This window comes from Ipomoea nil, unplaced genomic scaffold (assembly GCF_001879475.1).
Source record: "Ipomoea nil cultivar Tokyo-kokei standard unplaced genomic scaffold, Asagao_1.1 scaffold3231, whole genome shotgun sequence".
Taxonomy (NCBI): domain Eukaryota; kingdom Viridiplantae; phylum Streptophyta; class Magnoliopsida; order Solanales; family Convolvulaceae; genus Ipomoea; species Ipomoea nil.
Window position 1 is genome coordinate 824,005 of NW_017619659.1, and position 72,089 is coordinate 896,093.

Consider the following 72,089-nt stretch of genomic DNA (forward strand, 5'->3'; position numbering starts at 1 on the left):
TTCTTGGCATGGAAATTCACAGGGATAAAGGTGCAAGAAAGTTGTGGCTAACTCAACAGAGTTATATAGAGAAAATTCTTGACAGGTTTGTGATGAGTAAGTCTAAATCGGTTAGTACCCCTTTGGCTAATCATTTTAAACTCTCATCCAGTCAGTGTCTTCAAACAATTAGTGAGATTAAAAATATGGCAAAGGTTCCTTATGCTAGTGCAGTTGGCTGTTTAATGTATGCAATGGTTTGTACTCGACCTGATTTGGCTCATGCTGTTAGCCAAGTTAGTAAGTACATGTCTAAACCTAGGAAACAGCATTGGGAAGCAGTTAAATGGATTCTCCGGTACTTAAGGGGCACTATGGGGCATGGTATTGTATTTGGGAGTCAACAGAATGAGCATGTACTCATGGGATATGTGGATTCTGATTATGCTGGTGACATGGACAATAGATGTTCTACAACAGGGTATGTTTTTACTCTTGGGGGTGGTCCTGTTTGCTGGAGATCATCAGTTCAGTCTATTGTAGCTTTGTCTACAACTGAAGCAGAATACATGGCTGTGACTGAGGCAGCTAAAGAGGCTTTGTGGCTTTCAGGTTTGATTAAGGAGTTGGGTATTGAGCAAGATGGAGTTCAATTACACTGTGACAATCAAAGTGCCATCTTCTTAGCTAAAAATCAAGTGTACCATGCCAGAACCAAACATATTGATGTAAGGTTTCATAAGGTTAGAGAGTTGGTTGTTTCTGGTGAGATTTTGTTGCAGAAAATTCATACAAGTGAGAATGCATCAGACATGTTGACAAAGGCAGTTATTAGTGACAAGTTCAAATATTGTTTGGACTTGTTGGGTGTTTCCAGATGTTAAATAACATGGTGGTCCTAATCCAGGGAGACTATGGAATGAGTTTTTTTTTCTCCTAAAGGGCCTATTTGCGAAGGTGGAGATGTTAGATAAGTTTTTTCTCCTAAAGGGCATATTCGCCGAGGTGGAGATTTGTTGAGTTATCTTTTCTCCTAGAGAGCATATTCGCCAAGGTGGAGATTTGTTGTGTTTGTCTCATATAAGGATTAGGAATATGAGTTTATCTCATATGAGAAATAGGAGTGAAAGAGAGATTATATGCCTATAAATATATTGAATGTATCTCATCACCTAGATCACTATCACAAATAATAATAGAATACTCACTCCCGTGAATGTAGGCACATTGCCGAACCATGTAAATCTTGTCTTCTTTATCTTTTTCTGCCATTATTATTTTTCTTGTTCTTGTTAATCTCAACAGTTGTTATTGAATCTCACATTGATGTCTAATCCTAGACATCATAAGTCCATGATTCAACAAATACCAATAATATCGATACAATTATATATACAATATATAATTACATTTACTATTATCTTCCCCCAAACCATTCCATACTATTATCGATATATACATGTGCTGATGGGTAAACAAAATATATAGACGTTGGGATTGACTAAACGCATAATAGGGAAAGCAAAACAAACAAAGATGCCATCTTTAATGTTTAGTGTGGTTTATACTAAGAGTAAACATGGAGGTTATTAGAGAGGTGTAATGTTGGAGGAAAAGCAAAAGTTGATAGTGCAACTTATCGTTTTCTCCTGCTTTTTTTGGGGTTTGGTTAACTTTTTCCCAGATTGATCCACCGACGACATCTTCACGATGTAGTTTATTGTTTTTATTGGACATGTACACATCCTCCCACAATATGCTTTTTCATTCTTTTTTCCTTTTTAATTTTCATCATTTTTTTAATAATTAAAATATTGATTGATCTCCTAACGTTAGATTTTGTAGTGGAACCCCAATAGTATCGCTATGATGATGAGCCACTAACGACAGTGTTTTCCTTTTCATCCACCAATAATATATAATTAATTACTGCGACATGTTAATTTTTTGAAAATTTATTTATTAGTGTATTGTTAGTTAATTTTAAGAAAATTATAAAAATAAATATTTCTGAAGGTGTAGTTTGATGGCTTGTAGTTAGTTTAATTTTTCTATGGATATGCCTCTTGCTTGGTTCGTTATCAAACTTGATGTCATGACTGAATGCGGAAATGTGAAGTTTCGAATAATCCCACTAGAAATACAAATGAGAAAAAATTTCAAGATCATGGAAAGTGTGGATTGGGTCTCTTGTGCGCGTATGAAGACTAAGGTATGACAGGTGGACTAATTACACGACTCGCGATTTACCTATGCGATGACTTTAAAAGCAGGATTCCGTGAATTTAGGATTAGTTTAATGAGATTCGATCACCTATATGAAACCTATTTTTTTTTTTGAATGTATATGAAACCTATTTGATTCCATTCATTTCAAATAAAAATTATATTATTGCAAAATATCGTAAAAACATATAAACGAGACCTAATAAAGTACATGCGCAAATTATAAAAAAAAAAAAAAAAAAAAAAAAACACGCCATGCATACATGTATGCCCAAATAGCTTCAAAGATTGGTTGGGAAGTAGATAAGACGCAACAAATCCGGGCTGTAATAATTGTGTAAAATTTATTTTATTTTTACTTTTTTGAGTAACGCAAGAAACAATAATATATTATGTAAATCTCACTTGTATGTAATTATCAGTAAATTATATATAAGAGGTAATCTATAAATCTATAAATTTTATTAAAAAAAATTTATACAATAAACTTGACCAAAAAATATTAACAATAATTAAACTTGTAATTTTTAAAAACAAGAATCATATATACTTCACACTCAATCATTTTTTTAATACTCCGTACAACTTTATAAAATTTTATTACTTTCAATATCATCATTATAACTTTCACAGAAATTTTGGCCATCGTTATAGCTACGCCAAATTATTATAGTTAATTACTAGTATTTGCGCCCATGCGATGCACGGAATGGATTTGTTATAATATATTAAGAATATTTGGATCGATATATAATTATTTAAATTAAAACATCAAATATTATATAGTGCAATTGAAGGTATGATTTGGATCATTTATGTGTTTTTATGTTATTAATTGCTCAAATTAATAGCTAATATGTAGATGTACGCATGCGGTGCTGTAACTTTGGAGATTTTATTTATCATTGTTCAGTACTTTTATAAATTAGTCAAATGTGCTCGTTCTCTAGCAACTCAGTTATAAAAATGAATTGATATCCTAATTTATTTGTATGGAAAATCTATTTTTTGTCTAGATATATAGCAATTTTTCCATTAAAAAAAAACATAATATCACAAATTGTATTTACATACTATTGAAACCTCTTTGTAGACAACATTGGTAGTAACAACACAATCTTGTCTATCTTCGTCTAGAGCTAACACCTTTAGTCCAAAAGGATGGGTGACTCGGGTGAAAATATATAATGGTAGAATTTCAGTCAATTAGTGATCCTTTTATATTTTCAGTCAATTAGTAATATCAAATTCATTTTCAGCCAATTATTCTTTTTTATTTTTACTTTTTTTTAGTCAATTAGAATATTAGATGCATTGATATTTTTACCTAATTTCTGTTCCAGTTATAATTAATAATGTAGAATATTTTTATTGAAATATTTTCTTTATATTTTTAATTTAATTTTACTATTGTTTAAAATATGCATTTACTATTGATGATGTAGAATATTATTATTGAAATATTTTCGTCCAATTTTTAATTTCTGTTCCATTTTTTAATTAAAATGCAATGATCTGTCAATTTATTTTTTCATTTCAATTATGGATCATTTTTTTTATTTGTAGTCAATTATTAATATTCATTTCCTTTTATAATTTCAGTCAATTACTAATATCAGATTCATTTTCAGACAATTATTCTTTTTTATTTTCAGTCAATTAGATAATTAGAATATCAGATGCAGTGATATTTTTACCTATCTGAACCATTTTTAATTAATGATGTAGAATATTTTTATTGAAATATTTCCGTTCCATTTTTAGTTTACCTTTACTATTGTTTAAAATATGTCTTTACTATTGATGGTGTAGAATATTATTATTGAAATCTTTCCTTTTCATTTTTTTTTATTTACTTTTACTTTATGATGTAGGATATTATTATTGAAATATTTCCGTTCCATTTTTTATTTATGTTTCATTGCTTGAAATTGTGAAATATTTATGATATAATTGTGATTTAATTTATTCTACTCTGTAATATTATTGTGAAAAATTAAAATGCAATAATCAGACAATTTTCTTGTCCATTTTAGTCAATTATGGATCATTTTTTATTTTTAATCAATTATTAATATTCATTTCCTTTTACAATTAACCTAATTTATGTTTCTTTTTTCATTTTTAATTTTCAGTCAATTATTAATATTCATTTATTTTCTAATTTAACTAATTTTTGTTCCATTTTTAATTGATGATGATGTAGAGAATTATTGTGAATTATTGTGAAATATTTATATTATTAGTATATATAGATTAAATTAAATATTAATTGTATATAATGTCTATATATATATCACACAGAATATTTACTATATTTAATTATTTAATTATTCTTTTACTACCTAATTTATATATTATTACTATCAATATATACATCTAATCTAATATATATATATATATATATATATATATATATATATAATATCACACGTATATATATAAATGACTATATATATAAATTTTTATATCTATAATTATTATTTCAATATATATGAATTTACAAAAATGGCCCTAAGTTTTGGGGGGAAAATTGGTTTGGAGGATTTTACTTTTATATATATATAGATTAGTGTATTTGATCATACAGGAAATCGTGCAATACCTATATTTGGGAAGAATAATGATATATCGATTTGCCTTCACACGTACAATTGCCCATTTGCACTCTCCAATCTCCACGAGACAGAAAGAATGCATTTATGTTATACTGTATATATGAATCACATTTTGGTGACAAGAGAAATTTACAATTATTATTTGATAATGTGTATTTGATAAATTATGTTTTATGATTCTAATCGATAAAGAATTATAATGAGGTAAACCAGTTTAGGTTATGTGCAATTGACCAATTCAAATCAATAGGGTCAATAGACAAATATGAATGACATTTTTCATCCTTAAATTGTTAATTATGTATATTCTTTTGGTGTCATTAATCGGTAAAAAAGAATTTAAGTTGATTTTTAAAGGTCAAAATACCTACGAGGTTCCTATACTATAATGTTTTGTTCAATTTAGTTATTATATCTTTATTTTAATTTGTTCAATTTAGTCCTTGTACTTTACAAAATGATACAATTAAAGATAATAGTTAAATGTGTTAATATTATCGTTAACTTAATTTATGTGGCGCTGACACCATTATTGTCACATCACGATATTTATATTTCAACTATTTTTTTTATAATCAAAGTTAATTATATTTAATTGGTGAAAAGGAAGGGACTTCGTCGGTGATACACTTTATTATGGTTCAAATTATTGTGAATTAAAATGCGGACCCTCTCCCTGCATAGAAGGTATCTAGGACAAAATCCTTATTGGTCTTTATTGAAGAAAATGATAATTGTGATTAGATACTAGGATTTGAAATCTGAATAGTGGCCGGCATGAAAAGAATATTTCCGTCATAGTTGTTGTATACATGCATAAATAATAATGCATGCTATTTCTAGAATTTCTTTTTTTTTTTTAAATATTTATTCTTAGAAATTTTTTATAATACTAAATAATAAAATTATAATTATTATAACCCAACCACCTAGTATGCGCAAATTATGCCCGGGAAACGTGTTCACTGTGAATGATAAACACAAGTCCAAACGACGTCGTTTTTACGCAAAAAAAAAAAAAAAAAAAAAAAATTGCGGATGTGGAGTTAACCTGAATTTTCTGTTATGAGATTATGAATTTTCTGTTATGAGATTATGAATGTAATGTAGATTCATAATCTCATAACAGAAAATTCATAATTTCATAACAGAAAATTCATAATCTCATAACAGAAAATTCATAATCTCATAACTGAAAATTCATAATCTTATAACAGAAAATTCATAATCTCATGTTTCTAAAGTGAATGTGTAGGCATGGCTCCAAAGTGAATGTGCAGGCATGGATTCATTATTTATGAATGTCCGTGATTTCGGACGGGAATGTGTAGGCATGGTTCCAAAGTAAATGTGCATGCATGAATTCATAATTTATGAATGTCCGAAATCATTGTTCACCTCAAATTAAAGTGAAACCGCAAAATTTGAAAATAAAGAAGAAAAGTCACGCAATTAATTAAGAAAAAGAAAAAAAAAAATAACAATGTATTAACACCGTTGGAGCCGTGTTCACCGTTGGAACCGTGTTCACCATGAATGGTGAACCGGTTCCACGGCATAACGATTGCCTAGTATGCAAACCACTAATGCAATTATGCAAGTATGCAACTGCAAAGTCTGGAATTCAAATTAGTTTGACCGTTGAAATGATATACTAGATGATGTATGCAAAAATATGGACTATTATAATTTAAAAAGCAATGAAATTTTTAAATAATTATACTTTATCCGTATTTAAAATATTACATACCTTGACTGGAATTCTGGAAATCTAATATAGACAAGTGTTTTTGTAAAAACAAAGGGGAAAATGCATTCTACGAGAACTGCATCATGTAAAACTACAAAATACACGCAATGATATCTAAATGTTCACTAAAAATATGGACCTGCACCCTATTGTATATAAAAGTGTAAATTAATAATGGGTGCACTTTGCAATTTTGAGTAATGCACTTTTAGAATTTATACGTTTTTGAGTTACATTTTTACATATCATATAAGGTTGCAATACGTTTTTGCTTGATGTGACCTATAGAGGGAGTATATATAAATAAGGTTGCAACACGTTTTTGCTTGATGTGACCTATAGAGGGAGTATATATAAGATGTTAAGTAATAATTGATCGAGTGCCAAGCATACATAATATTTACAATCAACATGAAAACAATAAGATTAAAAAAAAAAAAAAAAAAAAAAAACAAAACAAAACAAACAAAAGATAAAACAAAATGCAGATGTCAAATGATGAAGCGCATGAATTATTTGTTAATTAGTTTGTCTTTAAGTTTAGATTAGAAAGGTTTTGAGGTAGTTGAGTTGATTAAGAATGGTATATTAACAGGAAAAGCATTAGGAATTTCTAAAATTTTCATCCTGCAAGTCAAGCATCTAAGCCTTTGCTTTGATGCTCAAACAAATGCCATTACCAAACACGACACATCCAACACAAAGGTTGCTTACCTTAGCTTTTGTCGCATGATTATCCTGTTTACAAATTTCACTTTCTTTAATTTTCTTTAAAAAAAATAAAAATTTAATTGCATGTTATACATAAAATAAATAACCTTTAAAAATTCACACTTTAATTCTAGAACTGAAAAATGTTTTAAATAGACATTTGAAATTAACTCCAAAAAAAGAATCACAAGTATATTGTATAATGATTAATTAAATGATGTGTTTTGTTTTAATTAAAAGTCATGTGTGAAGCGTTGACTACACGTCTTTTACGTGAGTCTGGTTCTATACCAAATGAAATAGTATGTTCCATCTCACAAGTCAAAATCATTATACTGTGGACCATGATACACATTGCAAGATTGATCACTAATGTACATGTTCATCTTTAATTCATCTAAAAACATTAATTTGTAATACACTATTATACCAAAAATAAACATTTATCAGTTATCATCACTGAAATATGGAATTTTATTCACGGTATAATTTTACCTTTTGTTTCACATATCTACATCAATTGTGTTGAATATATAAATACACAATCTAATTATTAATTTAGATTGTACATAGTCAGGCACACTAAATTTGACTAAAGGGTTAATTGGCTTGAAATTCGGAAGTAAGTCACGGTGGTTGGCACCTAGATTGGGCTTCGTGTTTCATGCAACCATTCAGTTCAACTTCCACACTACTTCTTGGTAATTTATTGGCTACGTAGTACGTACTACCTTTCAAATAATAGCAGCCAGACTTCAATTGTTATGTCATGGACCCGTACTTGCAAGGTGAACCCGGATCCAAAACGATATTGTTTTGCTTCAAAACGTCGTTGTCTGATTTTTTATTTTAAAAAAATTGATTCCTTCCTTGCCATTTGCCTTCAGAATTCGTTTCTCTATGTTCATAATTTTTGAACTATATATATATATATATATATATATATATATATATATATATATATATCATTGACTCCAGACGCGCGTTTTGGACCTGGGTCCACCTTACAAGGTGGCCCGGGTCCATAGCATAATTTGCCGCCAGACTTTTGTCTCGGGCATAGTTCACACGTTTAGTGGTGATGGATACCCCCCATAGGGTACCTAGTCAGGTATGCACCTAAACGATCCAGTAGCCTGGCCTCCAATCCACTCACATGGCTTGTTGGTCAGCCCGATTGGGTGACCGGTGTAGGCAGTTAGAGGGTCTTCGACCAGGTGCTATGCTTAGAGGCTGTGAAAGAAGATTTGGTGGAGATTCTTTCCAGTTTTTGTTCGAAATTTCCTTTTACCATATTAAGAAGTAAATAAGCTTTCCTAAGTTCAGTTTTGTTAATTTCTTTCTTCTTTCCTTTTTTCAAGGTCCATGAATCTTGTATAAATCCACTGGGGTCACATTGTACAATCGTTATGCTGTGCATCCGTATGCACCATGCATGGTGCATACGGATGCCAAAACGACGCCGTTTTATTAAAAAACGCGCGTCTCCCTTTTAAAAAAAAATCAGGTTTGATTCCCAGCAACAACATTATATTGTTCATTCATTCTGGAATTTTAGTTCATAGATTATGGAATTATAGTTCATTGATTATGGAATTATAGTTCATCGATTATGAAATTGTAGTTCATCGATTCTGAAATTTTAGTTTATAGATTATGGAATTTTAGTTCATTCATTCTGGAATTTTTAGTTCATAGATTAGATTATGGAATTATAGTTCATCGATTATGGAATTATAGTTCATCGATTATGGAATTTTAGTTCATATGTTGTTGCTGGGAATCGAACCTGATTTTTTTTTTTTAAAGGGGAGACGCGCATTTTATTAAAACGACGTCGTTTTTGCATCCGTATGCACCATGGTGCATGGTGCATACGGATGCACAGCATAATTTGCCCACATTGTAGAGGTTCTAAATTCAATTCAAGTGCAACTACTATGTCCACCAATCGTTATACCGTGCACCAAGGCGCACATAGCAATGTGTGTCTCGCGCCTCCCAAAACGACGTTGTTTTGTATTCTGTTATAAAATTCTATGTTTTCAGGTATAAAATTATGTACATTCGAAATGAGATTTTTATCATTTTAAAAAAGATTATGTGTTTTCAGGTATAAAATTCTGTGTTTTCAGGTATAAAATTCTGTATTTTCTATTATATAATTATGTACATTCGAAACATGGAGATTTTCAGTTATAAAATTCTGTGTTTTCAGGTATAAAATTCTGTGTTTTCTATTATATAATTTTGTACATTCAAAACATGGAGATTTTCAGTTATAAAAATTATGTGTTTTTAGGTATAAAATTCTATGTTTTCTATTATACAATTCTGTACATTCGAAACATAGATTTTTAAGGGATTAACAGCAAACACGCGAAAAAATGTCAAAACGACGTCGTTTTGGGTCAGGGCGCACAATGTATTGTGCACCCTGGTACACGGAATAATTTGCCCTATGTCCACAATCTCTCTCAAATTTTACTTAATATTTTTATGGTTGTGTTGGCCCGCCTTCCGAGTATCCCGTAGCCGTAAAACAAACAAGTGGTGTAAAAGATAAAGTGAGAACAGAAATTAATCTGAGTATGGTACGAACTTAAAGGTGCCTCCTACAATTAGAGTATGCTCATGACACCTCGTTGTCTGACAAAAAAAATAATGCAATTTTAATTCGTAGCACAGTTTAGAATTAGCGACTATTAATCTGCTTTAAAGCAGTTGCACTTCTGGTCTTAAATGTTCAACTACCCGTAGATATTAAATTATCAAGGATAGATCCTAGGGGACCTCCAACCAACATTATTAGGTGATGGTATATATACGTAGATGAAGCAATTATGTTGCAGTGTGGATGATTGGCAAGACAACGAATTGTGAAAAGGAAGTTGAGTCCGAGGCCGGAGGATCTCACGAAACCTTTCTTTAATGCCAAGGCAGGCATGAAACATTGAAACATACCTTTTGTTATTCCCCCTTTCGATCTGCATAATAATTTAAAGCTTCAAGAAGTAAGCCATCTCAACCACTCTCCCTCCCTCCTCAACGTTTGGGAACCCTCTTTTTGTATGCGTTGATAAATACTGACACAACGCTTTACGTTTACTATAAGTCGCGAATAAAATAATCGTGTGATGTTTGTAATGCTTAAAGAACCTCACTAAGAAGGTTGCTCAGGTGATGTAGAGAACTTGAAGCTACAATGTAGAGTGTGTTTGAAAACTTAGGAAATGATTTTTTGGATTTTCAGTGTTTGGAAGAAGGTGAAAAATTGAAGTCAATGAAAAATGATTTCTGGTCAAAAGAAAAAACAAATAGCTTGGTTTTTTTGAAAAATAATTTCCCTTTTTTGAGAAGTCATTTTCGGATCCAAGTGCTTCTTCTTCCTGGTTTCTTTCGCGACTTCTTCCTCAGCTTTCTTCTGAGAATGCTTCTCGACTTTTTTCCGCCATCCTCCCGCTTTCTACCTTGACTGGTTTCTGACAAAATCATATTGGTTTTGGCCAAAATCAGTACAAACTATATTGATTTTCACCAAAAAACAGTATGGTTTCCAACATAAACCAGTTTAGTTTCTATTGGTTTTCGACGGAATCGCAAACTGGAGATGGAAACCAATACTCTTTAAAAAAATTATATTTTATTTGTTATTTGGAAAAAAATAACACATAAATGTTGTCAAATAGCTATTGTCAAATCTTTTTTAGGTAACAATAATTAAAATTCTAATTATACAATTCTGCTAAAAAAATACAATTTATTTATTTTTCAAAAAATGAACCAGACACACAAAGACAGTTTTTTAAAATGCAACCAAACACAAAAAATGAGAATATTTTTCTGAAAAATAAGTTATTTTTAAAAACATTTCCATAAATCTTTTTTTTTTTAATGTTTTCTAAATACACCATTAGAGGAAAAAAAAAAAAAAAAAAAAAAAAAAACATTGTGGATGCCCTTAGAATTTTCCATTGTTGCTGGGCTCAAAAGAATTGTTGTGTTGACACTTGAAAGGCCCCAAAGAGAAAAGTGGTCCATAAGCTCAAAAGCAGCCAAGAATCCTTGGTGGGCCCACTGCCTGATGCTGAGTAAGCTTTTGGTGGGCCCAAGTCAGCATAAATATACACCTGCTTTTTTGCATGGGACAACAACGCAAAGCAGGCCCCTGTACTGTACATACATAGTACTCTGGGCTCCATATGCTGTTTGTTTTGCGCGAGGTACGACGCCGTTTTACCATACTTCTTGACCACTGTACAGCTGGTTTTAACGAAAGGGAAAAACAAAATTAAATATTATATGTGCTATCGGTCTTTAAAAAAAAACATAAATTTTATAACTTACACGCTAAACATTTCGGCCTTATTTGATAAATGACGGATAGCTAATAACGGTTAGTTAATCAGATTAATTAGAGAGTATAATTAGTTGATAACATTAACTGATTGTAAAAAAATATTTGGTAAATTAACGGTTAATTGATAATTGTTTGGTATATTTTTTTTTCTTAAAAAATTAATTGAAAAAGTTGTTTTTAACAACTTTTTCAATTTTAACATTTTGGAGTTTCAAAAAATTAATTAATCAAACAGTTAAATTGATTTTTTTTTTAACCAAGTCAAATAGCTAATAGCGATCAAATAAGTTAAAATTGACATACAAGGTAACTATTTTACCAAACAGGGCCTTCAACTCCAAATAGGGTTTAAACTCCCATTCTATCACTTTCATCTATACCTTAAAGTTATGTGATCAATCACTATGCTAGCTCCGAGGGATATTGGTCTTTAATCTCTACGTATTTGTGTTTTGATTCATTCAAATGAAAAGTAAGTCGTCATTTTATTCCTTTTTTTGTATTATATTAATAAAATTATGACATATATGATACACGCTTTATTTTGTGAGTGTTTTTTTAAGAAAATCAATAACAGGACATTTGATTGGGTTGCTCCATTTCCACTATTGACTTTTGGTTAGAATGAATGAATTATTTTCACTCAATCACACCCTCCAAATTATCAAACATTATAATTTCTATTGCCAAAAAATAACATTGTAATTGAATTGCAATTACATTCTACTAACCACCCATAAACAATTTGACAAACTTAATTAAAACTCGATATGAGCCTATGACAACTCCATGTTGTGAGTTGTGAGTGTTTTGCTGTACAACTTTTTTTTGGGCCTTGGGCTTGACATGGTGCATTTTCGAGACCCTATGCATTGTTTTAGGTCCTTTTACTTTTACTTGTCACTGCACATCACACAAAATTTTACAAGTTAGTCCTTGAGGTAATTTAAGTTGGTAATTCTGTCCCCGTACAGTGTTGTATTTCCTTGGTTTGCACTCCAGTCTCCAGAGCCTTTAAAGCTTTACTGACACAACTTGAGGTACATAATGAGAGTGCAGAATGGCAAAGAAATTTCAGCTTTCAGCTTCATCTCCACATTGTGCTCTCCCTTCCCATTTCCCCCAAAAAATGTTCAATCTTTCTTGCTTCTTCCTCCTCTTCCTTCTCCATTTTGCTGCTGTCAATGGTAATAAACAAATTAAATTAATAGCATGGCTTCTGACATTTCATTTCATTTCCTGCTTTAATTTCTTGGTTTTTGCAGGTGATGAAGCAGTGGGTCTGCAGGCTTTTTCTGGGGTTCCAGTTTTTTTGTGTGGGGAAGAGAGGGTGGGGTTGGTGTTGCCATCCATGAAGAACATTCACTATTCTCTTACTAGGTGGGGTTTGGGAGGGGAAATCAAAGTCTCAACTTCTTTCTCCCCAAGCTGTTTGCAGTACCAGAGCTATGCAGAGACATATGTTAAGCCTGTTGTTGAGTTTTTCAGGGAGATAGATGCGCCTTATTTGGTCACCCCTTCTTCTGATTTGTCCATTTCAGAGTTTATCAAGAATCTTGGAGGTTTTAGCCTGAAGAAGATCCATTTAATGGCAGAGAATGAGAGGCAGGAAAGAGCAAAACCCAGAAGCAGAAGCAGAAGGCTTTCCTTGTTTGATTCTTTATTTGCAGATTCAGTTCCGGCTAGGCCATGGCTAATAGCTCCGGCTCAACCCCCCACCGGTTCATCTTCGCCGGCGTTTGCTGCAAAAAGCCCTCTCCCTCCACTTATAGGGAGTTTTCCGCCGCCCCCATTGTCTCTTCCAGCTCCCATGTTCAACCCTGCAACTCCGCCGTACGGGCCGCACTTGCCGCCGTGTAAGCCGTCCGGGGGCGAAGTCTCTGTGCCGCCGGCGCCTGCGCACGGTGGGCTGTGGTGCGTGGCGAAGCCCAACGTGCCGCCGGAGACTCTGAAGGAGGCTCTGGACTACGCCTGTGGAGAAGGCGGCGCGGACTGCCAAGCCATTAGTCCTCACGGCAGCTGCTATTTCCCCGACACCATTGTCGCCCATGCTTCCTACGCTTTCAACAGCTACTGGCAGAGATCCAAGAAAATTGGCGGCACCTGTGGCTTTGAAGGCACTGCTATGCTCATCAACTCTGACCCAAGTAAGCTTATCGTTCAAAGTTTGAATCTTTTTAAGTTTCTCTGCTGTTAGAACGCTCTAATGTAAAGTGGGCTGGTAATAATTGCAGGTTATCGCCATTGTCGATTCATTCTTGCATAGTGAAGGGAATCTGACATTTTGGTGTGGAACTGAGGATTTGATAATTGAGATCGTCCGGCGGGGAAAAGGTGTATGATTGCCCCACTGTGTGGCATCCTAGTATCGTAGTTGTTAATAAGTAGGACACCTGGGAATTCTATCATATGTATGAATGATGATTCAATTATAATCCTATGATTTTGGTAATGCTATCATTTTGCGACCCTTGACTCATGAGAGTTAAACTAATGACTCTAATTCACAAAAGATTACACTGATCCACTCAAAATTTCAAATCAAGAAAGACTAATAAATCACCCACACAAATGTGAAACTTGTAGTTACCAATCTCCAACCAACTTCTCTTTCCCATGTTTTAAAGTTAAGTTCTTATTGCCAAAATACAACTTAAAACTTGTAGTTACCAATCCCTAATCGATTTGGCTTTTCCATGTTTTTAAGTTATGTTCTTATGGTAAAAAATACAACTTAATTTGTAGTTACCAATCCCCAATCAACTCGAGTTTTCCATGCTGTGTTGAGGTCTGTTCGTATGGGCTTTAAAAATTCTAGGGTGTGTTTGGAGGCAAATTATGCCCTGGACCCGTGTCCGCATTGAATTGTGGACACGGGCCCAAAACGACGTCATTTTTTTAAAAAAACGCGTCATTTAGTTAAAAAAAAAAAAAAATTCGCGCGCGTTTTGCCGTTAACGGCGTTAACGGCGTTATTTGTTTTTTGGATTATGAATGTACAGTTATGCCGTTATGAATGTACAGTTATGCCGTTATGAATATACAGTTATGCAATTATGAAATTATGAACACAGAGCTCTAACATTATGAACTTACAATTATGAACATATATAGTGATAAAATTATGACCATGGAGCTTTAAAATTGTGAATATAGAGCTTCGAAGATTATGAATGTACAGTTATGGAGTTATGAATGTACAGTTATAGAGTTATGAATCTACAGTTATGGAGTTATGAATCTACAGTTATGAGATTATGAATCTACAGTATGGAATTATGAATGTACAGTTATTGATCAAATTATGAACAAAGAGCTCTAACATTATGAATTTACAATTATGAACATATAGTGATAAAATTATGAACATAGAGCTCTAAAATTGTGAACATAGAGCTTCGAAAATTATGAATGTACAGTTATGGAGTTATGAATGTACAGTTATGGAGTTATGAATGTACAATTATAGAGTTATGAACGTACAGTTATGGAGTTATGAATGTATAGTTATTAACATATAGTGATAAAATTATGAACATATACTCTTACAATGAAGCGGTCTGAAATTTAAAAAACTTATGAACATATACAAAAAAAAAAAGGAGATAACAGTGCCGTGCCTAACGGTATTGTTACCCGTGTCCAGCAAGCATGCTAGACACAGGTCCAACGCATAACGATTGGTGTTTGGAAGCCACTCTTATCAGAGCCAGGTTTCGATCCTCGGACCTATGGGTTATGGGCCCACCACTCTGATTTATCATTTCATGTCCTGTTTAGCCACAATAAATATTCAGAGACGAATTCATGAATTCTATATTTATACAAATATACAATTATACCCTGTAGGCGGCAATGGAAGTTCAAAATGGGCTGCTTTATTCAACATGGGCCTCCTCTACTTTTACAATCCAAACCCAATCAAATATTTTTGATTGGACCAATTTCAGCAATCGTTGCACCACTCACCTAAAGATTTATTTTTATTATACTGATAGTTTTTTTTTTTTTTAATTAGTGTATTACAAATTTATTTTTAGTATGTTTATTTAATGTATGATTTAAAAATGAATTTATAGTACATTAAAAATAAAATTTTAAAATATTAAAAATAAACATGTATTTATGGTCCATATTGCAATGTTGATCATGGTATAATTAGCCCACCTCTAAAGTCCCGTTCATTCCATGTAATAATAACCATAGTATTTTTTTTTATAGTGTTGATCGACATCAATATTGGTAGTATTGAATATAATTACATATAATATATTAACTTATTTCAGTTCAATTGATACCGATGATGACAATATATCTTCTTCTTCTTATTATTATTATTATTATTATTATTATTATTATTATTATTATTATGAGACGTATTTTACAATTGCTTAATTATGAATAATTTTGGATATAAAGGGCATGAAAACTCATAAATGTTTTTGTGGCTACGTTGTCTACCTATATAAAATGTGACCAATTGTTTTCATATTGATGGTATAGATAGCCCAGTGACAACAATAGTTCATAAGACAAATTAGAAGTCTAGCCCAAAGATTTAATCTGATCAAATTAACTATTGGTCTATTGGAAGAATAAATTATTACTAGTTGTTGCAAACTAAATAATGGCATAGTCAAGCTCATTGTGCTTAGATGACACCTTTGTCTATTTACTTGAGGGAAGATTATAAGGTTAAACTTCGACAGTAAGGTATTGAGTATTAACTCTTTAGACTGTAACAGATAAAAAAAAATATAGAACAAATACTATCTTATAATAGAATCAAGAACTCAAAAAAATAAAAATAAAAAAAATAAGGACATAAATCTCCATTATTTACGATAATGGTCATACCCTGTATTTAAGGGGCATGAAGGCTAGTTACTCCACCAGGACAGGATTATGAAATAAGATATTATTTCACTATGAATATAATGCACCACTTATTATCTTCTACGGAGTATTATACAAATGGTCTATGATCAGCGAAAAGGATGGACCATGACAATACTTGCATTCTAGCCTTCTAGGCTCAATCACTATTTGAAGGAGTGCACTATATGTAAATCCCGCTCATGTGTAATAGTTTGTAAATCAAACAAGAGAAGTAAATTGTATTAAAAAGATCTTGTGCAATTAATTTGACTAAGATGTTGCTATTAAGACTTATGTATTTGAGTTAGATTATGACTCCCTATTCTAGTCTCCGATTCCCCCACAATATATATTCCTGTATCTTTGTAATTAAGTTTATTCAATACAATTCATTCAGTTCTCGTTTTCATCGATGTAAAAAAAAAAAAAAAAATTGAACTCGTGATCTTTAAATATGACTTATCAATTGAGTGAGGATGACAAACCTTTGAAATATATTAGTGAAGTAGATTCATTCAATTGGACCCCTTTTTGATCTTGAAATAATGCAATGGGAGAGGTTGGCAACATCCTTAAATCAGGTAAGTGTCATACTAAAGTAAATAGCATAAGCCTAATGTTTAGGTTCAATCATTTCTAATTATTTGTAGACTTTGGACCACTTTGACTAAAAAAAAAAAGATATGATATTGAGCCTTTCAATTATAAGTGTAGTCCAAAACCTTTGGTCATGCCCTCTTTGTACACTCTTTTTATCGTTGAACTTTCGTTTTCCCCCTTTGTTAGTGCTGAACTACCAAACTTTACATCATGGCCGGGTGAATTATCACAACATTTTAACATGTTTATTTATCAAAGAAATAATTTATTTAATTGATACAATTTTTCAATTACTGAGACATCCATTTAACATCTACATTTGGTTCTCCAATTATCATATTGGTGGTCAAGTAACAAAGTCTATTAAATATCTTGGTCGTAAATATATATAGCCCACCAATTGTTATCGAGGAATCAAGAGATTATATTCTGAGATAATAATTGAGAGACTAAATGTGGAGGTTTCAATAATTAAGGATGAAATAAATTATATTTCCATAATTGAAGATTAAATAGGTCATTTTCCTTTAAACTAAAAAATTAAAATAGAAAAATATGTGTGTGTGTGTATATATATATATTCAAGTGCGGCAACGCCTTCTCGTGCAATCAGTGCGACTGGTTAGGAAATGCACAACAAAAAACACACAAATTAGGTACGCATGGCAAAAAACGCATCATTAGGTATGAATAAAAGCACTACATAGTGTTCAAAAATGCATCATTAGAGGTGGGGAGTTATATGGTGCATTTTATTGGGTGTGTTGCGCATTTATTTTTTTGTGTATTTTGCATTTCATTGTTGTGCATTTTCCTAACACTATTAGTTCCTTTTTTGTTAACACTATTGGTACATTTTTCAAGCGGCCTTGAACAAACACACACACACACACACACACACACACACACACACACACACACACATATATATATATATATATATATATATATATATATATATATATATATATGGAAGGGTTCAGGTGCGAGAGGGGCTTCCCGTGTGGTTAGACGCACATTAAACATTAACTGACGCACTTTAAGTACACAACACACGCACATTAAGCACACAAACAAAATACGTTCAGAACACAAACTCACGCACGTTAAGCACAAAACTCACGCATATTAAGCACAAGCTACACGCACCTTAAGCTCAGAACTCAGACACCTTTTAAGTTTCACGCACGTTAAGCACAAAACACACGCATGTTAATCACAAAATTCATGCACCGTAAGCACAAAACTCACGCACTTAAGCACAAAACTCACTCACTTAAGTTTTCAACAACAACTCACATTAAGCACAAACCTCACGCACATTAAGCACAAGACTCACGCACTTAAAGTATAAAACTAACGCACGGGAAACACTTAAATGCACTAGAACTTTTATATATATATATATATATATATATATATATATATATATATATATATATATATATATATATATATATATATATATAAAGGTCATTTTTAAGTTGCACTTTTCGTTCCATGGTTACCTGTAGAGTGAATTTTTCATCACTAAGGGTCTGTTTGGAAACCCGGAAAATGACTTCTGGAAATCATTTTTCAAGTTTTTGGTGTTTGGGAAGGCTAAAAATGAAATAGTCAAAGGAAAATACTAGCTAGTCAATGGAAAATGAGGGCTAAAATCCGGAAAATGACTTCCCCTTTTTTTTGACGGAAGTCATTTTCCATCTTTCAATCAACATCGGTAGACACGCTCAAGCCTTCTTCTCCCTTCACTGCTTCTTCTCTCACTTCACCTCCTCCTTCAACATTCAACAGAGAACTACCAACACATCTCCTCCAACAATCCACAAAAGCTTCACCAACACTAGAAAAGCTACAAGATATATTACTTTTCTTTTTTAATTTTTTTTCCAAATATTATGGCTGGGGAAACCGGTGAGTCTGGTTTTTCGCATCGGTGCGGAAAACCAGTCATTGGTTTCCAATTGGAAACCAGTGCGTCACTGTTAACACATACTGAACACAAGGCTGTTAAAGAAGCAGTTGAAGAAGCCGTTAACACTGTTGCTACTAGCAGTTAGTATAGTTATTATAGTTAGTCTGTTAAGTCTTCCTGCTGCAAGATGTATATAAGCTTTAGGCTTTGTAAACAGATTAAGTGTGAGATCATATTGAATATACTCATTCTTTTATCCTTTCACCCTACGCATAACTTGACATGGTATCAGAGCCCTTGAGGGCATGGCTTGGCACGCACCTACTGTAAACATGGCGACCAGCTCGATCAACACAAATCCCGCACCAGTTCCTCCCCCCATTCCCACCAGTTACGATCCCAAAGACAGAGTCGATCCTCTTCATCTTCACCCAAACGAAAGTCCCTCTTTGCAGCTTGTGTCTGCCCAGTTGGAGGGAAGGTCTAATTACCATCCATGGGCTAGGGCCATGGAGATGGCCTTGAGATCGAAGAACAAGATGGTGTTTGTGGATGGAACCATGACAATTCCGAGCAGAGCCGATCCTCGATACTTTTATTGGGATCAATGCAACACCATGGTTCTCTCCTGGATCCTTAGAGTCGTCTCACCTACAATTGGAAGAAGCGTGCTCTGGATTAACACGGCAGAAGGGATCTGGAAGGATTTGAAAAAGCGGTTCAGCCAACAGGACGTCTTCCGCATTGCTGAGATACAATCTGAAATATATCAGGTCATGCAAGGTAATTCATCCATCAATGATTACTTTACTCAATTAAAGCTGCTTTGGGACGAATTGTCCGTTTTGAGACCTACACCATCCTGTGAATGTTCACCAAGTTGTGAGTGTGGAAAAGCCCTATCTGAAAAGATTAGGGAACATCTGGAGAGTGACATGCTATCGTCCTTCCTAATTGGGTTGAGTGGGAAGTTCTCCAATACCAAACGCCAGATAATGTTGATGAAACCCTTACCTGACATTGGTGAAGCATTTGCCATGGTTTTGCAACAAGAAAGACAGATAGCTGATGAGTCTAGCAGTATGGGAGAAAACTTGGCCGGGGCAAGTGCCTTTCTGGTGGACAATTCCAGTAAGAGGTCTTTCCCTGGCCAAAGATAAAAACCAGTATGCAGTTATTGTGGTTATACTGGACACACTGTTGATAAGTGTTACAAGAAGCATGGGTACCCACCCGGTTGGAAACCAAGGAACAAGAACTCAGCAGCTGCTAATCAAGTTCAGACAGTTGTGCAAGAGGAAGGCAATTCTCAGAACATTCCTCACACACATCAAGATGACTTTAGAAGGTTCTTGGAGTTTGTGCAGTATGAGAGAGCCAACACCTCACCCCTCAGCTTCACTCCTCAGGCTAATGCCATAGCTGCAAATTTCATCCCAGATAGCAGACTGGAAGGTAAGATTGCTAGTCCTAGCTGCAATCTCACAGAATCCAATCCTTTATGGATAATTGACAGTGGGGCCACACACCATATTGTGTGCAATGTGAATCTATTACAAAATCCTAAGGAGGTTAAGGGTATTCTTGTTGATTTGACCAATGGAAGTCAGGCACCAGTTTCCCACATTGGGACTGCTCAACTATCTGCAGACATAGTCTTGATGAATGTGTTGTGTGTGCCTATCTTTAATTACAATCTAATATCATTGGGAGAGCTAACAGCTAAATCAGGTTACCACATATTATTCCACTCTAATCAGTGTGTTATACAGGATCAACACCATGGGAAGATGATTGGTCTGGCTGAGTTGAAGAGAGGGCTTTATCAGCATACTTTTCCTGTTATAAATCCTTGTATACCTACTGTCAATGTCTGTGGCTTCTGGCATGCTAGATTAGGGCATCCTTCTGATTGCAAAGTTAGATTGTTACATACTCTAGATAATAACATTTGTAATGACAAGCCTAGTGCCTGTGAATATTGTCATTTTGCAAAGCAAAGAAGGCTCCCCTTTCAGTCCAGTTCTTCTGTTTCAGAAAGTTGTTTTGATCTTGTGCATGTGGATATATGGGACCATATCACACCCCCACTGTTTATGGTCATCAATACTTCTTAACCCTGGTAGATGATCATAGTAGGGCAACCTGGATATACCTAATAAGAAGGAAAACTGAAGTTAGACAGATTCTACAGACATTCTATGAGCTAATCAAAACTCAGTTTGGGAAAAATATCAAGTGCATTAGATCTGATAATGGCAAAGAATTTGCTATGGATGATTTCTTTAAGAGTAAGGGCATTATTCATCAAATGTCTTGTGTATACACTCCCCAACAAAACAGTACAGTTGAGAGGAAGCATGGGCACATTCTAGCTGTGGCAAGGTCCCTAAAGTTCCAAGCAAACCTACCTGAGAATCTTTGGGGAGACTGCATCCTTCATGCTGTCTATCTAATTAACAGGCTTCCATCATCAGCTATAGGGAATAAAATACCCTATCAGGTCTTGTTCAATAAAGCACCCCGGTATCACCACCTTAAAGTGATGGGGTGTTTAGCCTTTGCTGCCATTCCCAGTTGCAAAAGAGACAAAATATCCCCAAGAGCTAAGAAGTGCATGTTTTTGGGGTTTGCCAATGGTGTAAAGGGGAATAAACTCCTTGATTTGCAGACAAGAGAGATATTCCTATCTAGGGATGTTCACTTCTATGAAGATATATTCCCATTTAAAGGGCCACATAAGCCAGTTTCTAATGATTTTGTATTGCCTTCTGAGCAGATAGCTACTCTAGAAACTGATGACCATTCTGACAGTCACATTGGTTCCTTGGATGAACACCCCTCTCAGCCTTCAGCTGTTGATCAATTTGGTCCTAATGAGGAACCCCAACCTCAGCCCTCTCCAACAGATCAGGACTTGGGAACAAATACAGAAGCTACACAAACATCTCAGCCTAGAAGATCAAGCAGAACAAGAGTCCTCCCTACATACTTAAAGGACTATACTTGCCAGAATGTAGCTGTTAACAAGACATCTCCACATCTTGTCTCTAAAGTTCTCTCCTATGATAACCTTTCACAAGGGTTCAAGGCATTCACTGTAAATGCCTCACAAGCAAAAGAACCAAGGAACTATAATGAAGCAATAAAAGAAGAATGTTGGAAAAAGGCCATGGAAGCTGAAATCCAAGCTCTACAAGCAAACAACACTTGGATCATCACAGACTTGCCTCCCAACAAAGAGCCTATAGGCTGCAAGTGGGTGTATAAAACCAAACTCAAGGCTGATGGGACCATAGACAGGTACAAGGCTAGGTTGGTTGCAAAAGGGTACACTCAAACACCTGGCTTGGATTACTTAGACACATTCAGTCTAGTGGCCAAAATCACAACAATCAGGATGCTTCTGGCAGTTGCAGCAGTTAAAGGATGGAATCTCCATCAGTTAGATGTCAATAATGCCTTCTTGCATGGGGATCTCAATGAGGATGTCTACATGAAGCTTCCTCCTGGCTTTACTCCTTTGAAACCTGGACAGGTATGCAAATTGGTAAAATCCCTCTATGGCCTAAAACAGGCAAGCAGGCAGTGGAACATTAAGCTCACTCAGGAACTTTTACACATGGGATTTAAGCAGGCCACTTCTTGATAGGAATATTTTTGTAAGTTTTGATGAGCCAAATGTACTTTAGATCCCCTTAGTTTTTAGGTCTATTAGTACAAGCATCATAAATCAGAATATCGAGTCAAAAGGAATCTACCATAGGAAGAACAAAATTAATTTGAGAAATTAATTTTGGTCTTACAAGTATTCATCCGAGAAAGAAGCATAAAGGAATGGCGTTGCAAAGAATGACTGGATGAGCCTAACGGCGAAATGGTAGAAGTCCTTACTCAAAACAATCATACCTGAGATTGATTCCCCCCTAAGGACTTATTTTTATAAGTCAAGTTTTCGGACAAGCACAATGCCCAAAAGAGCACAATGTTCTTAAAAAGAGCACAATGTGCCAAGGAGCACAATGCTACCAAAAAGAGCACAATGCGGACAAGCACAATGCTGCTAAGGAGCACAATGTGACAAGCACAATGTGTGCTAAGGAGCACAATGTTTAAAAGGAGCTCAATGTTCAAGTCAAGGAGCACGATGTTCAAGTCAAAGGAGCACAATGTGGCAAAGAAGCAAGATGATCAGAAATTGGATAAATTCGAAGGAATTTATTCTAAGTCTACCCACATGCCACAAGAATCCAAAATTGCCTGAAAGACATTTGATCAGAACGGAAAAATACTTATGAAGAAATGAATATAAAAACTTATCCTAGAAATAAATTCTATCAGATGAATTTATTTCAAAGATACGTTGGATATTCAATATGACAACAAAATAATATCTTAAACAACTAGAAAATCAATTGGAGATAAGATATTATTTTGTCAGGCAAGTTGACAATCAAATCAAAATTGAAGACCTACTATTGTCAACAATATCAGGCTATGAAGATTCAAATTTCAAATATCAAATTATCCCACTCCAACAGATATATTTGATTGTCTATAAAAAGCCATGAAGACTTGAAGACAAAAAAGAGCGCAGAACAAGATAGACGTGAACAAAAGAGAAGTGCAAAATTCGAAAAGTGCAAGTGCTCAAATATTCTTAGAGACTTAGTCTGAATAGTCTCAAATCTAGTTGGAGAGAGATACAATTACCTTTGTATTTGTAATTGTAAAAAGAGTATAGCTGTGTGCAAAATACTCTAGTGAGTGTAGCTGTGTGCAAAACACTCGTAGTTAGTGAGTGTAGCTGTGTGCAAAACACTCGTAGTTGCTAAGTGTAGCTGTGTGCAAGACACTTAGTTGGCGTTGAGTATAGCTGTGTGCGAAATACTCGGAGTTGAGTGTAGCTGTGTGCGAGACACTCGGAGTTGGATGTAGCTGTGTGCAAAACATCCGGAAGAAGTGCTTGTGTAGCGCTTATTCACTATTGTAACTGTGTGTGGAAAATAGTGAATTTCTCCTAGACGCGAAAGGAGAAAAGTGGACTAGGAAGATTACGCCACTTCCGAACCACTATAAATTGCCTCTCTCATTTACATACTGCACTTACATAATTTGCTCTATCTATCTATCTTATCCGACTAACCCGTTTACTATTCACAGTTAATCTTAATCTTTCGGGTTTAGTGTGTTTTCACGTATGCATGAGACTCAAACTTCTCGATCTTAAATATTGAATTATTCTAAGCAAGTTTGACGTGTTGCATGTAACATTCGTTACACAGTCGACGTGATACGATATTTACTTACAATCTTGAATATTGTTATTATATATTGAGTGGACCATCTCCTTTATATATTCAAGATATCTCTGTCACTTTACATATCATCTGTACTCATCTTACATGCGCATTTAAATTATTGGTTGGGCATAACTCTTTACATTTTATTCCGCTGTGCAGATCTAACTTACTCTATTTACTTGTTACTTAGAGTTGAAGTTACAAAAGAGTTATTTAGTTTGAAAAAGCTTGAAAGTCTATTCACCCCTCCCCCCCCCCTCTAGACTTTCACCACCTTATCGGGACCAACACTTCTGATTCATCCTTATTCATCAGAGGTGGTAAGGCTGACTTTGTAGCTCTTCTCATTTATGTTGATGATGTTGTGATAGCAAGTCCAGATACCAAGCAAGTCCAGCAGATTAAGACACACTTGGACACTGTCTTTCACATCAAAGACTTGGGGCCACTGAGGTTCTTTCTAGGACTGGAAATTACAAGGAATGGTAAGGGAATTTCCATGACACAGAGGAAGTATGCCTTAGAACTCCTTGAAGAAACAGACTTCCTATTTTGTAAGCCAGCAAAGACTCCCATGGTTACATCTATTAAGCTAAGCAAGAATACTGGGGAGAGACTAGAGGACACCACTCAGTATAGAAGGTTGATAGGCAAATTGCTCTATCTCACAATAACAAGGCCTGACATCTGTTATGGTACTCAACAGTTATCTCAGTTCTTGGACTGCCCAACCAATGAACACATGCAGGCAGCTCACAGGGTCCTTAGGTACATCAAGGCTTCTCCAGGACAAGGCCTCTTCTTTTCAGCAAATACCTCCTTGCAACTAAAGGGATTTACAGATTCAGACTGGGCATCTTGTCCAGATACCAGAAGGTCAATTACAGGTTTCTACACCTTCTTAGGCAGCTCCCTAATCTCTTGGAAGTCCAAGAAACAAGTCACTATCTCCAGAAGCTCATCAGAGGCTGAATACAGGGCTCTAGCCACAACAGCTTGTGAAATGCAGTGGTTGTTATATCTCCTGCAAGATCTAGGGATATTTGATACATCTCCAGCCACATTGTATTGTGATAACAAGTCAGCCATTACTATAGCTGAGAATCCGGTGTTCCATGAGAGGACTAAGCATATAGAAATTGATTGCCACTTGGTAAGAGAGAAGTTATTAAAAGGGACTCTAAAGCTTCTACATGTCTCCACAACCAATCAGTTAGCTGATGTCTTTACAAAGCCTCAACCTCAGACTAACTTCAACTTTTTGATTTCCAAGCTGAACCTACATAACATGTATGCTCCAGCTCGCGGGGGAGGGGGGGGGTGTTAACACATACTGAACACAAGGCTGTTAAAGAAGCAGTTGAAGAAGCCGTTAACACTGTTGCTACTAGCAGTTAGTATAGTTATTATAGTTAGTCTGTTAAGTCTTCCTGGTGCAAGATGTATATAAGCTTTAGGCTTTGTAAACAGATTAAGTGTGAGATCAAATTGAATATACTCCTTTTCTCCTTTCACCCTACGCATAACTTGACAGTCACTGGTTTCCGATCGGAAACCAAGTTGCAATTTTTTTTTTTAATTTTTTTTTATGCAAAATCAGTAAAGCTGCCCTTCCAATCACAGCAGTGCTTGCTGCCTCATAAGAAGACTGCCACCGTTCAAGTTCAGAAGCACTCAGTTCTCGCATTCCCACCACAAGAGTTCTCAAACCCGTCGAGGAATAGGAATGGAGATGCGATTCAGTTTCATGAACTATGTCCGAATTCAACGATGTATCGATTACACTAAACATGGTTGTATCAGCACCTTTTACAAAAAGCTTTATTGCGTTATCGGGGCAACCTAATATTACTGACATCCTCTTCCGATCACTGTCAAACTCATGCAAACCCAAAACATCGAACCTGCATTAACATGAACGATAATCAGATAGATTTTAAAATTTCAAATAATGGTAGGAGCATCAAGTAGGGTGACTCAAGTTCTTGCTTATTAAACACAGAGAGAACGGGTTCAACATGCCTTTACTTTTCTCCTTGAATATCAATAACAATATGTCCAGATGTTCGTTCAATAAAAATAAAAATATATTATTCGGTATATAATAATTAAAATGTTTAAGTATGTGTTCATTTTCTGGAAAATGAACCAAACACCAAAAGACAGTTTTCCATCATTTTCTGGAAAATGAACCAAACACCAAAAGACAGTTTTCCATTATGCAGCCAAACACAGGAAAGGAAAATGACTTCTGGAAAATGACTCATTTTCCAGAAGTCATTTTTCAGAAATCATTTTCCAGGTTTCCAAACAGACCCTAAGTTTTATTATGCTTGAGTAAAAAAGTTTATCCACGATTGATCGTTGTTGGTGAATTCGCAGAAGAACAACAACGTCGTGCAGGATGTAGTCTGTTTGGCTATGTGTTTTAACGGTAGAAGGTTTCTGTGTCGTGTCTAAACACTACCTTAAAAACATTTAACGAACAGGGTTTTCGTAAGCTTTCGACAAGTTAGCATAGAAAAGACAACGCTGGCAACCTCTATTCACCGTGATTTCTCAGTGTTTTTTGCAGGGTTGGGAACGAGCGATTTATATACTGAAAGTTAAAACCACTTGTCCCATCTCAGCCATGGAGAACCAGCGAGAAAGGCAGGGAGTGGGAAAGACCAACGCCAAGTGCACGCACGTTCCTTTGTTCATAATGAAGTGCGGACAAGGTGATCTAAAACCCACAAAAATAGGGGTAGAAATGTGTAGTGGAGCGCAAAACGTTGACCACACAGCGACGCGCGTGCGAACCGAGCCGAGCGGGCGGGCGGCGGCGGCGACGCGCGTGGTTTCTCCCCTATTTCCCTCCATAACACTTCAAACCTTCTCAAATGGGTTGGTGAATAAAACGGGGTAAAAAGTCGGTTAGCTTGCCAATGTGGGACACATGAATAAGGACAAAAGTCACCCAAAATCCTTTGCCTTGTAAATGTTTCCCAACAATCCCCCACACATTTAAAGGGATAAAGGCTATACCCAAGTTTACCTGAGCCAGTACAAGAGCTAACTTCCATGTCAGTGTATGGAACTTGAACTGTCATGAAGGCATCAAGTAACTTGTTCCCCGAGAGTGAATTGAATCTTGAACTCTTTGGTTTATTGAGTTTTGAACTTGAATGCCTTTTATTAACTCTTTAACAATCCCTGTATAGTCTAGCTCAATCTAGACATCAACTCTGTCAAGTCTATCTCAATGTAGACCACCCATGACGGGTCATAGAGAAAACACTGTTATTACAGTTTTCTTTGGTGTAAGTCTTTCCGTGATTTCATTTGACCCCGAAGTGGTATCCATCACAAATTTCTTACCTCATTGGGTTTTAGACCCATTTCCCTTGATGTATCAAGAACGACCTTTCGGTTTAGGCCTTTTGTGAAAGGATCTGTAATATTCCTTTCAGACCTCACAAACTCCATTGTTATCACCCCATTTAATATTAGCTGCCTTACAGACTCATGTCTGACTCTTATGTGTCTTCTTTTCCCATTATAGACACTATTTTGTGCTACACAGATGGCAATTTGTGAATCACAATTCATAGGAACAGCCGGGGCTGGACACCCTCACAATGGCACGTCTGCTAGTAGGTTTCTCAGCCACTCGGCTTCCTGACTTGCCAGATCAAGCGCTATGAACTCGACTTCCATAGTTGATCTAGCAATACATGATTGTTTTTTTGATTTCCATGAGATAGTGGCTTCGCATATAGTGAACACGTATCCACTAGTCGAGCTTACATCTTGACTGTCATTTACCCAGTTCGCATCACAAAACCCTTCTGGCACTGCTGGGTGTCCTTTGTAATTAAGACCCCAGTCCATGGTGCCTCTAAGGTATCGCAATACTCTTCTTAACGCATCCCAATGCAGGGAGCTAGGGTTGTGAGTATAGCGACTGAGCTTATTTACTGCAAATGCGATATCAGGTCTAGTGTAATTCATCAAAAACATTAGACTTCCAATTATCTTTGCATATTCTTCTTGAGACACACTAGCTTCTACGTTTTTTGACAATTTGATACTTGGATCAAAGGGTGTTTTAGCCGGAGTCACCTCATAACTGTCAAACTTCTTTAGAAGTTTCTCTGTATAGTGGCTTTGTGACAACAGATAGCCACAATCAGTCTTTGTGACTTTTATTCCCAGTATTAAACCGGCTTCCCCTAGGTCTTTCATTTCAAATTTGTCACATAGAGTCTTTTTAGTTTTATTTATAGCCTCAAGGTTTGAGCTAAAAATCAACATGTCATCTACATAGAGACATATGATCACAATGCTAGACTCTATCTCTTTTGTGTACAAGCATGCATCTGATCGGTTAGTAGAATAACCTAGATCTAACAAAGTCTTATGAAATTTTTCATACCATTGTTTAGGGGCTTATTTCAAGCCATATAGAGACCTCTTGAGTCTACATACTTTTCCTTCCTGCCCTGGATCAACGCATCCGGGAGGTTGCTCCATGTAGATTTCTTCTTCTAGTTCACCATTTTAAAATGCTGTCTTTACATCCATTTGGTGAACTATCAACCTGTGTGAAGAAGCCAGTGCAAACAAAACACGAATGGTTGCAATTTTGGTTACCGGTGAATAGGTATAGAAATAGTCCTCACCGAATTTTTGTGTGTAGCCCTTGGTTACTAGTCTGACTTTGAATCTTTCAATTGATCCATCTGGCCTCAATTTCCTTTTGAAGATCCATTTACAGCCGATTGGTTTGCAACCCTTTGGTCTGTTGACCAATTCCCAAGTGTGATTTGACTATATTGAGTCTAACTCACTTTTGACTGCTTCTTTCCACAAAATGGAATCTACTGAGCGCATGGCTTATTCGAAGCTTTTTGGTTCCTCTTCTAGGACTAATTGACATATGAGCTGATCACAAAGTTCGTTCAAATCTTTCAACTCAGTTACATATGTTAAAATATCAGAACCAAAGTTCTTTTCAACTCTAGGCCTTTTACTTCTTCGGGGCTCTTCAGAGTTGATTGGAAAACTGGGAAAAACATCATGCGAATTTTGTTGAAGTCTATCAACAGGTGTATCACAAGCATTATTTAATGGAAAAATGTGTTCAAAGAATATAGCATCTCTAGATTCACACATTGGACGGTTTTCCAAACACATAAATCTGTATGCTGGGCTGTTTTCTGCATACCCAACAAATACAGCATCTACTGTTTTCGGTTCCAAATTGGGCCTTTTGAAAGATGGTAGCCCCACCTTAGCCAGGCAGCCCCATACCTTTAGGTACTTGATATTTGGGGCATGCCATTTCCATAGCTCATAGGGGGTTTTTTCAAACCCTTTGTGCGGGACTCCATTTAAGATGTGGTTTGCTGACAAAACAGCTTCCCCCCACAAGGAGTCCGGAGCACCTGAACTGATTAACATAACGTTGATCATTTCCTTGAGCGTTCTATTTTTCCTCTCGGCAATGTCGTTTCTGTTGAGGAGTATAAGGGGCAGTTAATTCATGAATAATGCTTGAAGATTCACACAGAGCTTTCAGTGTATTTGATTCATATTCTCCCCCTCTATCGAAGCGAAGACGTTTAATCTTTTTGTCTAACTGATTTTCTACCTCAGTTTTACACGCTACAAATTTTTGTTCGGCTTCATCTTTTGTTCTTAGTAAGTATACTTTAGAAAACCGGGAGAAATCGTCAATGAATGTAATATAGTAGCGTTTTCCACCTCTACTTTCAGTAGTTTTAAAATCAGCTAAATCAGTGTGAATCAGTTCTAATACAGATGAAGTACGCAAATGCACAGTTGAAAACGATTTTCTAGCAAATTTTGCTTCAGCGCAGATTTTACATTGTGTGCATGCATCATTAGACAGATTTGGCAACAAATTCATGCTTTTCATTCTATTTAAACATTTTGTGCCAATATGTCCTAATCTACCATGCCAGATATCTAAAGAAACAGTAATGTAAGCAGAAGAAGAAGCATTGTTATTATTGGTTTGAACATGCCAAGCTGGGGTGTGGTTTTCAGTACCAACTACATCAGAATGCTTTCTAACTACTGTGACATCTAACACAAAAAACCCTCCACGCAGGTATCCCTTTCCCAAAAACAGCCCACGTCGAGTCATGAACATTCGGTCTGACTCAAGAACCATTTTAATTCCGGCCTTATTAAGTAGGCCTGCAGAAATCAATTTTCTACGGAGGGAGGGAACAAAGAGCACATTTTGTAAAATTATCTGTTTCCCAGACCCCAAGCATAATTTGTACTTTTCCCCTACCAATTACCTGGGATACGCTGGAGTTCCCCATGAACACTTGTTCTTCTCCAGTGATAGGCTCAAATTCTTTGAACAGATACTTGTTGTTGCAGAAATGACGGGAGGCACCAGTGTCTACAACCCACTCGTCTGGATCTCCAACTGTATTTGCCTCGGTTATCACCGCTGCCACAATGTCAGAGTTCTCCGTGTCTTCCACTATGTGTGCTTGACCTTTTGGACCTTCAGAATCTGTCTTTTGACCATTCTGGTTTGTGTTTCCTTTGCGGTGGTAGCATTGGGCAGCACGGTGGCCACGTTTGCCACAAACATAACACTCACCAGAATTCTTTCCCTTTTTTTGAATTTGCCCACTTTTGACATGGTTGTTGTTGTTGTGTTTATAATTCTTGCCTTGGTTTTTATTATTTTTACCTGGCTTTGGCTTATTAAAGCCTGCATTAGCCTCAACAACATTTGCTTTAATAGAACTAGTAGGAACAACAGACATGTGAACCAGACGGTTTTCTTCCTTGATGTTAAGGCTGTTGATCAACTGTTGAAAGGTGTAGGTGCGCCGATCGTGCTTCATCTTGTTCTTGAATTCCACCCATGAATCGGGCAGTTTATCAACCCGTGAATCACAGAGTACAACCTCGTTAGCCTCATCACCTTCTTCCTTCAGGTCTGCAACAAGGTTTTCAAACTCGTGTACCTGTTCTACAATTGGTTTGGTGTCATTCATCATGAAGTGAAACCACCTCCCAACTGCATATTTCCTTCTTCCAGCATCGTCAGCACCATACTTTTCCTTGAGTAAGTCCCAAATTACCTTTGCTGACTTATATGAGGAGAACATGTCAAACAAAGGATCTGAAACACGTTGGAGAATGACAGTGCGAGCAGTCTTGTTATCCTTTTCATACTTCGCACGAGCTGCCTGGGATACTGAGGAAGGTTGTGTTGATGTCGACTTGGGATCCTCGGAAGCTGGTGTTTCCTTTGGATCCGTAGAGTCTACCGAAGGCGTGGCTGGAGTGTCCTTCTGAGCAGACGAAGCAGGTGACTGCGAATCTGCCACAGTATATTTCGCAGTGTCCTCGACTATAACATAATCGACATCTTTCGACTCCAGTAACATGACCACCTTCTGTAATTGAGTCCACCTATCAGTGGTTTAATAGGAGCGACATCTGACCCCGTAGCTGGTCCCTGAGACATTGCTGAATGCGAATTTAAATGCTTTTAATTGTTGGTGAATTCGCAGAAGAACAACAACGTCGTGCAGGATGTAGTCTGTTTTGCTGTGTGTTTTAAGGGTAGAAGGTTTCTGTGTCTTGTCTAAACACTACCTTAAAAGCATTTAACGAACAGGGTTTTCATAAGCTTTCGACAGGTTAGCACAGAAAAAACAACGCTGGCAACCTCTATACAACGTGATTTCTCAGTGTTTTTTGCAGGGTTGGGGACGAGCGATTTATATACTGAAAGTTAAAACCGCTCGTCCCATCTCAGCCATGGAGAACCAGCGAGAAAGGCGGGGAGTGGGAAAGACCAACGCCAAGTGCGAGCACGTTCCTTTGTTCATAATGAAGTGCAGACAAGGTGATCTAAAACCCACAAAAATAGGGGTAGAAATGTGTAGTGGAGCGCAAAACATTGACCCCACCGCGACGCGCGTGCGAACAGAGCCGAGCGGGCGGGCGGCAGCGGTGCGTGTGTGGTTTCCCCCTATTTCCCTCCATAACACTTCAAACCTTCTCAAAGGGGTTGGTGAATAAAAGGGGGTAAAAAGTGAGTTAGCTTTCCAATGTGGGACACATGAATAAGGACAAAAGTCACCCAAAAGCCTTTGCCTTGTAAATGTTTCCCAACACGTATGTTGTGGACTGATCTCCCACCTTATTTCATCTTAAACCCTCTGTACCTTGAAGTTCATTAATGAAAGTTTTCTTATCCAAAAAAAATAAAAAATGAGCACAAGCGGTGACTATATAACTGAGTGATAAGAAAAATTTGGAAAAAATGTACTTTTCGCCCTTAAGTTATATGATAATTGTAAAATTCGTTCATAATTGTTGGTCATGCTCTTTTTTTGTCCATTTACTAAAAAAAAACATTAAGGACGAAATTTGCAACTTTAGAATAGTTTATGGACGAAAAGTGAGCACAAAAAGTTAATAAAAGGACAAAAAGTGTAATGCCAATGATAGCTTACGGGTGAAAAGTGAGCACTACTGTTGGTCCCAAAAGAGGTAAGGTGAAAATCTAGAGAGGGGGGGGGGGGGGAATAGACTTTCAAACTTTTTAGCACAGTACCACAATTGCTAAGCAGAGATAAACCAAAACTCTTAACTAGATAGTTAAGAGTTTTGGTTTATCTCTGGCTTAGCAATTGTGGTACTGTGCTAAAAAGTTTGAAAGTCTATTCCCCCCAGATTGTTAGAGTCCGGTGCACAGCGGAAATAAATAAACGATACAGTGTGTGCGTAGATTGTGTCAAGATTATTCTCGTGAGAAGCAAGCAAGAGCAGTAAGTAAAGAAAGCAGTAAAGAACACAAGGCAATTTATAGTGGTTCGCGAGGTGGTGTAATCCTCCTACTCCACTTGCTCTTATCTCCAAGAGCAATTCACTATATCCACCACTTCTTGGTTCCAAGATACAATGAATTCCGTGATCTAGTGCTTTGATCACCAAGCCCACACTAATCACGCCCAGTGCCACCAACATTGCTGCTTCGGGTTTCACGTCACCGCGTTACTTTCCCAGGATTTCACGACTCCGCGTTACTTTCCCCCCGTCTTCTACGATCCGGTAGAAACGTATCCCGTGATCTAGTGCTTTGATCACAAAGCCTGCACTAATCACGCCCAATGTCTTCCGACACTGCTGCTTCAGATCTCACAACTCCGTGTGACAATCCAGGATTTCACAACTCCGTGTTATTTTCCTCCTTTCCCTTGTTTTGCTCCAAAACAAGTTTTGCCTTGCTTCCAACTTTGAGACTCTGTAGATGATCTTCGATGATGCTCTTAGTCTCTTGTAGTTGATGAAGATTCTAACACTCTTGGATATTTCTTTTGTAAGCTCTGTATCACTCTGAGTGTTTATCTCACAAAGAATATATCAATTTAAGCTTTTGAGATGGAAACCTTTCTTTGAATTTTGTATGCTCTGTTTAGCTCTGTTCTTTTCGCTTCTTGTTATTTGCTTCTTTGCTTCTACTTTCCACAGCTTCAATCTTCATCCTTTTATAGCTGGTAATGAGAATCCGTCCGTTGGAAAGAAACGTTCTCATTTTTGAATTTCATCTAGCTGTATAGCCTTTTAAGAGGATAAGATAACGTTGCAGATATGTCAGAGATTCTCTGCAAGTTGAGGTAGAAGTTCTCGCAAAAATGGCGTCCCAAAAATCTTCATCTGGTGTAGATCACGCCTCTTGGGATTTCTATCTTCAAAAATATAATAATAATAATAATAAAAAAATTAAATGCCGGTTCGGCGCCGGTTCAGCAGGCTAGGCGGCCGCCTAGCCAGCCGGCAGCGGAGGAGGCCGATTCCGGCCTTCTTCACGGCGGCGGCCGGGCGCCTAGGCGCGATTTTTGCAACCATGAAGAGATCTCTATTTGCTTTGAAGAAGCTAGTACTGTATGACTTGCAGGTTGTTGATCTTTGAAGAAGTTGCTTTGATTAATGACTTGGTACTGTATTTGACACTATACTATTGCAAGTTGTCTAAACTTTGAAGAAGTTAACAAGTCTTATTCATTTCCTAGTGCTTTTTTTTTACTCCATATTTTATTTTTAATTTTATCCATTTCCAAGTGCTTATTTTATTTTATTTTACATAACTAAGGGGATGTGGTTATAAAAGTTCTGTCTAGATCTTGCAGGATACTCCATCTTTTCAACTTTTTTATGCTATAGTGAGCCATTGTGTTCATGTTATTATAAGTGACAAAGTCAAACTACCATATGAGGAAGAAGTTGATTACAGTCAATAATCGATAACTATTTTTAAATCTTCATAATTAATCAAAATTTGAAGTTTGGTTTTCGATCGGTTATGTCAATTGTCGAAAAATCGAATATCATAACCCATTTAAAATCGATTCATTGAATAATCAAAATTTTGAATGTCCATATTTATCAAATAACGAAAAAATTTTGACCGCAAATTTTCCAAGTGAACCGGGAGTCATAGTACTCCGTATTTAGCTTACGGGTGAGCACCGGTCAATTACAATCAATAACCGATAACTATTTTTAAATCTTCATAATTAATCAAAATTCGAAGTTTGGTTTTCGGTCGGTTATGTCGATTACCGAAAATTCGAATGTCATAACCCATTTAAAATCGATTCATTGAATAATCGAACTTTTGAATGTCCATATTTATCAAATAATGAAAAAATTTTGACCGCAAATTTTCCAAGTGAACCGAGAGTCATATTTATGAAGTACTCCGTATTTAGCTTAAGCATTGGTCAGTTACGATCAATAACCCCGATAACTATTTTAAATCTTCATAATTAATCAAAATTCGAAGTTTTGTTTTCGGTCGTTTATGTCGATTACCGAAATCGAATGGCATAACCCATTTAAAATCGATTTATCGAATAATTGAAATTTTGAATGTACATAACTAATTTATCAAATAACGAAAAAATTTTGAAAAATTTTTATCGATTCGATATCGGTTATTCATTTCGTCTTCGGTAAGTATGCTTAACACTAATTTAGCTCATCAAAATGAAAAAGTAAAATTTAAAAATAAAATTATCTTGGTTGTTTAAATAAACTGTAGAAAGGTGGTAAAATGAATAAAAATAGTCTTATCATTTTGACTACAATAAGTACTACATAGTACAAAGTACAATAAATTAACTCAAAAGTATGAAATGCACATAAGGGCAAAATTGGAAAAATAGAATGATAGTGGTGTTTAATTTAGGAAAGTGGACAACATTTTGGGACAAACTAAAAAGGAAAGTAAGACAGGTAAAATGGGACGGAGGGAGTATATAGAAATATGCAAACACGTAAAACATATAAACACGTAGGACACATAATTTGAGCATACGTAAAACATATAAAAGCATATAAACACGTAAAACACATAATTTTGAGCATATGTATCATATTAAATCAAGAGATTAAATTTAGTGATACTTAGCTCATTTCCAGCATTCCCAATTCATGCCTTAAAGTAAAAAATCTCGTTTCGCATAAAGGCTTCGTGAGAATGTCTGCAACTTGGTTCTCTGTAGGGATATACTCGATTTTTAGATCTTTCTTTTCAACATGATCCTTTATGAAATGATGTTGTATGTCGATATGTTTGGTTCTTGAGTGAAGCACCGGATTGTGAGTGATAGCGATTGCACTTGTATTGTCACAAAATATGCTAACATCGTCGCAATTCATTCCATAATCCTTCAATTGTTGCTTCATCTACAAAATTTGAGCACAACAACTTCCTGCAGCAATATATTCGGCCTCGGCGGTACTAGTTGCAATGGAATTTTGCTTTTTGCTAAACCAAGAAACAAGCATTCCTCCCAAGAATTGATACGTTCCGGATGTGTTTTTTCTGTCTATTTTGCAACCTACAAAATTCGCATCTGAAAAAACAGTTAGAGTAAAATCTGTACCTTTAGGATACCACAATCCAACATTGATTGTGCCCTTCAAGTATCTTATGATTTTCTTTGTTGCGGTGAGGTGACGTTCTTTTGGATTTGCTTGGAATCTTGCACACACTCCCACAGCATAAGAAATGTCCGGCCTGCTTGCAGTGAGGTATAGTAGTGAACCAATCATTCCTCTATACTTCGTTTGTTCGACATCTTTTCCATCTTCGTCTTTGTCTAGCCTTATTGATGTACTCATAGGAATTTTGATCGATGATTTTCCATCAAGGCCAAACTTCTTTATCAAGTCGCGGGTGTACTTTGCTTGATTGATCAATATTCCTTCCTTCAATTGTTTGACTTGTAAGCCCAAGAAATAATTCAATTCACCCATCATGCTCATTTCGAATTCATTCTGCATAAGCTTCGAAAATTTCTCACACAAAGAATTGTTAGTGCTTCCAAAGATAATATCATCAACATATATTTGCACTAATAAAATATGATCACCATCTTGAATTCTAAAGAGAGTTTTGTCAACAAGGCCTTTGGTGAATCCACAGCTTATCAAGAACATTGACAAGGTATCATACCAAGCTATAGGTGCTTGTTTCAACCCATACAATGCCTTTTTAAGTTTGTAGACTTTGTCACCTTCGCCTTTTACCTCAAAACCTGAGGGTTGTTCGACATAAACTTCTTTTTCGAGTAGTCCAATATTGTGTGTAACAAGCAGTGTTGATAATATTTGGTTTTCTCCCTTTATAAAGCTCATAAGGCGTCTTCTTGTACTGCTTATGGATCATGCTTCAATTTTGTGTGTAACAAACAGTGTTGATAACTTCCGCCCAATATCGTTTCGGGAGACCGGCTGCACTTATCATCACTCGTGCGGCTTCTTTAAGCGTCCGGTTTCTTCTTTCGGCAACACCGTTTTGTTGTGGTGTTCTAGCGGCAGATAATTGATGAGAAATTCCATGTGAATTGCAAAAAGCTTGTATAACGCTGTTCACGAACTCGGTTCCACGATCAGTTCGGATTTTTGATATTTGCAATTCTTTCTCATTTTGTAGTTGCTTCAACAGCTTCGGCAACACTTGTTCAACTTCATTTTTCTTCTTGAGAAACACGGTCCAAGTGTACCTGGAAAAATCATCAACAACAACAAGAGTATATTTCTTACCACTTACACTTATTGGATCAACTGGTCCGAATAAGTCCATGTGTAACAAGCTTAGCGGTCTTGATGTTGATTCGTGCGTCTTAGACTTGAATGATGATTTGACTTGCTTTCCGCGTTGGCATACATCACACACTTGGTCCTTCTTGAAGATAATACTTGGTAATCCTTCAACTAGATTTTTCTTTGCAAGCTGATTGATAGTCTTGAAGTTTAAATGGTTGAGCTTTCTGTGCCATTCCCAATTTGCTTCATTCGAATTTCTGGCCATTAAGCATACTGAATCCTTGCTTGTGCTCCAATCAACAACATACATATTCTTTCGCCTTATTCCAGTGAGCACAACTTCATTTGAGAGCTTATTTTTTATTAGGCAATTATCTTTGGAAAATTCCACAAGATAACCTTTATCACAAAATTGACTAGTGCTCAACAAATTGAATTTTAGGCCTTCAACAAATGAAACATCTTCGATCTTTAAACCATTTCTTTAAATTGTACCAACTCCTTTTGTAGTTCCATAATTTTGATTTCCTCCAAATATAACTTTTGGTCCATCGATTTTCTTGAAATTCACTAGACATGATTTATTTCTAGTCATGTGACCTGAGCAACCACTGTCGATGTACCAAACATCCTACAAAAAAGATTAGTTGGTTTTAGGTACCCATACTTGCTTGGGTCCTTTGCTGTTAGTAATTTTTGGCAACCAAACCCACCTAGATCCTATTGAATTAAGATAAGGTGGTTTGTAACCATTTGAAACACGGTAATCATAATTAACTTTTGAAAACATTTTTGGCGCCGGATTTTGAAAAACATTTTTAAACTTAGGCACCTGGGAAGAGGATTGTTGCTTTGGTCTATAAGAAGCATTAAAACATGATTTACACAACCAATCCTTTTGAGTGGAATTAAATCTTCCATCTCTATTTCTAGAAAAGCTTCCCTCTTTTTTAAAAATTCTTTTTGCACTTGACTCTTTGGCATATCTTTGCTTGAAGAATTTTTGTTGCTTTGCCGTAGTATTGAACTGTTTCGGCCTTTCAATATTCAACTTTGCTTTCTCATGATAGCCAAGTCCTTGTCTCATTGTGCTATACTGACTTTTAACAAATTTTACCACTTGCACTTTATTAGTTAAAGGAGTAGTAAGATTAGTCAGTTTTGGAGGGGTTTGAGAACATGTGGAGTCATAACCGATTCCGGTTCTATCTCCTGATGGCTTTTGCATGCTTACCATTTTATCCATAATTTTGGACGAATTAGTAAACGTAGCAATGGTAGCCCGAAGATTATGTTCTCTAACCTCCCTTGCTTTACACTCTTCTTGAAGTTGAATATTTTCACTCTTCAAGTTACTCACTTCAAGTAAAGCATCTTGCAATTTTTTATTCAACTCTTCTTTTTCAAGAATTAGAATATTATTGCGCTCCTTGAGTTGAGGATGAGTGATGATAGACATATTTTACACTCATATTTTAAGTACATCATTATAATAATTTTGCACTAATTATTTAATATTATTTAACAATTAATATTTTTTAAGAGTTTAACAATTAATGAGCTAAATATAGTACTAAATATATATAATATATAATATATAATATATAATATATAGTATACATATATTACGTACTACTACATAAGATAATATATAACATATATACGAACACATCATATATATATATATATATATATATATATATATATATATATATATATATATTATAATGGTCCAAATCCCCTAGCTAATTCCTAGCATGCATGAAATTAAAAGATTAAAATCTTATGATTGAATTGTTCTTTTCTTTTACAGGCGTGCGGAGCTCACGGACAAACACGGAAGCCTTCAGGACGTGAGGCACAAAAGTAGGAAAATATGTGGTAGAGGTTCATTGAGTCTATTTTAAGAATACTATAAATAGTAGAAGTTTCCTATTGTAAAACGTTCATTCTTTAGTTCATTCTTCCTCTCTCGATTATTCTGTAAAGCTATTATCAATGTCCATTCATTGCTAATTTCTTTAGCTTGGTTTAGTGAATTGAAGCCCCGGAATTGATTATTCTGTAAGATTATTTATTTATTTTTATTATATAATTTTTATGCATTTGGGTATTAAATATTCTTCTATGTTATTTGAATAGTTGTATCATTTAATTGATAGGGAGGCCTACTAGTTATTTACTTGATATAATTATTTGCTACAAATTATTCTAATATTCAGTAGCAACTGGGTTAATTATTGACGGCTTAGTGATAATTGGACTCGGGAAGAATATTTTCCTAAATTAAATGCAACCGCTTGTGCTTGTGTTATTTAGTTTGTCGGTTTTCCTAGTTCCTATTGCTGCTATTAAATTAAATCTATAGCGCTTGTCTTAGGTTATTTAGTAGTTAGGGGTAATTAAACCGCGTGTGCTTTAGTTACCTACAACTAAGGGAAAACGGAAATGAAATAATTTCACGACAAATATTCAATTGCATATTAATTACTTTATTAATCAATGATCAGTGTTAAATTCCGGTGGCGGATCTTTACTAACCAAGGTTTCTTATTATAAGTGTTTTCGATATATTATTTTCATTGCTTTATTCGTTCAGTTAAATTACTTGTTTATTTAAATTCTCTTTTAATTTATCTTTATTCTCGATATTTTCCAAACCCCCCATTATTTCCTTGAGCACAAAAGTTAAACTAGTTACTCATCGTGGGATCGATCCTTACTCCCGCTACTACGTTTGTAAGGTTTTAATTTGGGAGCCTACGACAGCTCGTCAAGTGAGCATAATCTCTTGACAATCTCGCATTAGACTGCCAATAGATTCACGAGAAAAAGAGGAATTAACGGAATTGAAAGAATTAGATGTTACCTCTTCTTCTTCTGCTCCAAGAGCCATAAAGCACTCTTCACTTGAACTCAACTCAATTGACTTACATACTAGAGCCGTGTCATCTTCCGAACTTGAGCTTTCATCGCTTGATGACAATCCATTCGACTCATCATTTTCATTTGGTTCATTGCTAACGAGAGCTTTTCTTTTGTCGCGCTTGAACCTTCGATCTTTGCTTTCGGATTTATTTGGTGTAGATTCAACAGTTATGCCTTGATACTTGCTAACGATCGGATACGGACAATTTATTTTGAAATATCCGGGTTTGCGGTAATTGTAGCATAAATTGTTGTTTTCTTCGACTTTTTCTTCTTGTGTCATGCGAGAGACAAATTTTCCACGAGCAGAATTTTTGTTGTCTCCTTTTCGCATGAACCTTTTGAATTTTCTAACAAGGAGAGCAAATTGTTCGTCAGTTATAAAATCAATATTATCTACTGACCTGGAGGTTGACGGTTGTTCGGCCATTAGAGCTGGATTTCGAATTTCATGAACATCATCATCTTTGGCTTTCATTTCGAACTCATATGCTTTAAGATCACTAAATAATTTGTCGGTTGACAAAATTCTTAGATCTTGGTGATCTCGCATAGCCGTAACCTTCAGGTCCCATGTAGATGGTAAGCCTCGTAGAACTTTGAGATTAATTTCCTTTTGGCTAATATTTTTGCCAAGGTCATTAATTTCTCCAAGGATTTTGATCATTCGAGCTTCCATATCAACAATGGATTCCTTAGAGAGCATTTTGAAGTCCTCGAACTTCTTCATAGCAATAGTGAGCTTGTTATATTTTTCTTGTTCATCTCCTTCTCCGATCTTGATGAGAGTATCCCAAATTTCTTTTGCACTTGTACATTTTCGCACTTTTGGGAATATTGTATCATCAATGGCTTTGAACAGAATATCTTTGGCAATGTTGTCAAGATTGTTCCTCTTTCTATCATCCGACATCCATTCCGGTTTTGGCTTTGGTACGAATTGTTGAGCATCCTGTGATAGAAGAAAAGCCGTATTTACTTTCAATATTTCGATCGGGCCAGTGAAAATAACTTCCCACATTTCATCATGTAAAGCTGATAGATGAACCTGCATACGAACTTTCCAATCATCAAATTTATCAAGCGAGAATAATAGATTTTGAGCTAAATCTTTATTCATCATCTCGGTGGATACGAGAGACAAATAATCCAATTACACACACTGGGTAAGATGGATCTACCTAGCAGTCAGAAACAGGTTGACCCAAATAGACAGCCTGCTCTGATACCAATTGTTGGTCCCAAAAGAGGTAAGGTGAAAGTCTAGAGAGGGGGGGGGGGGGAATAGACTTTCAAACTTTTTAGCACAGTACCACAATTGCTAAGCCAGAGATAAACCAAAACTCTTAACTAGATTGTTAGAGTCCGGTGCACAGCGGAAATAAATAAACGATACAGTGTGTGCGTAGATTGTGTCAAGATTATTCTCGTGAGAAGCAAGCAAGAGCAGTAAGTAAAGAAAGCAGTAAAGAACACAAGGAAATTTATAGTGGTTCGCGAGGTGGTGTAATCCTCCTACTCCACTTGCTCTTATCTCCAAGAGCAATTCACTATATCCACCACTTCTTGGTTCCAAGATACAATGAATTCCGTGATCTAGTGCTTTGATCACCAAGCCCACACTAATCACGCCCAGTGCCACCAACACTGCTGCTTCGGGTTTCACGTCGCCGCGTTACTTTCCCAGGATTTCACGACTCCGCGTTACTTTCCCCCCGTCTTCTACGATCCGGTAGAAACGTATCCCGTGATCTAGTGATTTGATCACAAAGCCTGCACTAATCACGCCCAATGTCTTCCGACACTGCTGCTTCGGATCTCACAACTCCGTGTGACAATCCAGGATTTCACAACTCCGTGTTACTTTCCTCATTTCCCGTGTTTTGCTCCAAAACAAGTTTTGCCTTGCTTCCAACTTTGAGACTCTATAGATGATCTTCGATGATGCTCTTAGTCTCTTGTAGTTGATGAAGATTCTAACACTCTTGGATATTTCTTTTGTAAGCTATGTATCACTCTGAGTGTTTATCTCACAAAGAATATATCAATTTAAGCTCTTGAGATGGAAAGCTTTCTTTGAATTTTGTATGCTCTGTTTAGCTCTGTTCTTTTCGCTTCTTGCTATTTGCTTCTTTGCTTCTATTTTCCACAGCTTCAATCTTCATCCTTTTATAGCTGGTAATGAGAATCCGTCCGTTGGAAAGAAACGTTCTCATTTTTGAATTTCATCTAGCTGTATAGCCTTTTCAGAGGATAAGATAACGTTGCAGATATGTCAGAGATTCTCTGCAAGTTGAGGTAGAAGTTCTCGCAAAAATGGCGTCCCAAAAATCTTCATCTGGTGTAGATCACGCCTCTTGGGATTTCTGTCTTCAAAAATATAATCTCCAATTTAATCCCTTACTAGTGAGATGCGTGAACTTCATCCCTATATCAATTTTGAGATACTTCATCTCTTCAATTGGAATTGCATCCCAATTTCATCATGGATAACTTGGCTTCTTTAAAATATGTGAGATGTGAGATTTAAACTTGTGACTTTGCATATAATATTTCAAACTTCTACCAACTCATCCATACAACCTTTTAATTATTATCTTGTTTCGCTTGGTGTACTTCTTTCTTTCTATAGATGCTTGATCTTCAAGATAGCTTCATGCAAACTTCAAGTCACGTTCTTTCTTCTTCGGGATTTCTTGAGGGATTTCTTCTTGATTTCTTGAGAGATTTCTTCTTGGATGATAGTCTTCATAACTTCTTTATACGCATACATCTTCCTCTTTTGTTTGTCATTTTCTCTAGGCAAATTCTTGATTTTAGGCTTTATCTCTTCTTCATCCATTTCCTCAACTAATGAATTTATTTTTTCCTTTCTTGGTCTATGACTCGACTAGTCTAACCAAAAATAAAATTGGGGTTCTACGATTTACAATATGGCATATCAAAATCTATTACAATTTATTCCTAACAACTACTACCACTTAGAGCATCTCCAATGGGTCACCAAATCTGCAAATTCTAACACCATATCGCCATTTTTGCAAAGTTTTGGATATCCAAATCGCCATAACTCCAATCCTTTTGGCGTTAATGAACAGTGCTGTGCCAAATTTGGCGCGACACTGTTCATTCATGGCAAATGAAAAAAGGGAGAAAGACCATTTTGCCCTTGTTTCTTTTTCTAATTACAAATGTATCCTTTATTTGTTTTATATGTATTTTTTTATTTTGTTAAATACTTATATTTAAAGTTTGTATAATTAAATAAAATTTACACCATTTTAAAGATCTCATTGAGACGATCGAAACAAGACTAATATTGAATATATATTAATTAAAATTTCAAATACATCAAACATAACTATATTATATTTCAAGAATTTCTTGTTTGGCATAGACAAATTAAAGATAAAGAAGCTCATTATGCACTCCGAAATGCATTGATTGAGCATTTGTGGGAACGATTTAGTAATTCCGATAATTAAATGTACTAGATGTTGTATGCTATATTATTATCGTGGAATAAATTAAATTTTAAAAAATATTATTAAATTCAATTTTTTAAAATAAATAATTTTATAAAAAAATTAATGTTATTAAAAATTATTATTTACATCACAAGTTATATTTTATATTAAACTAAGTAAGTTCGAACTAAATTATATTAAACTAATTAAATTTGAAATAATAATTGAAAAATAAAATTATTTTAGTGTAAAAGTTTGGTGTTTTGGTGTTTTGATGTAAATGGGTTGGAGATGAATAAAATTTGGTGTGAGAATATGCTGAGAATATTCTTTCTGATGTCACATTTGGTGAAAAAATTTGGTGTTTTGGAGTTGTGTGGGTTGGAGATGCTCTTAAGGATGAATTCTACAATTATCCTATAACTTAGGGACGAAAATACAATTTTCGCAAAATGTTATTTTCCTTGCCAACATCTTCTCAGTTAAATATATCATATAAAATCTTTCTAATGTGGCTTATCTTTCAAATGTGGTTTATGAACTATTACACAATAGTGAACATTACCTAATTCATACTTTCAAGTAATAATTACAAATTTCCCTCGTCACCAAAAAAATACGGAGTATATATTTTCATATAATTTATATGCGAAAAGTATCATTTGCCCTTTTTTTCCTACTTTTTTTAAAGAGAAAATGGCGTTTTTTCCCCATGTGTTGTTTACTAATAGCACATTTTCCCCCTATGTTGTTTACGTAACCATTTTATCCACCTCAATTGTTTTTGAAGTGGCTATTTTCTCCCCTCTCCGTTAAGTAAGTGTTAGGGATGTTAAATATGAGGGTAAAAATGACATTTCACTTATTATTATTATTATTATTATTATTATTATTATTATTATTATTATATTATTATTATTATTTAGTAATGAATTTGGTTTGTAATATAACTTTGCATTTTAGGCGTGGAGTACTGCAGTATATTAGGGCGTTGGGTGGGACTTATTATTATTATTATTATTATTATTATTATTATTATTATTATTATTATTATTAATGGACGATAAGTGAAATGTCATTTTTACCCTCATATTTAACATCCCTAACACTTACTTAACGGAGAGGGAGAAAAATAGCCACTTCAAAAACAATTGAGAGGGATAAAGTAGTTACATAAACAACACAGGGGGAAAATGTGCTATTAGTAAATAACACAGGGGAAAAAAGTGTCATTTTCCCTTTTTTAAACAACAGATACTCAGTAATAGATAACAAAAAAATTTGTGAAATAAAAAATTGGATTATAGAAAACTGAAATTCTGAAATAAATTTATACTTCTAATGTGACAAAAATAGAAATGTATTACTTCGTATCACTTAACTAATCTATTAATCTTTTCAAAAAAAAAAAACTAATCTATTAATTAATTTATTAATAGATTAATAAACCCATTTATTAAGAGTAATAAATATGCTCTTCTAAATTTATTAAAAAAAAAATTCACTTTTGATCACAACTATTTGATCAATTTCATATTTGGTCATCGACTATTAATTTTTTATTTTTGGTTCCACGATTATTAGATCATTTTTATATTGGTCCTTGACTATTAACTTTTTTCACATTTGATCTTACGGTTTTTAAAATCTTGCTATATTTGGTCCTTTGGCCTAATTTTCGGTCACTGGTGACCAAATTTTTAGTTGAAAAATGTTATAAAAAATGACAATTTTGTCATTCAAGAATCAAGATCAGTTACTTGAATATTATGCACTCATGTTCAATAACATAGAAAAACAAATTTGGTTACCGTAAATTAGGTTGGATGATCAAATGTGGCAAGATTTTAAAAGTTGTAAGACTAATGTGAAAAATTAATAGTACAGTTGGGGACCAAATTAAAAAAATAAAACAATCTAATAATCATGGAACTAGATATGAAAAAATTATTATTCGGACACTAAATATAAAAATAATTAAATAGTCATGGACAAAAAATAGAAAAAAAAAAAAAAAAATAACTCAAATTTATGTATAGTTTAATCCTTGAAGAGAACAATCTTTTGGGGAATAGTTCGAAAAACGCATATGGAAATATGGACAAAAGACATATGCCCATCGATTTCATTTTAGCAGTTAGCACTCTTCTCCATATGCCTCTTCAAAAAGGGAAAATGTTATACGGTTCAAATTGTACACCCTGCATTTTATATGATTGAATCAAAATACTATTTGTTAATAGAATAAGGATGGAATATGTCATCAAATTGTACACAAAATTGTAATTGGAACATTTAATTTTAAAAAATGTAATTAGATCTTTGACAATTAAAATGAAAGTGACATGTTCTCGTGATATGATTCATGTTGGCATAGTGATTATCCCATTAAAAATTAATTTAAATAAAATAAAAAATAAAAACAAAAAATATTTTAATTTTTTAAAAAAAATATATTTAAAATTATTAAAATAAATTAAAATTTTAATTCTTTTAAATCAAGTAATTGCTGCCATGTTATCTAGAACAGAGAGAACGTAACACTTTCCGTTTAATTACACAATTCTGCAAAATTCAAGTACCCAATTACAATTATTTTGAGTTGGTAATCCAATTACACTTTTACATATAATTTAATGACATATTTGATCTTTATTATTTTGTAAATTAATAAATCTATCAATAAATTTTAAAAATTCATAAATGTGTGATGGATAGTATGATTTAATATATAATTTAGAAAAGGGAGAATCTAGGAAGAAGAAAATTGCATGTGAATGATAGTATACGGTCAGGCAGTGTAATAATAAGAGGAAACGCATCTTTAGATATTCTTCCATCCTATAATATTGTCGAGCGAGTCACGACATTTGCTGCTCAACAATCTGCCCAGTAGGACCTCCTTGTTCCCACTCTTTTCTATATTAATTAAAACTTTTCAGAAAATTAATATTATTCCATTTTTATTAATTAATTAAGGAAATAAATTTAAGATGTCGGGAAAATTAAGGTGACAAATCCAACTTTCATCTTCATACTCGTTGGCTCACTCATAGCCATTCGTTTTGAAAATTAAATTGATGTGTTGGGTATTGGTGATCTAGCAATTTGGGATGATGTAAATCGTAGTAATTCCGCTGAATATAAAGGCTAGATTTTTGCTCACTTTCAGAAGTTGTTCTCATACTACTGCTGGTAAGACTCGATCTTGAATTATTATTCTTAAATTTTACCCTTGTCACTAACTGAGCTGCCCATGCTAACTGACTACTCATTAACTATTGTTTAGGTCGTAAAACCAACATAATAAATGCAACAGAATCTCAACCTGCAGCTTTCAAGATTGCATTTCCTAAGACAGCTTGACAATAAAGAGTACGTACGTGTCGATCGAACTAAACAAATGTTGTTGGAGAAAACTAAGGAAAAGAATGTAAAGTGACGAGGAGATTCGAAGCATGATATGATGTAGTTTACAATTGAAATTAGTTGTAAAAATGCGTATATTATGATAGAAAGGAGCAATAATGATGGATAGAGTTTCATGAAAAGGAATAGCACAATAACTCATCTCCTTGGCTTTGGTCCCCGTCCAAAAGAGGCTAGTAGCTTACCTATACTAAAATCAATCAATGAGATGCAAGTACGTGACTACGTGTAGATAGATTGGCCGGAGTTGAGTTTAATGTATATAGGTCAGCTCGATACAATGTTATATACAATTAATGAGTTAGTTTAACCTTTTTTTTTTCTTTCTTTATCTAAGTTTTAATGTGAAATTAGGGGTGCAATCCAGTTGAAACACCCACGAGTTGCCGGTCAAAGCTTGATTCAAACTCAGTCCAATTCAAACTCATCAAGTTGATATCGAATTGACTCTTTAAGTAATTGAGTCAATGTTGAACTTGAATTTTTTCACCTTATTAGCTTGTTGAGTTGTGCAGACTCACTAGTCACTAGCCATGTATACTATTATATATATATATATATATATATATATATATATATATATATATATATAGTTCAAACTCAAACTCAATTTGAGTCAATAATGGCTCGAGTACCTCTTATAAGTTGAACTCAAGTATAAACTTTAATTTTAAGTTTGATATAGCTCAAGTCTGGACTCAAGCCACTAAAATTGTTTCAAGTTTGAACTTGAGCTAATACGTTTGAACTCGGCTCTGCTTGTTTGCACTCCCATGTGGATCTCTTTCACCAGTAAAGAGTGAACTTTTATCCATTTATAAAGTTGATAAAAATTTTCATTGAATTTTATATACTTGGACAAAAATGGTCGATGAAAAGATATACATTTTTTTCACTAGTGAAATTACTCGTGAACTGGTTGACCTTATAACAAGTTAGCAAGGTAGAAAAGTGGCATAATTTCCGAATTAATAACAAAGGGAACTCTTAGACTGAGTTGTTAAAGGCCAGGCATTGTTTATTAATGGCGTTGAGTTGTTAAAGGCGTTGTTTTAGGCTTTTGGGCAAGTAATATTAAACTATAGAAAGCTTAATAAAATGGCAGTAATATTAAACCTTAGAAAACTTAATAAAATGGCTATGGAGTTGTGCTTTTCAGTTTGCAGGCGATCATGGGAATAATAAAATGATGACTTGAAGATTAACAATTTTTTTTTTTTTGCTACAAAGGAAACTCACAATCACTTTTTAATGTTATGTACATGTAAGTTTCAGTATCCTATTCATGTGTAATAGTCTATAAATCACATATATATGTAAAGTAAATCCTAAATTCGCAAAGTATAAAAGAAGAAATAAACTGTATTATGAAGATTCAGATACAAGAATTATGTTTCACCTACTTAGTCGTTACTTTTAAGAACATATATTATAGGCCTATATTATATTAAAAGCCATAAAGCTCGAAGGCAGCTGCCTAATATCCGCGTATGGATTATAAATATTCAACCAATCTGTGGCTTCAACCCTAATATTAAAACATCAACTTTTGAAACTGGGAATCGTGATGATTATCCATGCATGTGATCATCTATCTATCGTACATCGCCTTATATATGCATGATCGAATATAATTGAAAGCCCATTCTTGCAAGCACTGACTATAATCATTACGTATACCATATATACCTATAAAAGTGTTTGATTTATGGAAAGCCTGCCATCACTATCTAAATATATGTCTTAGATGAAATTTGTTTTGTGGTCCTAGTTTGTAAAAAATCACAAGAAGGTTTTAAGTAGGATAATAAATAACTCTCACGAGAAATTGAATTTAGAACTTTGTAGTTATTGTTATGAAAATAATCCTACGAAAAAAATATTATCTTTACAAAAAATAACAAGCACAAAAAGGGGAAGAGAAACGGTTAGGTTAGCTTGAGTCGTGTGATACCGGCATTATTCTTAAAACCTTATTTGCTACCTCCCAAAGACGCTAGAAGCGTTATAGCCTAAGTTTCCCATGATAAAATAAGCTATGATTCTATGTTTGAACACTCAAACAAAAGAACCCGATGAACTAGACAGAGTTTTGAACATAGAAAATTGAGAAGAATGAAGAGCAAAGTTTCGAGAGGAAGAAATCTAATAATTCTGTGTATAAAATCTCCTGCTCAACCAAAGCTTATATAGGAGAGATTGAATTCAATATCATTAAACTTGACATTTATACTGATATTTAAATCAGTCTGTGTAACCTTTATAACAGACAACCATTACTCTGGGAATAAATTTTCAAATTTAAAATTGGAATTAATTCATAATTAATTCCGTAATATCAGAATTAATACTCAGAACGGTACTCCGGAGAGTGGTTCGAAAGGTAACTACTCCGAATGGTACCCAGAAGGTTACGAATTCAAAAGGTAACTACTCTGAATGGTACCTCCGAAAGGTACCCGGAAGGTTACGAAAACTAACATTTAGGTCAGATGGCCGAATAGTCACTTGCCTTGTGACCATTCGGTCCCCAAGTCCGAGAGGTAGGCACTCGCAAGGTCGAGTGGTCACTGCTCGGATAGTGGCTAAAACCGTTAGAAAATTTTCGAAAAGTTGGCATAATTTAACCCGCAAGGCCAATCACTTTTCCAATGTAGAACAAATTGTACTTATAAGCCTTTCCACCCTCATTTTTCAACTCAAATTGGTTTACTTTGAGAATAAATTTCTCATTCACCTATTATTCGTTTTGAGCGTACAATATATCGTCTCATTACGAAGAACCCGAATCCACTATGAGCTGACCCAAATCGGATGTGGACCCCACATATATTTGTACCACAAAATAGCCACTTACAATGTTATTTTTATACTATATTTCCAATAGTTATAAGCTAATTGTCTAACCAAATTGGTTGAGATTGCTTTCATCTATATAATAAGTCTAATGTGATAAGACCCTCTAATGTAAAACATGTACTAATTTTTGTTGAAAAAAAAAAAAAAAAAAAAAACTCATTTTAAAGCAATTCCATGTTTTCTATTTAATAATTAATCGGTTCTTAGTTCTTACCATGAACCAATCGTTATTAGAGCCGTCAAAACGGGCATAGTCCGGCAAGCTCGTATTTTAAAAGTTCATTTTAAAAACGGGTTTTTTTGCCTGCCCCCTCCTAGCTCGCAGGCTAGCCTGCCAATCCGTTTTTTTTTTTTTTAATTTTTTTAAAGTCTAAATCTTAAATTCCTAAAATAAATTAAAACTGAAACTAAAAACTAAAACTAATGGACTTATGAATTTATAAACTTATGTAGTTAATTAGTTATGTTTTGTACTTTTGTGGAGTTTGAACTTTGAATGTTTGGTTTATGAACTTATGTATGTAGTATGATGTATTGACTATTTGGACTCTATGGTGTCATTGTTGTCATGATGTGATGAACTAATTTGTGTTATTTACTTAATTTTTAATGATTTGTGAACTTTCTACAACTATATATAAATATATAATGGAGTTAATTACCGATTTGGTCCCTCGACTATGAGGATTTCACCAATCTGGTCCTTGACTTTCAAAATTTCTCAATTTAGTCATCGACTATGCTGTTTGTTTTTATCCGAAATGGTCCTAACCGTTAGACATCCGTTATCTCAGGACCAAATTGGTAATTTCACTATAGTCAAGGGACCATTTTGGTCATAACATGCACCATTTTCTCCGAAAGTTAATTACTGAAATGGTCCCTTGACTATAGAGAAATTATCAATTTGGTCCCGAGTTAACGGACTTCTAACGGTTATGACCATTTTGGGTAAAAAAAAAAAGCATAATCGAGGACCAGATTGGTAAAATCCTCATAGTCGAGGGACCAAATTGGTAATTAACTCATATATAATGTATGTTATAACTTATAAACTTATAATATATTTCAATATTTGAGTAGTTGTTTTTAAATTTATTAGATAAGTGATGGATAAGTGTTTTAAGTAGATAACAATTAAGAACATAGACACATTAGAGTTTAGACTTTACGGACATATGGTAAATAAATAGTAAAAAAAAAAAAAAAAAAAAAAAAAAAAAAAAAAAAAAACTGGCGGGCTTTGGCGGCTGCCGCTACCTAGGCCCGTAAAGCCCGCCCCGCTATCCCGCATTAACAACTCTAATAGTTATATCCTACACCACGGCGCACATAGCACTTTGCGCCCCGCTCCTCTCAAAACGACATCCCGTTTTGGTAAGTTATGTAGGGAGTTGACGCTACATTATGGTATATAATTATGTACATTTTTTTATACAATTATGTTCATTTTTTATACAATTATGAACAATTTTTAAATAATTATGTACATCTGAAACATGGAATTTATGTGTATTATGTTAAGAGTTTATGTGTATTATGTATTATGTTAGATTATGTGTATTATCTTTTCAAAAAAAAAAAGTATGTGTATTTTGTTATACAATTATGTACATTCTTTTATACAATTATGTACATTCTAGTATACAATTATGTACATTTTTGAAACATGATATTTTTTTAAAAGAAAATTAACAGCCGGCATCGTTTTGCACCCGGACACACAATGCAATGCTCGCCCTGGCGCACGATATAAATTGCCACCATGAACGTAATAGTCTTAATAAAAAATTTCTTATAATTTCAGGTTTCGTTCAATGTTTTGTATAAATAATTCTGTTTATTAAAATGATACAGAGTCTATTTGACAGAGCTTATTTTTTATTATAAGGAAGGGGATACCCTTGCCTCAACTGAGGTTCGAACCTTACACCTCCCACTTAGGGGAACTTTGACAGAGCTTATTTAGGAGCTTATAGTTTATTTTAAGCTACTAATAATCTATAAGCTCTGTTTGGTAATGTTTCCAAAATAAGCTCGTAGCTTAAAATAAGAGTTTATTTTGGAACGCTACCTGTAGCATTTCAAAATAAGCTAGTAGGTTCATAACTTTTATTTTTTTTTCATCTTTGTCCTTATTATTTTAAATAGATGTCATCATTTACCCTTACCAGTTAAAATTCTTTTATCTTCTCCTTTATCCACAACTTTCACCGCAATTATTGTTATTATTATTATTATTATTATTATTATTATTATTATTATTATTATTATTATTATTATTATTATTATTATTATTATTATTATTATTATTATTATTATTATTATTATTATTATTATTATTATTATTATTATTTTATTATTATTATTATTATTTTATTATTATTATTATTATTATTATTATTATTATTATTATTATTATTATTATTTATTATTATTATTATTATTATTATTATTATTATTATTATTATTATTATTATTATTATTATTATTATTATTATTATTATTATTATTATTATTATTATTATTATTATTATTATTATTATTATTATTATTATTATTATTATTATTATTATTATTATTATTATTATTATTATTATTATTATTATTATTATTATTATTATTATTATTATTATTATTATTATTATTATTATTATTATTATTATTATTATTATTATTATTATTATTATTATTATTATTATTATTATTATTTATTATTATTATTATTATTATTATTATTATTATTATTATTATTATATTATTATTATTATTATTATTATTATTATTATTATTATTATTATTATTATTATTATTATTATTATTATTATTATTATTATTATTATTTATTATTATTATTATTATTATTATTATTATTATTATTATTATTATTATTTATTATTATTATTATTATTATTATTATTATTATTATTATTATTATTATTATTATTATTATTATTATTATTATTATTATTATTATTATTATTATTATTATTATTATTATTATTATTATTATTATTATTATTATTATTATTATTATTATTATTATTATTATTATTATTATTATTATTATTATTATTATTATTATTATTATTATTATTATTATTATTATTATTATTATTATTATTATTATTATTATTATTTTATTATTATTATTATTATTATTTTATTATTATTATTTTTTTTTTTTTTTTTTTTTTTTTTTTTTTTTTTTTTTATTTTTTTTTTTTTTTTTTTTTTTTTTTTTTTTTTTTTTTTTTTTTATTATTATTATTATTATTATTATTATTATTATTATTATTTATTATTATTATTATTATTATTATTATTATTATTATTATTATTATTATTATTATTATTATTATTATTATTATTATTATTATTATTATTATTATTATTATTATTATTATTATATTATTATTATTATTATTATTATTATTATTATTATTATTATTATTATTATTATTATTATTATTATTATTATTATTATTATTATTATTAGATGAAGGAGATTCGCAACAATATTGCTACTTCATTATGGGATGCTAGATCATGATTATGCTAATAATTTTATTTCAAAATGTTGATTTTTTTTGAAGACAAAATGTTAAAGTTTAATAGGTAAACAAACTAATTTAAATTTTATGAAGATGTCATTTTTTGTTTTTGTTTTTTTTTTGTTTTTGTTTTTTTGTTTTTTGTTTTTTTTTTTTTTTTGTTTTTTTTTGTTTTTTTTTTTTTACATTTATCAGCTTATCAAAAAAATAATTTTACCAAACACTTTCAAGCATAACAGCTAGCTTAACAGCTGTTCAGTTTTCAGCTCATAGCTTATAGCTTTTCAGCTTTCAGCTCATAGCTTATAGCTTTTCAGCTTTCAGCTCCTTTCAAACTTTCAGCTAGGTTTACCAAATATAACCACAATCTCATCTTAGTTTCACAAAATATTGTAAATTGATCTTAAGTTGAGGTTAACTATCCACTATTTAACTAACTTTTAATTTGTGAAACTAAAAGTTAATCAGGTTAACTGTCCAATATTGATCTTAGGGTTTTTGACTTCTATCATATAAGGCTTTTATTAGGGAGTGTTTGTTTCATATTATCACACTAGTTTTTTTACGCGCTTTCCGCGAATGAGATAATGCCCAATGATTATTTTTAAATAAGTATTTCAAAGTATATCAACGCAATATTATATCGGAGATGTTCATGCATATGTAAATAAATATTAAATTTGTTTATTTAAATCGGTAATTCAAAATATATAAATGCAAGATAATATTTATTGAATTTTCTAATCGATATTTGGTAGTGGTAGTTTTCCCCTACATGTTTCATGCATTGTGAGATGTGTGTCGTAGGTTATCATGTGAAAGTATTGAACAAAATATTAATATTTATTATATTTGTATAAAATACTTGGTAAATAAATATATATAATGTATTTTGTATTATAACTTTGATATTTAATTACAAGATAATGTAAAAAGAAGACAATAGACAATGCAATGAATATAATAAATTGATAAATTTGAAGGTAATAAATCTTTGAATTGTAGAAAATAAAGATAATATAACTAATGAAATTATATCTATTTTTAAAATTTTTTATAATGAATAATTTTTTTTTAAATAAAGACATTATAGACATCTGATTTTAAATTAATTAAATGCATATGTATTATTTTTTGTTGTAGCTACTACTTTATTTAGTTTAATAAGAGTAATAAAGTGGTGTATATACTTTTCATCAACAATAATGCAATCATTGATTTTTTAAAAAAAATAAATACATACAAAAAATATTAATGCAAAAGTATAATTGAAATATTAAGTTTTTTTCTGATCTAAATAATCAAAAGAATATTAAGTTTTTTTCTGATCAAATAATTTTTAAAGTTCTTGATTTATAATCTTTGATGCTTAACTTTGAATGTTATGTATTTAGTCAGACTAATTATTTGAACAAAGTTTATGTTAAATTTTATATTATATATATTTTAAATATATTATAACATATTCGTAGTATATATATTTAACAATTATGCCAACTCTAATTGGAATGTGGTTTGAAACTAAGACTTTTCTTATAGAAATTAATGTGTAAGTTAAAATAATAAATACTTAACGGAATATTCCGTTACTAAAGTTTATGCTAACGGAATTTAGGTTATTTAAGAGAAGAAAATAATATAATAGAGGGTAAATAAGAAAAATCAATAAAAAATACTAAAATAAAAATAATATGAACCATTCATTTTAAGAAACAATAGGACCGACATTTTTTTGTTCCAGTTAAGGGCCTAACATTATTGACTCTTATTAGAATTGTAGAGATTGTAGAGATGTAGAGATATATAGCCTAAAAAAATATAAATATGGTAATATCATATTCTTTTTTTTTTTTGTTCAGGTAATATAAGATTCTCAAATCCTTACATGCATTCACAGGTTAAATAATATTTTTGAGAATGTTATATTAACTCATAATAGTCATTGAACTAACTAGTAATTGTTGTAATTTTTTCCTTTTTAATTTTTATTAGTACGTTGATCATCAATGAACACTTTATACAATCATACATTTGATAAGTGTGATGGTGTGTCCAAATTTAGCTTATTTTATACATATAATCAAGAAATCTGATTAACTTACCATCAAATTACACTTTACATTGATTTATTTTGTTTTTACTATAATTTTCTAATTCTCTAATTGCATTTACTATAATTATTATATATTTATATGAGATGATGCCCAACACAATCTTAAAGTCATGCATGAAAGACAAACCGACGAAAAACTTAGGAGGAGAGTGGGCACTAGTCAATCCCCACTCAACCATCTTTTGGCGTCGATGTTGTCGTGCAAAATCCATGAAATTTAATTATTTATCTTCAAAAAGAAAAAAACATATATGCATGAATTAGGTACCATCAAATCACTAATCTCAATTACAAAAACAATTAAGAAAACGAAAAGACGTTGTCCCTTGCAACAGACGCATAGTCACAAGTGGCAAAGAGATATTCCCATAAGATCCTAAAAGCCAAATTAAAAAAAAGTTGCCAAACGACTTGAAGTAAGTACCCCCACGAGTGCAAATGTTATTTATTTATTTTTTTAAATTAGAACCACGATATACTTATAATCACTATCAGAAAATGTATATGGAGTAGACTTCGATTGATTTTTTTTTTTATTTTTTTTTTACAAAAGATATGTAGTAGTGAAATAAATAATGTATCCTTACCAAGACAAAGGGGTGTGCCATTATTTGAACCACTCATTCCAACTAATTCCCCGCAAATATGGCACTAGCTCCACAAGAACAAGCCTTTTAATCCCCCGACTACTGATGTGTCGGCTTACCTTGGAAGCCGTTTGCATCCCAAGCTGAGCCCGAGGTCAGGTAACTAGCCTCCACTCCTTTGGGTTCCCCTTCGCTTGGCTCTTGCTTCTTGAGCAGGCCCGATATATCCATCATTTGGGAATATGAGGCGAACTAGCATCCACTATCCAAATTTGTATATGCACTAGGTAAATCTCATTTTTTTTTAATGAATGGGGAGAACTCGAAAACACTACTCAAATGTATGCACTAAGTAACTCTTCTCATATGTAATAGCTCGCAAATCACATATAAAAAATAAATGTACTAAAAAAACCATGCATGTGTGACGGGCTTGCTTGTAATGTTAACAATAATTGAACTTATGACTTTCTGGTACGAGAGTTACGTTAGACTCATTCAGCTATCTCATTTCAAGAATGGGTAAATTAAACCACATTAGGATGTGGGTTCGGGGAAACTGATAAAACTTGAGACAATTTATGGGCACCAATCCGACCAGCTGTCGTGGATAGTATCTTGCCCAAGATTTTGATCCAAAATCGTGTCAGCTTGAACCACTACTTGTTTCTGCTCACAGCAGATTTATTAATTGTGCATTCATATTATTATAACATTCATTTTATGGATCCATCGCTTTGTTACGTAGCAATGGACTACCATATGCCAAAACACATTATACTTTAGCATTATATATATAAACTTAGGAAACTAACTTCAACATTATCAATCCACACCATATTCTTAATACATAGTCACACAAGTGCAACGGGTTATATATATTGATTACAATTAACATTAATGTTTATAGTAATAAGTACAATTAGTTACACTTACTCATTTATATCATATACAACATTGTATCACAAAGTCATTTTGTCCGTCCCTCAACCACCCTACAATGATTCGCTATTGCAGTGATGTCAACTTGCCAAATAGTGTATATATAAAGGAATGGGATTGGGACCTTGTGCCCAATTATTAGAGCTACTCAATTTTTAATTTCTCAAACTTTTCAAATCAATCAAATTCAGTTCAAAATGTCTAAAACACGTTATTAGTTCCATTAAAATTCACTATTTTTTTTATATATATAATTGCATTTTGAATGTGTTGAATGGAATTTTACCGATTTGAAGAGGTCTTTGACTACAAATAGAAATATAGTTACGGAGTATAATTGAAAAATAAAAGATGAATTTAATTTTAATTTAGAAAAGAAGAGATTTCAAATATAAATTTGAATAAAGGATTGACATTTGATAGTAGTGAAATATGGAGAGTTGGGAACTTGGAGCAAAGCATGTGAAAGGCTTGGGGGAATTAAAGCGATTTGGATAAACATAAAAGGAGATGTGGTCACGGTTTATCCATTAGCCCAACACTGGATGTTCATTATTTCGATTGGACTACACGTCAATTAAAAAAAAAAAACATATTCTTGCAATATTATTTTTTATTTTATCATTACAAAACACGCAAAACTTAGAATTTACTTGGATTTTAAGCGAAGTTTAATACTCTCAAAACGATTTAATTAATTATGTTTGAAAAAGGGAAAATGGCACTTTTTCCCCCTATGTTATATACTTATAGCACTTTTTCCCCCTCAATTATTTAAGTGGCTCTTTTTCCCCTTGAAATGTTAAATGGACATATTTACCCTTAAAATAAATATTTCATTTATTTTTATTCTCCAATAAATTATTACTATAATTTGGTTCAAACCAGATACTATAGTAACCAAACCAAAATATTCCAATTACAATTTATAATCAAAACGCGATATTTAGAGTTTATTAAAATCACAAACTGGAATGGGCGGTTCATGTTCGAAACTGAAAAAATAAAATACATTTATTCTTGAATTTAAACTATTTTAAAATAAAAAATAAAATTTTAAAATAAAGACGGTTCAAAATCGCGAACGGGATCCGGAACCGTCGGTTCATGATCCAGTTTTTTTTTTTTTGTTCTTAAATTTAATAAATTGAAATCCAAATATTGGGTTCTAGATCTGAATCATAACTGAAAACTTTTAATTCGATTGCTATAGTGTCTGGTTCAGTTCGAACCGAACCGTGGTAATCGCTACATATACGCAATAATTTGTTGGAGAAGTAAAATAAATAAAATGTTTACTTTAAGGGTAGAAATGTCAATTTAATATATTAGGGGAGAAAACCACAACTTTTAAAATAATTGAGGGGGCTAATGTGCTTACATAAATAATTGAGGGAGAAAAAGTGCTATAAGTATATAACATAGGGGGAAAAAGTGCCATTTTCCTTTTAAAAAATTATTTTTCAACTTTATACTGCTTAAAATAGCATGCGAAAAATAAGCTAAAAACATATTATTAAGCTAAAAAAAGTGTATTATGACTTATTTGTGGTCTGGATATATTTATAGCAAAATTAAATATGAGATTATAAATCTTTTCCTTAGTTTACACTCCGGATTCCGGAATATGAAAATGAAGTTTTAACTTCTTCATAATCTTTCACGACAACATACAAGAAGGTGTAACGACGTTTTATCAAACATCATTCGTAGTAAGTAATCTCGTGACAATTACAAGTGTCCGCATCTATTTATCCTGAACCATAGTTTTCCGTGAACAACTATCATAATTTTAATTAATTCCTATAAAAATAATATCATTATTTCAAAACAACTTCGGTTAAGTTAGTCTGACAGTTGATATACAATAACTATAAGATTTCAATTTATTCAAAGAGTAACTAGCACACACTTTTAGAATAATTTCAATCACCTTCGTCTAACAATTGACTTTTAAACACAATATTTTTAATTTAATCATGGGCAACTAGCAATTCATTTTTTCCATAGCAGTCATTAATTTTGTTGTAAATCACAACTAGTCTAGTTGGTTGAACTGATCAGGTTCGAATCTAACCAAAAACTTGAAAACTCTGGAGTAAGAACTTGCAAATTAACATGACTACTCGCGATTTATCTCCTTTAATGACCAGTTTAAAAAAAAAAACAATAAAACAATTTTTTTTTAAAAAAAAAAAAAAAAAGCAAAGAAATGTAATACTCTTCTCCCAAAACGTTAAATCTTCAATTTTAAGGATTCTCCACATCTCTATCCGACAGAGTATTTGGGATGCTGTAAATCAAGATGATTCAATACTTTAATAGACATAACTTTAGGCACACCGGATTGCTCACTTTAAACATAATTTTTACACTGTTATCAAAACTGAACATTAATCTCTTCTTTTAAATACTATATTCTGAACCATTGAGCTAGTGCCAGCAAAATGTAACAGCCCGTTTGGTTCGGTGGAAAATATTTGATGGGAAATGGAATTCAAATTCCATGGAAAACAAATTACCAGGAAAATAGATTTCATTGTTTGGTTGGTGGAAAAGAAATTACTGGGAATATGAATTCTATTGTTTGGTGGGGTTGGAATGGTAAGGAATTATGAATATAAAGACCAACATGCCCTTAACAATAATATATACATGTGTAATTAATAAACTTTGAGGAGGGTAAAATAGTCCAATATTGTAATACTTTCTTCCCAAACCCTTTGGAAAACAAAATACCAATGTCTTGCTAGAATTTTGTTTTCCTTCAACTTTAGGAACTCAACTTCCCATGGAAAAGATTTTTCATCTAACCAAACAACATAAAACAACATTTTCCTACACTTTTAAGAAAACATTTTTCACGAATTTGACTTCCAACCAAACACCCCCTAATAGTCCATAGTAGAATAGTGAGTAGAGAATAGATGGATAGCATTATTATCAAAGTACGAGAGAGGAATAGATGGGTCGGTATCTCCCGCAAGAAGTAAGCGGGTAAAGGAGGCTTTGTTATTGTATTTTGAGCAAAGTAGGGACCAAACAAAGTAGAGTCTGTCAGATTGGCGTGCCCAGCCCACCACTCTATTTTCTTCTTTCTTTCTTTCAGATTGGGGAGGAACCACATTAGCCTTCACCCAAAAAGCAAGCCACTCACTTTCCGGTTGCAGCAGCGCAAGAAAAAAAGTAGAAAAATAATATTAAAAAAAAACCACAGATTTACAGCTAGTATTTGTTAAATTTTGTATGGGTTCGTGAAGGGGTGTACTGCGAATTCAGATTCCGAGTATAAAAAGATTTGAGTGGAGAAAAAAAAGCGGAGTGGTGGTGGGGGCGGTGGTGCTGATTCTAAAGAGATAGAAGAGACTTTGGGAACATTCTGCGCTTGGCTTTTTGCGAAAACATGGTGTTGCCATGGTGGCTGGCAAAGATTAGGGACAACTCATCTTTTTGATGGGTGGTTTTCTCTTTTCGTGTGTGTGTTCTTTGCTCGCTTGGGGCTAATCATCTTTTTTCGATCACCTAAAGATACTAGTATTAGCAGCAGCATAGCATATTCTTGTGGTGGTGGCCCTTGCAGGTGGCCTTTGTCTCTCAAACTACATTTCATTTCATCTCTACTGCTTTTACAGTGTGTTTGCACTGTTTTCGCCTCTTCCCTCTTTTCTATTGATTCTTCTCTCTCGCTTTGCAGCTTGGGTTGGACCATTTGCATTACTAAACTCTCTGATGTGAGTTCTCCAGATCACTGTGTTTAAAGATTCCATCTTTTTTCAATCTGGGTTCTGTAAAGATCTAACATTTTTGCTTAATGATTTCTCATTTGTATGCATCAAGTGGGTTTTAGGTTGTTGCAGAAGGAACTGGGAACTGGGAGGGAGGTGTTTGATTAATTAAGAGGCATTGATTTGATTTATGGTGTTGGGTGGGTTTGTTTTTGGAGTGTTTCCCAGTTGGTTGATGTGGCATGTGGGGTGTTAGATTTTGCCGCCTTGTTTTCGTTTTCTCTGCCAGTTTGGAACATTTGTGTTGATTCTAGTGCATGTTTGTTGGCATATGTATCATAATCCATTGCCGGTCAATGGTTGTTGTCTGCAAATTTGGGGTTGCCCTTCGCCTCTTACCGAGATCATGTTTGTTTTCTGTCACAGGTCCCAGACTTTCATTGGGCTGTTAGGTTTCTCCAAGTTACTGTATAAATTTCAGTTGAGGAGGCACAGAGATTCAAGAGGGGAATTGGGGGATAAGATAAACTAATCAAAACAAAGGCGGTGGCCTTTGCTATAATAATACCATTGCTCATACACTCATACACTGTTTTTTCTTCAACAACACACACAGCCTCTGGAGCATAAATCTCTTTGTTTTCTCGGGTTTGTGTTCGTTGCCTTGAATCAATCCCAGAACGCCTCTTGGTATACTGGGATTTGTTTTCTTTGAGATTTAATTGAGTTGAAAAGACAATCAATATGAAGTTCATGAAACTTGGGTCCAAACCTGATCAGTTTCAGAGCGAAGCTGATAATAATATCAGGTTCGTCTTCTCACTGTTCTAATTTATTTAGCGCTTTATTGCATTAGAATTTGTTTGGTTCCATTGTTAGTGTTAGCTGTTCTAGAGAAACTTATAGTTGAACAATTTAAGTTTTGGTTATAGAGAAATACAGAATGTGAAAAGCACATATATTAAGTTGGTTATTTTGGGTGTGAATGGGTAATATAGTTATATAGTGATGTGGATAAATATTGTTTACAGAACTGAACTTTGATCACGAGTATGATATATATGAGAATTATTTGATCAGGTACGTAGCGACTGAATTGGCAACTGATGTGGTTATCAACGTCGGGGATGTGAGATTTTATCTACACAAGGTATGTTTACAAGTAGACAGCCATCAATAACTATGTTGGATTACTACATATAGATACAGCAGACCGAAGTCTTGTTGTAATTATATGCCAAAATATCATTACTAAACCAGATTAATTACCCGAAACACCTAATTATTCTTGCAGTTTCCTCTTCTGTCCAAGAGTTCTCGCTTGCAAAAACTGGTTGCATCTTCAAATGAAGATAGCAACGACGACGAGATTAACATCCATGATATACCCGGTGGACCGGCTGCATTTGAAATTTGTGCAAAGTATTGTTATGGCATGACGGTTACCCTTAATGCGTACAACGTGGTTGCTGCTCGATGTGCAGCAGAGTACCTGGGGATGTACGAAACAGTTGACAAAGGAAACCTTATCTACAAGGTTGAAGTGTTTCTTGCGTCCAGCATTTTCAGGAGCTGGAAAGACTCGATTATTGTTCTTCATACAACCAAATCTTTTCTTCCCTGGTCGGAGGCGCTGAAAATTGTTAGCCACTGCCTTGACTCCGTCGCTTTTAAAGCGTCAATCGACCCCTCCAAGGTCGAGTGGTCGTATACCTACAACCGTAAGAAGCTTCCATCTGAAAACGGGAACGATTCTCACTGGAATGGAGTCCAAAAGCTGCACACGGTCCCGAATGATTGGTGGGTGGAGGACCTTTGTGAGCTGAGTATAGACTTATACAAACGAGTCATCACGAGTATAAAGTCGAAGGGACAAACATCTGCTGATATAATTGGAGAAGCGTTGAAAGCGTATGCTTATAGGAGGCTGCCCGGGTTCAGCAAGGGGGGCGTAGTACAAGGAAGCGATCCTATGAAGTATCGGCACGTGGTCGACACCATTACAGGCTTATTGCCCCCCGAGAAAAACAGCGTTCCCTGCAGTTTCTTGCTCAAACTGTTCCAAGCATCCATCACATTGGATTGCGGAGAAACCCAGAGACGAGAGCTGATGAGAAGGATCGGCCTGCAGCTGGAAGACGCTACTGTAGCTGATCTTTTAATTCAAGCACCCAAAGACGAGCAAACTGTATATGATATCGGCATTGTACACGACCTAGTCGAGCAGTTTCTGATGCAGGAACAACGTTTTCAGGTTGAATGCACAGCAGATAACGAATTCCAGGATATGTGCCCCGTGTTCACTTCAGACGCTTCAAAGGCTAAGGTGGCTAGGCTAGTTGATGGCTACCTCACCGAAGTTGCAAAAGATTCCAATTTACCATTGTCGAAATTCGTTGATCTTGCAGAGATGGTATCTGGATTCCCCAGACCGTCACATGATGGAATTTACCGCGCAGTTGACATGTTTCTCAAGGTAATGAATGTAGGCTAATTATGTCAATTTGTTGCAATTATTGTCAATTTGGTCTAGTAGCACCAAGTTGCTCTCTTATATAGGAGGTTGTGGGTCCGAGCCTCAGTGGAGGGTGAATAGATACTGCATTGTAACAGAGTCAGTAGTACTCAAAAAAAATATTGTCTTTTCATTGCAGGAACATCCTGGGATCACTAAAAGTGAAAGGAAAAAGATATGTCGGCTTATGGATTGTCGGAAGCTATCGGTGGAGGCCTGCATGCACGCTGTGCAAAACGAGCGGCTTCCACTGCGAGTGGTTGTACAGGTTCTGTTCTTCGAGCAAGTAAGATCTGCAACGTCATCCGACGAGGGCAGCACTTCCACCCTCCCGGGATCAATCAGGGCGCTGCTACCGGGAGGATCCCACGGGAGCTCGCGGACCACTACAACCAACACCGAGGAGGATTGGGACGCTGTGCCCACAGCCGAGGAGCTCAAGGCTTTGAAAGGCGAGCTCGCTACTCTGAAGCTAAGGGATGGAGCAGGAAGCAACTACGACGGTCAGGCTAACGATGCGAAAACCAGCGCCGAAAAGACGGCCACGAACAAAGTAAAGAACTTAATCGTGTGGAAGAAGATCTTCTCGAAGCTGTGGTCCAACAAAGATAGGCACAGTGAAAACAGCAGTTCAGATACCTCAGACAGCCCTGCATCAACCACCGGGGACGAGACGAAGTCCACTCCGTCGAGAAGTAGGAGACACTCCTTGTCTTAGGCTGGGGATTCTATCGACATATGTAAAAGGTATTGTTCCAGTTACATTAGGACTAGAATCAAATGATGTCTGCGAGCTAACAACTGTGAATGTAAGCAGTTAGTAGTTAAGTTTCCCTATGTAATTCTTTAGCAGCATTAGTTTGTGTTTGTTTTCACAATGTAGAGCACAGCTCAGAACAGACATTTTCTGTCTAAGGTTTTGCATTGTATTTTGTTGTCCCTGCAAGAAATATAGCAGGTTTTTATCCTCTAGTTTAATGATACAAGTGTTCTGCAGTTATTATTATTATTATTATTATTATTATTATTATTATTATTATTATTATTATTATTATTATTATTATTATTGTAGTAGTGGTGGTGGGATGACCACTATTGTAATAGTAGTAGTGGGATGACCACTTCCTAGGTAGTTAGAGGTAGTGGGTAGTTTTTATCTTCTATAAATAGATGCCTAGGTATTTGAAGAAGGGATATCTGGGAAATTTGTATTTTGGGTTTCCTATTAAATGGAAGATTGGGGGAGAAGAAGCACTCCACAAAAACGCTTCATTTGGGGGAGAAGAAGCACTCCACAAAAACGCTTCATTTGGGAAGAAGCACTCCAGAAAAGCTTCGTTTTTTTATTCCTAAGTTTCTAAGCCTGTGACGCAATCTTAGATATCGTGGCCTATAACATTTAACTATCAGTTTCAGGAGAAACATATCTTTCATTTTGGTATTAAAATATTATATTATACAATATAAATGTGTAGATGTGCAAAAAAAAAAAAGATCACATCTTGGTAACTACGAGACTGTTGCCTTTATAATCAGATTAAAACAAAATAAAAGAGGGGATAATGGACAACCTTAAGTCCCTAATTTGGTAGTTAGCACTTGATTCGGTGGTAACCACAAGGTTTTTAGTTTGGCTCATAATAAGAGTTACCAATCGGTCAATTATAGGTAACTCAAGTTAATTTCTCTCTTTGTAGTATTTTGCCATTCAGATTAAAATCACAAGACAATTTACCTAGAACACATTTTTAAATAGTGATTGCGAGTTTCTCTCATCACTCAAAATAGAGAGAGGGCTTCATTTGATAGGCTGTACAACATCAGCATTTGATATAACAAATAACTTCTTTCAAATTCCATCACTATTTTAAGGCTCATTTTTCATGACTAGAAAATTCAAAGGCATGGTTTTGACTAGGTTCAGCCAAAGATGCGTGGTTAAAGCACAAAGAGGGTATTGCTTGGCCAGTTGGCCTAAGTCGTGAGGATGCCATGGCTTTGGGCAAGCATCGACTTGGCAGTCAGTTGGCTTGCAGGAAAATGCCGACTTGGTTCGTGGGCACAGGTTGTGTTGCCGACGAGCAAGGGCATGGGGTTCGTTCTTAGTCCGGGTGTGCAAGTCGTTGTGGCTTAGAGGATATTAGTCGGATTTGGGCTCGGTTGGTGCCTTGTTGGTGCGACAGACTGCATTGTGGCCGGATTTGGCGCAACGGGGTCTGAAGATGGTTCAAGTAGTTCGACACTTGGACGTTGGTCTCGACAGTTATTGACTCTAAAGGTAAGTTGGTGGGAATTGGCGCAAGGTCCTGTCCATCGATTTGCTGGTTGGCTCGATGCAACCCGGACTTGGGTGCATTGGTGCGGTGTAAACTTAGTCGCACGCTTGCAAGAAATGCGGGGTCACAACCAAGTGGTAGGCGGGCAAATGCGGGAAAGGCAAGCTGGTGACATGGGCGAGTCAAGGCAGGTTAGCCTTGGCGCAGACTTGTGCGCCGAATGGTGCGGAGTTGTGGAGCAAACGCAAGGAATGGTGGACCAAGGGGCCGGAGCAGTGTGCGTATGGCTAGACCATGGGGCGGTTTCTCAACGGTTGGGCAGTTTCTAAGCATGTGCAAAACATGAGGCGGTTTCAACTTGCTGATTGTGGGCCTTTGGATTGTGGATAGTTTCAACGAGGTGGCAGCTTGTGATTAGCTTAAATAAAGCAAAACGGTTGGCTTGTAACCGCCTTGATGTATTATAAATAACGATATTGTAGTACATGAGAGAAGTGCACGAGAAGTGTGTTGTGAGTTTTTGAGGTGTCGGCATAGTGTGCTTGAAAGACGGGTGAGTCATGTATATATTAGCCTAGCCTTGAATCAATATATGTGGTCTTCAAATTGAAAACCTTGTGTCTGGCTCACGTTATTTTTTAAAGTTGTCTTAACGATTCCCTGTACACTAGGGTGAAAACGTTATGGGGTCTTCGGACTGAAAACCTTGTGTTGGCTCACATTATTTTCCTAAGTTGCCCTAACAATTCCCTACACTCTATCCACGTGGGTGAAAAGGTTATGGTCTTCGGACTGAAAACCTTATGTTTGGCTCACGATATTTTTCTAAGTTGTCTTTAATGATCCCCCACACTCCGTCCACTTGGATGAAAAGGTTATGGTCTTCGGACTGAAAATCTTGTGTTTGGCTCACGTTATTTTCCTAAGTTGCTTTAACAATTCCCCACACTTTGTCCACTTGGGTGAAAAGGTTACAAACAAGACGGTACTTGGTTTTGGCTGGTTTGAAAAGGCTGAGTGCCTTGGGACAAGGTAGGCCATACAGTGCGAAAATATCAGCTTAAGAATTTGACCCCTATCTATTTGATAGGCTGTACACATCAGCATTTGATATAACAAATAACTTCTTTCAGATTCCATCACTGTTTCAAGGCTTCATTTTTCATGACCTGTTTGGCAGCCCCTAGTTGCAATCAGGCAAAAAAAACAATTCTATTTGTTGACAAGAAACAGAACTAAACAACCAAATCACTAACTTCTCAACAGAAAACACCTCATGTTCAAGGAAGAATAAAAACCAATATTAAGAAGGATTAAGTTAAGCTAAATGGAAATCAAAATATCAGTACAAACGACCAACACTATATGCCATTGTTGCAGAATGATGAATGAGTACAAATATCACAATATGCAAGAACGAAACACCAAAGTCCAGCAGTCATCCTACTGTGTACGAGTTCTGCTACTCTCCGCATTTCTTATGGGATAGAAGTATGGATGGGCCTGAAGAAAAAAATCAAAATTGCAACATGTATTATGTATGTGAAGTCTCACTATACATACACAACTCAAATTCTGTACTGTGCACTAGCCATGAAAAGACGAATTTTACCATAGCTTCCTTTGCAGTTGGCCTTTCCTGGTGATCATAGCGAAGTAACTTGTCCACAAAGTCAATTGCCTACAAACAAGAGTGTGTATTACAGCTAAGAAAACTACTTTATTTGGATTCCAAAGCAATGAAAATGCACTTCCTACCTCAGGGACAGCTAAATGATGATTCTCAGAATTGATGAATTTTGTCCATGGTTTCCTGCTATGCCTGAAACCAATACACACAGACACACGTGCACAGAAATATTATATTACTATTAGTGGAAAATCATCTTAAACAAGTAAATTATATATGACCTTCACACTAACCTGCCAACAAGGGCTGTGAGGTGTGGATCTAATTCCAAATGATACTTGTTTAGATAAGCATTTAATTCATCAGTCCCCAATACCTGTCCGTCAAAATTCAAAATGAAGATTGTTAGTTTTGCAATAGTAAGAATTAGAAGTCACAACAAATTATGCCATGGGATGGCAAGGAAAGCCCTGTGATGCTAAATTCACTGGCAAATGTCGTCAGAATCCTATATATAATTCATCAAATTTTAAATTGATGAACTGTGATGAACTTTATGTACGACTTTGATAAATTGGACTGATAAGATGGCCCTAGTGTTAATCCATGCAATGTCAACTGCAAGAATTCATATGGGTTTAGGCACTGTAAAATGGAAGACCACTACAGGAAACGAGGTGCAAGGTTTACAAGATTATGGACAGTACTGGTGCAAGGCGTATGAGATTATGTGCTGTAGAAACATGTACCTTAGCAATCTTGACAAGTTGATCATAATTGTCATGCCCATAAAAGAATGGCTCCTTCCGGAATATCTGTGCAGCAAAATTTTATGAATAAGTAACACAATGATAACTCACCTAAGAACTCATTTGTAAACCTACTAACCTACCACACATTGATAAGTATTAAGTAGAACAGAAAGTATACAAGTGACTAACAAAAGTAATTCAATGAGGTTAATATGCTCACCATTCCTGCAAACATGCAACCAAGACTCCACAGATCCAATGAGTAATCATAGTCTTGTAAATCAACAAGGAGTTCAGGGCCTTTAAAATATCTACAGTGATCAAGAGAGTGTAAGAAAACCAGTCTGTAGGGGACAAATAAGCTCCTATCATCTACAGAAGTATAATCCCTTCAGGCTTGTATAGTTGTATTGCAAGAATAATGGAAAATTCTAAAGAAGAAAAAGGGACAAAGCATATGAAGCCAAATCACATGCAGTAGAAGACTAAATTGCTAATCTCTTGTTATGAAAACAACTGACATTCTACTTACAAAATACTTTGTACCTCTAAAAACTTTAGGATCCAAATTCTAAAGTACTATTACGGGCAATGTATTTTAACAAAATTACATAAAGCAAAATAATAGAAAGAAAACAAACCTAGAAGCCACACGGACATTATATTCCTTTCCAGGATGATAAAATTCTGCAAGTCCCCAATCTATTAACCGAAGCTTCCGACGCTCATGATCAATCATAACATTATGAGGCTTCACGTCACGGTGCATGATTCCTTGAGAATGGCAATAATCCAATGCCTACATGCAATGATGTGGGTAGTTATATTTTTTTTTCTTTTATACTTGCCATTCAGAATAAATTAACCCAAACACAAGTTCCCACGGCACCTCCTACTGGTTATAATTGTTAGTGATTACCCAGTGCAGGGGCTGGAGAAATACAATTTAAAGGCAGATAAATAAGAGCATTTGAAAAGGCATGCATACAGAAACTTGCCTTGAGAAGTTCATAAATATAATATCGAACATCAAAGTCAGACAGAGTTGGGTAAAGCACTTTAAAATCTGTGTTATTCACATATTCAAAAATGAGACTTGGAGTCTTTGAATGCTGATCCCTAACAATATCCAGCAACTTTACAACATTTGGTCCACCACATAGATTTTGGAGGATTTTAATCTCCCTCTTAATCTGCATACAAAAAACTTGCACATAAGCACACAAGTTATTGAGTACAAAAGGGAGGGGGGCAATTTTCAAAGTCCAGAAAATAACATGCCATGCAAGTAACAGACAGTCTAAAAAGCACTAAGGCGCACACTTCTTTGCAGCTACTAGTGAAAACAGGAAGCCCTTAGCTGTTTTATAGTCCGTAATGGTTCTCAAAACAATTTTGAGGAATGTTGATAGGAAATTAAGAGACAAATTATAGAAAAATCAAACCTTTTTCTTCTTAACGGGCTTAAGGATTTTAATTACGCATTTCTCATTATCTGTGGTGTGGATGCCCTCGAAAACCTCACTATACTTCCCCCTTCCGACCTTCCTAACCACCTCGTAATCATCCTGCTCCCTGCACAGCCAATTAATACACAAAAAATAAAAACTTTATTAAGCTCAATCGCTAAAACGAACGGATACTAATTCATATATGACTCAATTAATTACCCCCATTGAACCGTAAGTGATTCGTAGTCCCAATACTCTTTGGGCCGGATAACATTAACATCGGAATAAACCCGGGACTTGGAGGCCGCGCCCGGGCGGCGAATGGCTTTTCCTATCTTCTGCGCCAGCTTTTCCGGTAGCTGTTTCGATTGCGACGAAGATGGAGGCGGCGGTTTGACCTGTTGGAGCGTGAGAGGAAGCGACGCCCTAGAAGAGAGAGAGCGGATGAGAGTGGACGCAAACGACGTCGAAATTGGAGGGAGATGACGGTTGCGGTGGTGGCGAGGAATGATGAATCCAAAAGGCCTTACGGCCATTTAACGGAAAAGGGTTATAAATTTGACGAATGACTACGGAGAAGGGGATAGAACTCTCTTCCTTTTTACATCCTCACCCCTCAACCTTTTACCTTTTTGTTTTTCACCCAACCTAATTACTCAAGTCTACAACAAACATTGCTTGGATAGTTGGATAATTTTTCATTTTAAAAATTTACAAACATATTTTTAAAAAACTTTTCGAATATATAATTCCATTTATAATATACATTGCTTAGATGATTTTTATTCTAGCTCTCAAAACGGTACACGCATACTTTATGCAAATTCTCAAACGCCAAATAGTAATACTACAAAAATAGTTTATTTGATACCATTCTAAGTTTTCAACATTTGTTAATCAGCTAACTATAGTTAAATATGATGGTGAGAGTGTGGGACCAATATATGCTTGTGTGATGCCACTTTTAATGTTTTTTTTTTTTTTTTTATCTAATTGGAAGGGGCGACCCAGAAACTACATATGAGATACATCTTATTGGGATCAAATTGGCACTCCGACCTTATATTCCTTTAGGAGTTGCCCAATATCCTCAGGGGTATAATGAAGAATCACGGTCCCTTTTTGGCCAGCACCTTTCTTTGCTAGTAAGTCTGAAACACGATTCTGATCTCTGGGCACGAAGGTTAGGTTCCAAGCAGATAACTTTCCCAGCTCTTGCTTGCATGCATGGAGGACATTGCTAGCAACATTCCCTACTGCTGCCCCCTGGGAAATAGCGTCGACGATCCTCTTTGAGTCACTTTCGAAGTAGGCTTTGACATTACCGAGTATTTAAGCAAGCTGAATGCCTCTAAGCAAGGCCCAGGCTTCGGCACTTTCTGCAGAACAAGTACCAATTCCATGGACGAAGCCTGCAACCCAGTCTCCTCTCTCATTTCTACCTAAACCTCCACAGCCTGCTCGACCTGTGCTTGGATTAAAATTGCCATCAATATTTACTTTAATCCACCCCTTGGGAGGTTTGGTCCACCTAATCAGATTCCATCTTTTTGTAGAAGACCAAGCCCCTGCAAGGTTCTCCCTCTCGAAAGCTTTGTTTATTTCTTGTGTTTGGACTTGGACCCAGTAGCTTTTATAGTGGATCCCTACTATCTTATTGTTGAAAATTCTGTCGTTTCTCCACTTCCATAGCCACCATAGTGTTACCGCGAACAAGATGTTATTTTTGTGTTGTCGGTTCCTGTTATTGAAACCCCTAATGCTTGCATTGAGCCAGTCTACAAACGACTTGTCTTGATTCGCACGGATCATTCCTGGCATGATAGACTCCCATACTTGCAGAGCCTGGGGGCAGCAGCACAGAATGTGTTCTGATGTTTCCTCAATGTTGGTGCAAAGTCCACAACTAGACTCCTCCGTTAGGCCATGCTTGGCTCTATTTGCATTAGTCATCAACCTATCCAATCTTGCCAGCCAAAGAAAAGTGTGTATGCGACTAGGCGTTTTTAATTTCCATATATTGCTCCAAGCTTGTGTGCTGGTGGCCCCTGAGCTCTTTGTAATCATTGAGTAAGCTGAAGAAACAGAAAAAGTACCCGTCTTCTCATCACCCCAACCTAAGTCGTCATGCTGCTCATCGTCGTCGATCAATGATATTGCTGATAGTTTGTCCTGCAATTCTTGCGGTAGTAGGTACCTTAGCTCTCCCCAATTCTAGCCAGTTGTGTCGTTCCAATAGTCAGCAACCCGAGCATACATAACTGGTAATGGTAGGACAGCAAAAACTGCTTCGATCAAAGGTCGATGGCCAAGCCATGCATCAAGCCAAAACAATGTAGCCATGTTGTTTCTAACAACAGATCTGGTCCCTTCTTTTAATAGCGGTATCACCTTCAGGATTGCCCTCCATG

The 72,089-nt window shown here is 34.6% G+C and overlaps 4 protein-coding genes across 9 annotated transcripts; 3 read left to right on the top strand and 1 right to left on the bottom strand.

Moving 5' to 3' along the window:
• Positions 1–12,661: 12,661 nt before the first annotated feature.
• On the top strand, positions 12,662–14,097 carry LOC109168876 (glucan endo-1,3-beta-glucosidase 12). Of its 3 annotated transcripts, none has more exons than XM_019317732.1 (3): positions 12,662–12,831; positions 12,898–13,791; positions 13,879–14,097. In XM_019317732.1, the coding sequence occupies exons 1-3, from the start codon at positions 12,705–12,707 to the stop codon at positions 13,908–13,910; spliced, it is 1,053 nt and encodes a 350-aa protein (XP_019173277.1). In that variant the 5' UTR covers positions 12,662–12,704; the 3' UTR covers positions 13,911–14,097. The 3 variants fall into 3 exon arrangements, with proteins under 3 accessions (XP_019173277.1, XP_019173278.1, XP_019173279.1); XM_019317733.1 differs by having other exon boundaries at positions 12,904–13,791; positions 13,879–14,084; XM_019317734.1 differs by having other exon boundaries at positions 12,663–12,831; positions 12,910–13,791; positions 13,879–14,084.
• Positions 14,098–24,842: 10,745 nt separating this feature from the next.
• Positions 24,843–25,670, top strand: LOC109168901 (uncharacterized mitochondrial protein AtMg00810-like). The gene has a single exon (XM_019317756.1). It carries the CDS (start codon positions 24,843–24,845, stop codon positions 25,668–25,670), a length of 828 nt encoding a protein of 275 aa, XP_019173301.1.
• Positions 25,671–60,360: 34,690 nt separating this feature from the next.
• On the top strand, positions 60,361–64,547 carry LOC109168917 (BTB/POZ domain-containing protein NPY3). 4 transcript variants are annotated; one of them, XM_019317775.1, is made up of 6 exons: positions 60,361–60,909; positions 61,024–61,060; positions 61,481–61,863; positions 62,135–62,204; positions 62,349–63,530; positions 63,709–64,547. In XM_019317775.1, exons 3-6 carry the CDS (start codon positions 61,799–61,801, stop codon positions 64,285–64,287), a joined length of 1,896 nt encoding a protein of 631 aa, XP_019173320.1. In that variant the 5' UTR covers positions 60,361–60,909; positions 61,024–61,060; positions 61,481–61,798; the 3' UTR covers positions 64,288–64,547. The 4 variants fall into 4 exon arrangements, with proteins under 4 accessions (XP_019173320.1, XP_019173319.1, XP_019173317.1 ...); XM_019317774.1 differs by having other exon boundaries at positions 60,361–60,893; XM_019317772.1 differs by having other exon boundaries at positions 60,361–61,060.
• A 2,513-nt stretch (positions 64,548–67,060) lies between these two features.
• Positions 67,061–70,229, bottom strand: LOC109168918 (casein kinase II subunit alpha-2-like). Its single transcript, XM_019317777.1, has 10 exons — positions 69,898–70,229; positions 69,673–69,802; positions 69,226–69,420; positions 68,869–69,026; positions 68,448–68,538; positions 68,225–68,290; positions 67,769–67,851; positions 67,604–67,667; positions 67,458–67,526; positions 67,061–67,348 (listed from the first exon to the last, which is right to left on the bottom strand). The coding sequence occupies exons 1-10, from the start codon at positions 70,212–70,214 to the stop codon at positions 67,289–67,291; spliced, it is 1,233 nt and encodes a 410-aa protein (XP_019173322.1). The 5' UTR covers positions 70,215–70,229; the 3' UTR covers positions 67,061–67,288.
• Positions 70,230–72,089: the final 1,860 nt, after the last annotated feature.

Coding starts and splice junctions, on each gene's coding strand:
- LOC109168876 (XM_019317732.1), top strand. CDS start 12,705: ATGGCAAAGAAATTTCAGCTTTCAGCTTCATCTCCACATTGTGCTCTC. Junction 12,832..12,897: donor CCATTTTGCTGCTGTCAATG/GTAATAAACAAA, acceptor GCTTTAATTTCT/TGGTTTTTGCAGGTGATGAA. Junction 13,792..13,878: donor GCTCATCAACTCTGACCCAA/GTAAGCTTATCG, acceptor TAATAATTGCAG/GTTATCGCCATTGTCGATTC.
- LOC109168901 (XM_019317756.1), top strand. CDS start 24,843: ATGACACAGAGGAAGTATGCCTTAGAACTCCTTGAAGAAACAGACTTC.
- LOC109168917 (XM_019317772.1), top strand. CDS start 61,799: ATGAAGTTCATGAAACTTGGGTCCAAACCTGATCAGTTTCAGAGCGAA. Junction 61,864..62,134: donor GAAGCTGATAATAATATCAG/GTTCGTCTTCTC, acceptor TTATTTGATCAG/GTACGTAGCGACTGAATTGG. Junction 62,205..62,348: donor TGAGATTTTATCTACACAAG/GTATGTTTACAA, acceptor TTATTCTTGCAG/TTTCCTCTTCTGTCCAAGAG.
- LOC109168918 (XM_019317777.1), bottom strand. CDS start 70,214: ATGGCCGTAAGGCCTTTTGGATTCATCATTCCTCGCCACCACCGCAAC. Junction 68,291..68,447: donor GTTGCATGTTTGCAGGAATG/GTGAGCATATTA, acceptor TTTGCTGCACAG/ATATTCCGGAAGGAGCCATT. Junction 67,527..67,603: donor ATCATTTAGCTGTCCCTGAG/GTAGGAAGTGCA, acceptor TCTTGTTTGTAG/GCAATTGACTTTGTGGACAA.